Here is a 70683-nt window from a genome sequence, read left to right on the forward strand (position 1 = left end):
AACTTTGGTACAAGAAGCAGTACAGCTAGTTAAGAAATGTACGAAATGCCAAATCCATGCAAATATCCCAAGGATGCCGCAGACTGATCTATGTGCTATGCAAAGCCCTTGGCCTTTTATGCAATGGGGCATAGACATAGTAGGACCACTACCACAAGCTCCCCGGCAAATGAAATTCTTGATCGTTGCCGTGGATTACTTCACAAAGTGGGTGGAGGCTGAACCATTAGCTACAATAACGAGCTCAAAGGCATTAGATTTTGTCTGGAAGAACATAGTTTGCCGATTTGGCATACCCCATATCCTCATTTCAGATAATGGGACTCAGTTTACTGACAAAACATTCAAGAATTGGTGCCAAGAGTTGAATATTCAACAGCGGTTCACTTCAGTCTCTCACCCACAAGCAAACGGACAAACGGAAGTAACAAACCGTACTTTGGTGAAAGGATTAAAAGCTCGGTTAGAACAAGCCAAAGGACAATGGGTAGAAAATCTTCCTCAAGTCCTATGGTCTTACCGAACTACACCAAAAACCTCCAACGGTGAAACTCCGTACAGTCTAGTGTACGGCACTGAAGCCGTAATTCCGGTTGAGATCGGCATACCCAGCCCCCGAACCCTTAATTTCTCAACAGAACTGAATGGCGACGGACTGAGAGCCGAACTAGATCTTGCCGAAGAAAGAAGAGAATTGGCCTTCATAAAAGAAGCCAAGTACAAGGAGCAAGTAACCCGGTATTATAACCAAAGGGTGAAAAAGCTGCAGTTTCAAGTGGGAGATCTCGTATTGAGAAACAATGAAGTAAGCCGAGCAGAAAAGCTGGGCAAACTTGAACCCACATGGGAAGGTCCGTATCGGGTGTCAGAAGTCCTGGGAAAAGGGTCTTATAAATTAACCCACATGTCAGGAGAACAAGTACCCCGAACATGGCATATTTCCAACCTCAAGAAGTTCTATTTGTAAGAGACAAGGTCCGGTCAGTCTTGTGTCTAGTTCGGTCCTAGGGGTATGTGCTTTCATATTTTTATTGTTCTTTATACTTGTCGTTTTTTAAAAGATTAAAATCTTTTTCGTCCTTTTTATTTGTCTCTCTATGTGCGTTTTGTCTCTCTATGTGCGTTTTGTCTCTTATAAATGTTACTGAGGTATATTGTTCTTTAAAGGCGGATCCCCTTTTTAGATCAATTATTAAAGACAATTGTGAGTCCAAGCTTCTAAGGAAGATACAAGACTCCACAATTCAGCTTAAGAAACAAGCAATTCGTCTGAAACGAACTGCAATAAGCCGAAAACCACTTCGGTTAACTAGGGAAAGTCCAATCCAAGCGATAAAACTCGCCAAATAAGGACACGAACTAAGTCCGGTCAAAGAAGAGTTTACTTCATAAGACCGAGGACGAGTACAGGGAAAGTCCAATCCAAGCGATAAAACTCGCCAAATAAGGACACAAACTAAGTCCGGTCAAAGAAGAGTTTACTTCATAAGACCAAGGACGAGTACACAAACTAAGTCCGGTCAAAGAAGAGTTTACTTCATAAGACTGAGGACGAGTACAATAAATGAAATAAAAAATCGCTGAACTGTAAATACGCAGTGATAGAAGCGAAATGAAAAAATTTCATTTACTAAGTCTTGTTGGGCATACAATTCCGCTGCCCTACGAGAATGCGTTACACCATTACAAAGGACTACTCTACTGTCTACGGTTGCTAAAGTTGAGCCACCTATCCAAAAAGTCCTCATGATGCTGAGTTCGGGCGTTCCGAGCAGTTGAAGAATCAGTAGGTGGACGAGATGCTCTGATCGACCTACCGCCTCTTCTCTGAGTCCGGGAAGTTCTAGCACCTCGGCGGCGAAGAGTCTCTTCACGAAGCATTCGCTGATCTTGCTCACTCATATTCACCACTCCTCTACGAACTTCAGGGCGTTCTTGTCTTGACGTTTCCGGTTGCTCCTGAGTCCGTTGCTGACTTGGAGTAGGTTCTTGTCTTGACGTTTCCGGTTGCTCCTGAGTCCGTTGCTGACTTGGAGTACGTTCTTGTCTTGACGTTTCCGGTTGCTCCTGAGTCCGGTGCTGATTTGGAGTAGAAGTTTGAGTAAGTGGATCCGAGGTTTGAGTTGGAGCGTGAGCGTCTGTTAGCGGGAAACGGCTAAGGAATCTCTCGATCGCGGGACGCCGGGAAAGAATGATGTCGTACAGAGAAGCCAAGCGCCGCAATGATTTCACAACTTGTTGGCAAGCCGAGCTCTCCAGCACATTGTTCTTCCGGAGTACATGAAGCTTCTCCCACAGTTCATCAACTTGATTCTGAACTTCGGATATAGTCATTCCCCCGCGCCCGCTGATGAAGTCTTCATATGCAGTCCTCTCAGCGATGACAGTATTCAGCTCGGCCTCTAGATCTCTCCTTATGGACTCTAAGTCCTTATTGTTGGACTCCAGCTCCACTAAACGAGCCAAGAGTTCATCATACTTCATCTGGTCATCTATAGCTTTTTTCTCAGCTTCATTTAAAGCCGAAGAGTATAGCCGCTTCCAGTGAAGTACCTCCAGCTCCTTAGAGTAAAGAATACGAAGCAGCTATGTCAGTTCGGCATTTCAGTTTACCGAGCAGGCAGTAAACCACAATAGGAGTAAAAGAGATTAAGAAAAGCTATAAAGAAGACACGAGTGTAGAAAGGAGAATTTTTTCATTCAAAGAAAAAATTTACACAAGGAGGGCTTCAAGGCCATTTTACAAATAGAAAGAAACTAAACTAAGAGAAGGGAGACGAAATCATACTCCGCCAGTTTCGTCTCCGGCTTCTCTGTGGGTTTCAGCTTCTTTCTCCTTGTCTACCTCGGTCTCAGCCTCGGCCTCCCTACTCCCTCCCTCCTGCTCGGCGCCCCCATCGCCGGTCTGCTGATCCTCCTGCTCGGCCTCCCGGCCGGCCTCATTTTCCTGCTCACCCTCTTTGAAAATTGAAGCGGGTGAAACAGGCCCCAAGGAGGCAAAGATGGCCTCCATGTTCTCGTCACGGTCAGCACGGCAATTACGGACTCGTTCAGCAGAAAGCAGGACCGATGAAGACGCAAGCTCCTCAAGGAGCGGCAGACTCTGGAGGCGCGCTGCAATCTCTCGGCCATACAGCGGCAAAACGACTCCGGGTTCCTGCTCAGCGTTATCGGTCATCAATTTCAGCAGATCGCCGATAAGGGCCGAAAATTGATTGCTCAAAAAGAGTTTCTCCGTGTAAACACGGAGAGCCTCCCCCTGAGCAACCACGGCAGCAGCCTCCCTCTGTTTCGACTGCTCTCTCTGGATGATGAGCTGGTTTTTGGCACGCTGGGCTTCATCCTGAGCCGAGATCCTAGCGGCCCTTGCCTCCTCAAAGTCTGCCCGAGCCTGTTCGGCCTGGTGACGAGCAGCATTCAAATTCCTCTGCATCTCATCATAATCGCTGGACGCTTTAGAGAGTTCAACGGTGACGAGTTTGCAGAGCATATTGTTCCTCTGAAAATGGAAAAAGGAAAAAAGTCAACAGAGGGGCCACAAAAAATATAGGAAAGAAGCAAAACCAGAAAATCAAGAAGGAAATTCACCTCCACAAAGTCCTTTGGCCATAAAAAGGGCTCAGAGATATGTTCCGAAGTGGCCGCAACCGCTCCGGATCCACAACCCCCCAGGACAATGTCTCTCTGTGGCGCTTTTGGGGGTTTCTGAGTCTTCGCCTTCCCCTTTGCCGAAGTCGATTCCGGCTTTTTTGGATCCGAAGACTGACTCGAAGAGGTCTTCTGCCTCTTCGGATTCTTCTCGGCATCAGACGCCGAGCTGGTGGCTCTCTGTTTCTCCGGCTCCTTGGATTCGGAGGATTTGCGACCTAGCCTGCTTAGCATGTTCACTGCCAAAAAGCGAGAAAACAAAGTTAGTTTTCGCCGCTAAAGCAGTAAAGCATAAAAAAGAAATCCTCACCCTCAGTCTCTTCGTCCGAAGACGAGGAATCGAACACGAAGTCACCCTTGACGAGCTCAGATTCCGAATACTGTTTCCTAATCATGGGAATCTTATTGAGCTTGCCCTCGAGCTCGTCCAACGGTTCTACCCGAGGATGAGGAATTACGGACTTCGGCCCTCTCCAGGAAAAGTCCGGAGCCGCTGTCCTATTGTAAAAAAAGAAACGATTTTGCCACTTCGGCCATTTGGTTTTACAGAATGCTCTGAAGGGCTGTAAAGGGATCAAGTAAAACCAGGATCCCTTTCTCTTAAACTGAAAGAAATTAAGGATTGCCCTCAGAGACAGATCCTTTTCTAGTCTACGCAGCTCGGCAGCAAAGGCCGATAAGTGCCTCCAAGAATTTGGAGTCACCTGACCTAAAGGAAGTTGAAAAAAATCAAGAAGCTCTACAAAGGCAGGGGGAAGAGGGAAACGAAGCCCGCATTCTAAGCAGGCTTCGTAAACGGTGGCATAACCCTCCGGCGGTGAGTTAGCCCTATGAATGTCGTCGGGAATCACCACTAACCCCCCAGGAAGAAAATATTTTCCGTGTAAGGATATCACAGTATCCTTACTCAAAATGCTGTGAAAATATTCTACCGTCTTCTCCCCGGACCTTTTCCGGCCAGAAGACCCCTTACCCCCCTTCCTACCACTACCTGATTCAGAAACAGATTCAGAAGAAGAAGACATGATTCTTACTCTTTGATGGTCGAAAGTCTGAAGAAATTCTTGAAGAAGCGGAAGAAAATTTTACGAAAAAGAGAGAGAATACAGAAGAAATAATCGCAAAAGTATTCCAATGATGAAGAGAGGAAATATTTATCAGATTCGCAAAGGCATTTCAAATTCGTCGCACCGTTTCAAATCCCACTTTTTCTGGATTCTCTGGCCGGATTTGCTGTCGCATTTAATGCAGACACGTGCAGAGCACGTCCCCTGACGTCAGCCTCCCCCTTACACTTATCCAAAATGCCGAAGTGATTCACTTCGCTTTTCGGGGGGGGTGGTGATGGGATACGAACTAAACAATAATTGCGAGCCCGATAGCAGTGACGGCCCATCAGCCCAAAACCCAAGAAAGAGTATCAGTTCGGCACAACCAAAGAGTTCGGTCACAGCCTATAGCTCGGTAGTATCAGTTCGGCACAACCAAAGAGTTCGGTCACAGCCTATAGCTCGGTAAAAGCCGACCAATCGAGCTCAACTCTCAGATCGGCAAAAGCTGATCGGCAAAGTTCAGCAGTTCGGTCTCAGTATTCGACCGAACAAGGAGATAGTGGACCCATGCAGGATCTCCACGACCTCCATTACACCCACGATCTATTTAGTGGTATTAAGCAGTTATCAACCCCACTACCAGGGCTGCAAACCACGATCTTAGTTCGAATGTATAAATAGAACTTAGATCAGATAGACCAGGGTTAAGCTCTCTAGATCCTGAATCTTATAGCAAATCAGTATTGTAATCTGTAAGCGAGACCAAGCAATACAAATTTGCCCTCTCTTCTTCCCGTGGACGTAGATTTACCTCAGTAAATCGAACCACGTAATTTTCCGTGTTGCGATCGTTTATTACTTGCATTTATTCCCATCAAAAATTCGCCACATCATCAACATAGTATGACGGAATGCATTAAATTGGAATGTGAATAAAACCTTTGTATAATCTATGTAAAATATTTGAAACATAGTATGAATTACGTAATTACTATATGCATGGGTTGGCCGGCCAAACGACAGAGTACTTAGTAGTAGCACTTAATTAATGTTATCAAATAATTTGAACTTGAGTTAATTATTATTTGTGATGTAGTAACTTTAAAATTTTAAAAAATTTTAATTATTTTTAAAAATGATTATTCGTCGTGAGTTATAATTATTGTTTATATTTTATTATCCTCCTTTTCGATATCTTGAACACGTTATAATAAAATCATATTATATATTTCGAAAAATTGTGCATTTTCCATACTTATTTAGTAGTATGTTACTATATTTTAAGTGTTTTATGATCGTAGGTTGATTATGTGATTTTTTCCATGGAATGTAAATAACAATATTATACGGTTTTTGTTTTGTTCTACATATTTTTATAAGCTCAATTATTTATATTATTCGGTGATTCGGTCCCAATTGGTGAACCCACAATAGTTAGATATCTTCAAAGGGGTATGATTAATTGCTAACTCAACTATTAATTGTTAACTATAACTAATTTAAAACCATTAGATTAGTAGAGATCTAGCGGTCTACAAATTGTCACGTGTAATTTCATTTTATTATTATTTAAATTTAAAAAGATAAGAAAACTACCAAAATAAGGGTTTTGATCAAAATGTCAATATAGTTTATTAAACATATCAGTATGATTTATTGAATATGTCAACACAATTCAACATTAACATTTTATATGTATTATATTTATATATTATGATAGCTATATTGACATTGAACTGTTACCCAAAAAATACGAAAATCCAATTTTTTTCTTCAAATTTTGACACTGTAACATGTGCAAGTGAGATCTCGTTAGAATCTTTATAAAATTATCTTTAATTTGATATAAGTTGTGTAAAAAATAATTTAATTGAGATAGTTATAATCATTTAAAATTTTTGAATGTTTTTTGAAAGTTAGTTATAGATAATTTTTGGTCAATTGACATTAATACCCTTAATTGACATTTTATGTGAATTGTATTGATATTTATGGATGGAATGATCTTGTGCCTTAATTTAATAATTCAATGTATATCATTTAGTTATAGTTAGCAATTTAAAGGTGAGTGAACAATATAACACACCCCTATCCTAAAAATACAACTTTAAAACTTAGGAAGCTTTTATGAATAAAATAAAAGAAACTAATCACCACACAACTTAATTAACTAAAGTAAAAGGTTTTCCCATCACGTAGAGCAATTATAAAATTTCTAATAGATATTTCTTTTTGTAATATGTTTATCTTGGATTATTCAGGCAGATAAATGATATGCTGAGCGACTAAAAATGAGCGATTGTGAGCGCCTTTTGTGTTTTCACCCTCCTCAATTTCTCCCTCTTAGGGCATCTGCAGTGGTGCGGATGTCCCGGCGGACATCCCAAAAACACCTCATGCCACGTCATACGGATTTCTCACTGCGGATGCCACGTCATACGGACATCCCCAAGGACACCCCGACGGACTTCCCACATTAAAAAAATCATAAATTCACCAATTTAACAATTTACGGAAGAAAAATTCGAGACAAATACGAAATAAAATTTTCATTAATTAAAAAAAAGAAAAATACATTTCACCAAAATTAAAAAAATACATTTCAACAATTAAAAACTCCATCAACGACGACCCCTCCGCTGCCATACTTCTTCAATTATATCGTTCTGGAGTCGAACATGGGCTTGTTTTTTGCACATGTCGGCAAATGTACGGACTCGCTCAACATCGTCATGGGGTATCCCCATGCGTACATTGCCAGTGGTCACGCCGTGGCTTGGACCCGCAGCCGTAGCATCATCGTTGGCCCAATCGGTCAGCGCTGGGCCTTCATCTTCGACAATCATGTTGTGCATGATAATACATGCGTACATGATGTCGGCGATGCTGTTAATATACCACAGCCGTGATGGACCCTTTACTGCCGCCCATCGAGACTGGAGCACACCAAATGCCCGCTCCACATCCTTGCACGCTGCCTCCTGACGTTGCGCAAAGTATGTCTTCTTTTCATCCGTTGGGCATCTGATCGTCTTCACAAAGACGGGCCACATCGGGTATATCCCATCCGCCAAATAATAGCCCATATTGTGCCGGTTGCTGTTGGCGACGAAACTGACGGCCGGACCTACGCCCATGCACTAGTCGTTGAAGAGGAGCGACGACTAGAGGACGTTGATGTCGTTGTTGTTAGGATTGGTATACTGAAAAGCATATTTCGAGCATGTTGCACGGATAGAATTGCTTGTATACAATAAACTCTACAATCCACTTTTAACCCAAGGCGAGAATAAATAATTTTATCGCATTGGTGTTTGCTTATGCATTTATAAGATGTTTCTCAAACATTTAAATGTATAAGAAGCAAATAAGTCTAATTCTTCTGCATAGTAGACTGGTCGTGAACGACGTTCACAGAAGGTGACTCAGTCGGTCCTTTGTAGAAGAGAAATAGAATTTCACAACCTAGATAGGCTTTGGCTACCTATCGTGAAAGGTTGTAGTGTCAGTCCGCATGTTTCCTTACCTTTGGAAATAAACGACACTGGTGTGGAATAGCACTGAAGGATCTAACAGTTGAGATAAGTCTTTCTTGATATTTACTAAAAGACGAGGTCTCGGTGAATGTTATTTCTTAATCATTGTTGACATAACATTGAGCATACGATATTGATTATGCACTACTTTGATTTATCAAATGGTGCGGATTTTTCGCAATCCAGAATCATACCTTGGGTAGTGGTGATTAATGTCTAGAGGTGCTAGTATTGTTATTGCAATGAATCGTGTGCTGGGTGAGTCCAGTTTGATAATATCCTCAAGAGGTGTTCGAAAAATGTTTTATTATTCAGAAACCCGGCCGGTTGAAATTTATTCCAGAATAATAAATAAAGATTTTAAACTAGACAACTCTTGGAAAAAGATATTAATTAATTAAAGTCAAATAGCAGACTTAAATTAATTAATGGATATTTATATCTTAAACACGGGAAATAATAAATTAAAGAGGTAAAGCCCGGATTACTCGTAATTTGGGATTGGACGGGCAGTCAATATTATTATTCTATAGTGGATGATAATAATATTCTATTGGACTTGTATTAAATTGGGGCTCAATTTAATTAGTAAAAGTCCAACAGGTTTGGCCCAAGTCCAACCTCCATGGATCCCTAATCTGGCCCATCATAACTCTATATAAAGGAGACTAAATAGAAGACAAAAAGGTGGTGATTTTACTCTTAATTTTCGTGCTCCCCAGTGGGAGTGGACGAAAAATCGGTTTTTGAGAAAACTGATATTCTGTCTTCTTTCTAGTCAAGCCTTTTTCGATTATGACAAGCTTTGCCCACCCAAAGGTCATTATCTGAGTTCGGAATACAGATTAGAAGATTCGTGGTTGAGTACGAAGAACATCACGTGGAGAAGGCGCAAGCAATCGTCGATTCTTTGGAGAATCAGATCGGTAATTCTAAACCGTAGGAATTCATGTTTTAGGTTTTAATTCCTTTTACATGAATTTTGTGCGTTTTTGTATGCAATTCAATGTTTAACATGTGAATCAATTAATCTCATAATCGGTCAAATAGATCCATATGTATGATTTATTTGTGAATGCATATCTTCCGCTGTGCAAGGGGCTCCAAACCCCAGCAATTGGTATCAGAGCCAATTTTTGGCTCTGATTATGTGGATTAATTTCCTGTTATATGACTTGTTTGAACGCATATGTTTCTCCGTTTGTATTATTGTTTTGTCGATTTTTCATCGACGATGAATGCAAAGAAAGAAGAACAGAAAATCTGCGACGTCGGAATAGGGAGTGCTGCGCTGTATATTTTGGGAATTGAATTCCTTGATCTAATTGATTCATTGAATATATGCAATCATTACTAATTACATGCATATTTGCTCATGAATCAACTAATTCCAATTACCTGTATGTGGAGTGAATTGCGACAATCCCGTAAGAATTCATTATGTTTTAATTGCGTGAATTGGAGAATCTGCCTGAGAGCAGCACCGGAGGCTGCAGATATCGAGCAGACGCGAGAAAGCAGATTGGCGGCGGCGACAGTTTTTCGAGCGGGAGCCGTTCTTGGGCAGTTTCCGGGCTCGGAGGAATCTGTTGTCGGAGCCACTGAGAATGCGACATCGCAGCAGCGACGACGCAGCAGCGGCGGCACCAAGGGCGACTGCACAGGCAAGCTGTGACGCTGGGCAGGCGAGCAGCGAGCAGGAGCAAGCAGCGACGGTGAGCGACGTCGACGCAGCAGCGTCGGAGGCGTCAGGCTCGTCGAGCTCGCGAGACGAGTGGGAGCCCAGCGACGGCTGTGGTTCAGTGGGAGTGCGACGACGCAAGATTAGGGTTTCCCTATGCGTGACGTCGTTTTGTCTCGTCTCGTGACTTCGCGTTCTAAATTTTGATTAGGGATTCCAAATCTTAGGATTCAATTTGGAAAATAATTCAAGATATGATTTAGATTACGATTTTAATATATCTTTAATTGGATTATCTAAAATTTAATTTTTAATTAAACTATGGATTAATTGGATTTTATCCTAATTTTATGGATTTGGATAGATTTAATTCTATCTAGATAAATCCTATATAAATTAGAATAATAATTAATTTTATTGTCTTATGGATTTATATAGATTTAATTCTATGTGAATAAATCCTAGATAGACTAAGATAATCATTAATTAAGTTTATCCATATCTTGTAGATATTGATAGATTTATATCTATCTAGAATATATCTTAGTAGATATGGATAATTAAAATCCATGTTTATCTTTATCTTGTGGATATTTATAGAATTAATTCTATTTAGAAAATATTCTAGTAGATTAAGATAATTAAATTTATCTATATCTTATAGATATTGAGAGATTTATATCTATCTAGAATATATCTTAGTAGATTTAGATAATTGTTAATCCTGTATTGTAATTATCTTTTTGGATTTAAGATAGATTCAGTTTATCTAGTTAAATCCTAGTTGAATTAATTAATATTAATTCTAGTTTATCCTAATTTTATGGATATAGATAGATTTATTTCTATTTAGAAAATATCCTAGATAAATTTGGATAAAGATAATACAAGATAATCCTTATCTAATTGGATTTTGATAAAATTAATTTTATCTAGTATGAATCCTAATAGATATGATAATTCTAGTTTCTTATTCTAAATAATCTAAGATTGTTTAAATCTTAGAATGATTGGATTTTATCTTCGTCTTATGGATTTGGAGAAATTTGTTTTTATCCTGAAATATCCTGGTAAGATTTAGATAATGATAATCCAAGGTTAGTTTTATCTTGAATTTTAGGATTTGATTTTATCCATGTAAAATCTAGAATAATCCTAAGAGGATTTAGATAGATTCAATTCTATCTAGATAAATCCTAAATTAATTTGGATAGTCATTATCCAGATAAATCTTATCAAATCCGAGATTCCTATTTTGGATAATATAAGCAATTAATTATTTAATTAAATTTTCCTAGATTTATTAAATAATTTAAATAATTATCCAATGATTAATCACCATGAATTAAATGGATTTATCTATTTATTTGGTGTTAATCTGTTTTAAGTGGATTATCTGTCTTATCTACTTATGTGATGATTATGCAAAAACCATGTTTAAAATGACTAAGCGATAATTACAACAATGCGTTGTATATGGTCTCCATAAATTGGTCTATATATGAAGCACTTTCTAATATTATCGCGACCCACCTTAGTGGGAGCAATAATCCTACGAAATAGCAAGTTCATAAGATTGGACTTCTTAATAGTAAATTGTTTAAACTAGAAGCGAGTTTCTAATATTATCGCGACTCACCCTAGTGGGAGCCATAATCCTACGAAATTGCAAGTTCATGTGTTTAAACATATTTATAAGATAGCTATGGAATTTTGTTAGTGGCGTGCGACCTTCCCTAGAAGGAGTATCAAAACAGAAACGAAATTTCTAGATGCTAATATTTATGGTTAAACCTTAGGCAATACTTGGCGGTCATGCCACCTTAGTGGTCTCTGGACTATCCGTCGGTATTGTGACCAGGAAATTGTTGGAATCCGAATTTGTATGACCTCCCTAGAGGCGTAATTATTTTGGTTTTCACGGTTGCGAGATACATAAATTGTTTTGTGGTTGTTTGCGATTATGTATTAAGTATAGTATGTGATAAATAGTTTTATTTCTTCTCAGCCAAATTCTTAATAATATCTGCGAACCTTAAAGAAATCAAACTCGAAGGCCAAAATTATGTAGACTGGAAATATTAAATGGATAAGATTCTCATTGCTGAAAACTTAAAGTTTGTACTCACCAATTCATGTCCTCTATTTCCTCGACAAAATTCCACAAAGAAAGTTTGAGAATGCATTTTATGCATGTACTCGATAAGTTCTTTGAGGAAGAAGGTCAAGCTACTTTCTTTTAAGTAGTGAGACAAGTCTTGGTTTATGCCGATGATAATGCAATATCCAATGAGGACGTTGTCCAGATTCTATTGGAACATCCAAAAGAGATAGAAAGTTTTGATGAATCTTCTGATTCAGTTACTCAAATAGTTTCTACACTCAGTTCATCGCCAAATGTAATATGAAGTGATTATATGAAGGTTGTTACTGAAAAGTTGGAAACCTTAAGCATTATATTCGCTTAATTACTATTGGAGGAAGATAACATGATAGTTGACGAATTCATTAAGGCTGCATCTTTCCTATGTCTCAGTTCAATCGAACAGAAGACTAGCAATGGAAAGAGGGAAGAGCTGAATTGTCATCAATGTCTGCTGAAAGCAAGAAAGACAAGATAAATTAGGTGAAAAAGCAAAGAGAAGATGCATTGTAAGTCGGATTGACCTCTTCTACAGAAGGACAATGACTTAGATAACAATGCAATTTCTAAAAGAGAGATCTAGATCCAGTTGGGCAGTTGTTGCAGTGAGAGCTATTTTTTCATGCTCACTTTATTGTTTTGTTTTGATGTATAAGACTTTGTTTTATTGGTACAGTTTAGTTTGGAAAGAATTCAGTTTCAGTTTCTAAACTTGTTAATGATTAAATGATGTTCGGTGTCATTTGATAATGCGTGCATTATTGAGAAATGTGGATCGAATATCTATCATAGTACCATAGAAAAACAAATTATACATCATAGTATCTAAACAATATAATTGCAAAAAGATTGAGTTTAACACCACAGTTCAACCTCTTAAACAATGAACGATAAAGTATTTATGGTACTTAAACTTAAGGCCAAGAAAGTACTTAGTAATTGTTCAAACTGATTTTGTCTAACTCAAGTGACTATCGAGATTTTAACAATTTGCTTGTTAAATAGCTTGAAGGTCAAGAAAGTCTGGTTGATTCACTAAAAGTTAGAATCCTTTGGTGGTTCAAGGGATTCAGAATACTTATAGAGATGCAACATAGAAAGACTAGCAAGTCTTAATGGTTTATACCATAGGAGACGAGCAATGAGTTAAGATCAGTAGTGAGAGCTAAATCCTAGTTGACTACTCCAAGCATTCTTCTAAAGAATGGGATAGTCATATAAGAAGATATCGAAGTCTTTCGAGGGCAAGTTCGATAAGTGAACAATTTTACTCAATAACACCTTATCATTGATGGGATATACGTTGGAAACAACGGGTTATACCTTAAAGAAACTACCATAACATCACTACCTTCTACAACACACGAGTTGTGGACTAGAGGTAAGTTTAGTCCAGCACATCTCAAGGTGTGGAGTTATTCCAAGACATGTTTTGGAAAAGGTATCCAAGTAATTGGAGTTGTGTACTGAGGTATGTTTTAAGGTTGTCCCAAATGATAGAAAAGGTACAAGTTCTATAATCTTCCACGCAAGATAAGTGTTTGTTTACACGAATACTAGATTCTTTCATGAAGATTATGTGAAGAACTATAAGCCTAACAAGCATGATAATTCTCAAGATAATGAGAATATATATTTTCCATCTTAACCAAGAAGTCATACCATTAGAAACTTATGCACTAAGAAAATCAACGTTTGTACATAAGATTGTAAGAGTCGTGTCGTAGTGGGAGCGTTCTTTGCGAACATAATAAGTTCATGGGTCTAGAAGAGTCTTAAGACTCAGTCTTAGATCAACTTGAACATAATCCCTGTAACTACAAGGACGCAATGACTTATTCAGATAATCATTCTTGATAAGATGATAGATTCTGAATAACAATCTTAAATAGACAAGAATGTTTGCAAGACTTGCGATACTACCCATAGACTATTTCAGTCAGTGGGAGCTAGTGGACCTGCAAGTGTAAGCATGGATCTGAAAAGGCTAGAATAATGGCAAAGGGTTATACCCAGAGAGAATTATATTCTCGTCTGCTATTTTTGCCTAAGTCGATCTGTATATTATCTATTGTAGCCTACATAAATTAGGATGTATGTACTATGATTGTCAAGACATGTTTCTTTGAGTAGAAGTCTTGAGGAGATCATCTGCATGGAACATCTTAATGGTTATGTAATACAGGGCAAGAAAGTTGAAAGTGCACTATATTTGGTATTCTTGGTACTCTACGATGATAACATCTATAAAAGTTGATAAACAACTAAGAGGGTTATCTAGCGTAGCAAACTGGTCGTCTACCCAGTTTAAGGATGATGGATTTAAGATAATCTAGTTACATTCTAAGCATCTATGTCATTAGATTGCTAGAAAAAGAATGTATGTTTTCTTAAAGAATCCTACATCTACACAATACTTAGACACTTTAGCATTGAAAATTCCAAGAAAAGGTTTTTCTTTTTCTAGACGGAATTATTTTGTCTCTAGTCAAGTGTTTTTTCGACATTGAATGAGATCAAGAAGAATGAGACAAGTTCCATAATCGGAAGTCTCATGTATGCTATGATGTGTATTAAGTTAGATATTAGTTTTGCCGTTGGCATAGAAGCATGATATCATTTTAACCATGGCCAAGGACATTGGATTGGGTAAAGAATATACTATAGTACTTGAAGAAGACTAAACGGTATGCTCTAGTTTACCAGATATCCATGTTATGTCCTTTAGGTTACATCGACTCGATTTTATAATTGATCGGTGATCGAGTCATCCTCTGACTATGTGTTCACTTTAGGAGTTGAATACTGAGACATGAAGGAGTGTTGATCAAATCATAGACTCTATCATGAAAATTACAAGTGTGGTTTCGTCGGAAACTACTAAGGTAGTTGTTCATCTCAGTAATTTCCTAATAGCTTTGACCGTGATTCCGAGTATGTGTATGAGTATTATATTTTGTTATAATTACTCTAGTCATATGTCTAACTCGAGGGAAACACGATCTGATAAAGCTAAGCAATCACATAGAGATGAAGTATAAAATTAATTAAGGATTAAGTGCGCAGCAAGACGTTATGGTCTCCAAAATATCATCAGAGAACAACCTGGCAGAACTTTTCACAAAATGCCTATATGGTAACATGATTTACACATGAGGTAAAAAGTATGGTAGTTCGATGTATCATGGTTCGAGACCTGCTTAGAGTATAAGTGGGAGAGTTTTGGCATGGGGTATACTCGAAAGCATGATTTTGAGTATAAGTGGGAGATTGTTAGGATTGGTATACTGAAAAGCATATTTCGAGCATGTTGCACGGATAGAATTGCTTGTATACAATAAACTCTACAATCCACTTTTAACCCAAGGCGAGAAGAAATAATTTTATCGCATTGGTGTTTGCTTATACATTTATAAGATGTTTCTCAAACATTTAAATGTATAAGAAGTAAATAAGTCTAATTCTTCTGCATAGTAGACTGGTCGTGAACGACGTTCACAGAAGGTGACTCAGTCGGTCCTTTGTAGAAGAGAAATAGAATTTCACAACCTAGATAGGCTTTGGCTACCTATCGTGAAAGGTTGCAGTGTCAGTCTGCATGTTTCCTTACCTTAGGAAATAAACGACACTGGTGTGGTATAGCACTGAAGGATCTAACAGTTGAGATAAGTCTTTCTTGCTATTTACTGAAAGACGAGGTCTCGGTGATTGTTATTTCTTAATCATTGTTGACATAACATTGAGCATACGATATTGATTATGCACTACTTTGATTTATCAAATGGTGCGGATTTTTCGCAATCCAAGAATCATGGTATCTTGGGTAGTGGTGATCAATGTCTAGAGGTGCTAGTATTGTTATTGCAATGAATCGTGTGCTGGGTGAGTCCAGTTTGATAATATCCTCAAGAGGTGTTCGAAAAAGGTTTTATTATTCAGAAACCCGGCCGGTTGGAATTTATTCCAGAATAATAAATAAAGATTTTAAACTAGACAACTCTTGGAAAAAGATATTAATTAATTAAAGTCAAATAGCAGACTTAAATTAATTAATGGATATTTATATCTTAAACACGGGAAATAATAAATTAAAGAGGTAAAGCCCGGATTACTCGTAATTTGGGATTGGACGGGCAGTCAATATTATTATTCTATAGTGGATGATAATAATATTCTATTGGACTTGTATTAAATTGGGGCTCAATTTAATTAGTAAAAGTCCAACAGGTTTGGCCCAAGTCCAACCTCCATGGATCCCTAATCTGGCCCATCATAACTCTATATAAAGGAGACTAAATAGAAGACAAAAAGGTGGTGATTTTACTCTTAATTTTCGTGCTCCCCAGTGGGAGTGGACGAAAAATCAATTTTTGAGAAAACTGATATTCTGTCTTCTTTCTAGTCAAGCCTTTTTCGATTATGACAAGCTTTGCCCACCCAAAGGTCATTATCTGAGTTCGGGATACAGATTAGAAGATTCGTGGTTGAGTACGAAGAACATCACGTGGAGAAGGCGCAAGCAATCGTCGATTCTTTGGAGAATCAGATCGGTAATTCTAAACCGTAGGAATTCATGTTTTAGGTTTTAATTCCTTTTACATGAATTTTGTGCGTTTTTGTATGCAATTCAATGTTTAACATGTGAATCAATTAATCTCATAATCGGTCAAATAGATCCATATGTATGATTTATTTGTGAATGCATATCTTCCGCTGTGCAAGGGGCTCCAAACCCCAGCAGTTGTTAGACCCGGCTACTCCAGAATAGGCATGCCAAATCCACAGTCGGTAGTCAGCTTCTGCTTCAAGGATCATCGTGGGATTCTTGGCCTTGAAACCAGTAGTGTACATCCCTTTCTAGGTTGCGGGGCAGTTCGTCCATTCCCAGTGCATACAATCTATGCTGCCTAACATCCCCGGAAACCCGTGCGGATTCCCGTGCATATCCACCAGAGCCTGACAATCTTCGAGGGTAGGCTTCCGAAGATACCTATCCCCGAATATCTCCCTAATGCCCTGACAAAAATACTTCAGGCAGTCGCGGGCAGTCGTCTCGCCGATGTGGAGGTACTCGGCGAACATGTCGGTCGCACCTCCGTATGCCAACTGCCTAATTGCGGCAGTGCACTTCTGAATCGGCGTGTGGCCGGGTTTACTAGCCGCATCCTCCCGCACCCTAAAATACCCGTATCGACGCTCAAAAGCGCCCACGATACGCAGAAAGAGCGGACGATGCATCCTAAACCGTCGCCGGAATAGGTTCTCCCCAAACCGTGGCTCCGGCGTAAAGTAATCATCGTACAACCGACTGTGGGCAGCGAGGTGATCCCGGGGCACTATAGTGCGACGATGGATGGGTCGAGGCACCGCCTGCGCCGATGCCGCTTGTTCCTCCCTCTCCGCGGCCTCCCGCACACGTGCGTGCATCATGTGTTCATAATGCCCACCACCACTACCACTACCAGACATTACGGAACTATAAAAGAAATTTAGAGAGAGAGAAACTTGTTAAAACAAGTGGTGCGAATGAAATGAAATGCAACGAGGCGTATTTATAGAATTTTTTCAAAAAATGTTAATGCAAAAATCAGGAATTCCGCGCCGACGTCTGTGGGAGTCAACTCAATGGAGGACGTCCCGACGGACGTCAGCGGAAAGGCGTGGACGTGCGGTGTTCGTAGCGAACGTTCGTATCCGCTGAACAATTGCACAATGGTGGACATCTCGCGCGGACGTCGCGTACGTGGATCTGACATCCGCGCAGAAGTCCGCCATTGCGGATGCTCTTAGTTATCTTCGTTTTTATACACTATTAACAATTTTCAACCATCACAATCCTCTCTCCTTGATTTTATACACTATTAACAATTTTCAACCATCACAATCCTCTCTCCTTCTATCTATCAACTATTGTCTCCCTCTATCTCCACCACTTTTTTTCTCTGTGTTCTGAAATTCTATCGCCTCAATGATGTGCTACAACCCTACAGCCCTGCCAAATTCTTAATTCTTTTTTCATAATTCAGTTAGGCGAAAAGGGGTTGAAACTAGTTTTCGTTCTGCAATTCTTCTTTCAATTTGAGCTCTCTCAGTTACCTTCACCGTTATATAACTGGGAATTTCATTTTTATTTTCCATGTATATCGCTTAATTTCTCTCCAAATACTTCAAAAATTTCTCCCCAAACTTCATCCCTACGGATTTGATCACTTTCACATCAAATTGTCTTGATTGATTTCAAGTGTGGCGGCGACTCATCGAAAATTGAAATCTCCAGACGCCCAAAAAAATTAAAAAACGGATTGTCGATTAAACCTTATGAAAAAAAAGTGAATGTTTGGCACATAAGGTTTTAACTACGGCAATATCAATGGCAGTAGGCTAGAGTGGAAATACGAAATTTGTTGTGGTTTACATCTCTGACGATTGCAATTTTAAGAGTTCTGAAAATTAAGGAGAAGTAAGAGAGTATGAGAAATTGTTGTGGATTTTACATCTCGCTGCAATTTTGAGATTTCTGAAATATTAGGAGAAGAAAGAAATCAAATACTGATGTGTTGTGTAATTTCAAGCTGAAGAAGAAAAATAACGAAGAGAGAACTGCTGGTAAGCAAGAAATCCAAGAGGAGATGAGGCGTGCCGTGAAATTGTTGTAGCAAAAAAAAAGTGGAGATGGAGGGAGACGATAGTTGAGAACTTGAGGTAGAGGGAATCGGATCCTCTGCTGTGCCGGAGCTGATATGTATTAAACGCAGCCTCCAACAAATGAAACGCAGGTATGTTTTTTTCATTCTTTTTATTTCCTTTTCCTTTTTTTACAATTTCATTCTTTCTTGCTTTTCTTTTATTGTATGTTTGCGTATGAATTTATGGTAGTTGCATAATTTAAGTGAGTTTGATATTGTCTACGTCGGCTTATTAATTCAGACCCAAATACCCATATTAAATCTGCATCTGTCATTTAGTGAAATAAAGAAAAGCAAAAAAAGAATGAAATTGTAAGAGAAAGGAAAAGGAAATAAAAAGAATGAAAAAAACATACCTGCGTTTCATTTGTTGGAGGCTGCGTTTAATACACACAGCAGCTCCTGCTGTGCCGAGGGACACAGCAAAGGATCCTATTCCGAGGTAGAGGGAGAGGGGATTGGGCAAGGATCCCTGTGCACAGCAGGGGCTGTGCTATTATCCACACACACATCAAATTATTATATAATAAAATATATTAATATTTTAATAATATAATAATACATAGGTGGAACAGCATTCCGTTGCTGTGCTATCAGCCACTGCAGGGGATCCAATTCAGAGAGGATTGTGATGGTTGAAAAATGCTCTAGTATAGAAAAACCAAGAGGGAGAAATTGAGAAGATAGAGAAAATACAATAGGCGCTCAAACTCCCTCAACATATCATTTATCTAGAACAGAGATATGTAAATTCAATAGTTTATGTGTACATTTTAAAATTGGTATACAAAATGATATGATTATGGAAATTTAGGATTTTTCTAACAAATATCCACAGTAAAATTTGATTCCGCTCCGATTATATTAAATATTACTCCTAGTATTATAAATATTTTACTAATTAAATCCTGATTCATTTTTCCATTAGAAAGGAAAAAACAACAGTCTTGCAGTTTATCATCTCTCCTTTGTTCTAATTTGATGATAGATTAAGAGTGTCCACAGTGGGGGAGCCGCGGCCGCCTGCGGCTCGGTGCGCAGCCCCCTACTGCAGAGAGCCGAGAGACGTGGCTGAGGGCCGAGAGCCGAGAGAGAGCCGCGGCCCTCCACTGTAGCGGGCAACGTTTCGCGGCTGGCCCGCGATATAATTTTTTTTATTTTCGAAAAATATTTTATAAATATTACTTCCATTTCCATTTTTTCCACTCCATTTTCCACTTCCAATCCCCAATTCAAACACCACTCTTTCCAAACTTTCCAATCTAGAAAACTTTCGTTGTATAATTTTTCTATTTCGGGTTGATATGCGGAGCCAAATATCGCATACATCACTGCAGGCTGATATGGTTGAAGTGGTCTGGAACCGTAGAAGAAGAGCCGCAGAGTGATATGGGTTTTCGGGTTGTTTTTAAACTAGAAAACTTTCGTTGTATAATTTTCCTATTTTAATATAATACAACGAAGTTCTTGTTAAATTTTTTTTTTGTTATGATTTTTTTTTATTCCAAATTATTTTATTTTAATTAAAATTAAAAATATAATAAATTGTAGTCTAATAAAATTCATTGAACTTAAATTAAAAATATCATTTAAAAAGGCAATCAAATTATTATTTTTTTTAGAAAGCCACATTTCGTGGCCCTCTTTGTTTTTGTTTAGTTTTGTTAATTTACCATTGCGGAGGGCCACAAGAGAGCCACAAATGGTGGCCGGGCCAACTTTGGTGGCCTTCAAGGGCCACCATTGTGGACACTCTAAAGAGTGTCCACAATGGGGGAGCCGCGGCCCGCGGCTCGGTGCGGAGAGACGTGGCTGAGCCGCGGCCACGGCCTTCACGCGGCTGAGTCGTGTGAGCCGCGGCCCTCCATTGCATCGAGCCACGTTTCGCGGCTGGGCCGCGGATTATAATTTTTTTTTTAATTTCGAATTTTTTTTATAAATATATACTCCCATTTCCATTTTTTCACTTCATTCTACACTTCCAATCCCTTCATTTTACACTCTCAAACACTAAAAAAAATGCAAGGTGGAGATGGTAATTCCCCAGGGTATGGAGACTCGGGATACGGCAACTTCCCCAATCAGACGTGGAGTCCGCACTCGCCCAATTCCGGATCCAGCCATCCCAGCAGAGGAACTTGGTTCGCCAACCATCAGGGTTCGGGGACTACCGACCGAATATGGACGCGATCAACAACCCGTCCCAGCAATTCCAATCCTCCCAATTCCAATACTCCCTGTCTCCTCTGTCTGAATCTGATAGATTCACATGGGAACAGTTGATGGGTACACCGGAGACCCCGACATCCGGTAGTGTGGAGATGGAGGCCCCCACCGGGGGTCGCCGAACCGGCGGTGGTGGGGGGCGAGGCGGCGGCGGTGGTGGAAGGCGAGGCGGTGGCGGTGGGGGGCGAGGCGGCAGAGAGCATGGGCCCACCGGCGGCGGGCGAGGCGGAGACAGAGAGCCGGCCACCGACGGTGGCCGAGGCGGTGGTGATCGGCGGGTCGAGAAGTACAATGACGACGAATCCCTCGCTGTTGCGCGGGCTTGGGAGGCGGTCACGACGAATCCGGTCATTGCCACTGATCAGACCGACATTTGCTTCAGGAGGCGCGTCCTGACGGTGTACAACGACTTCAAACCAGAAGGCAGTGCCGGACGCGATGAAGGCCAGATCCGGAAGAAGTTCGGTCGGATCAGTAGAGCTGTGAAGAGGTTCAGGAACATTTACGAGAGACAGCTCCAGAATGCCGAAAGCGGCCGCAGCGAAGCCGACGTACGAGCGTTATCGTATCAGTTGTTTAATACTGAAAGCTGGCCCAAGATTACCTACTGAAATGAATACATGCTTCTCCGAGACTCCCCTCAATTCAAGGCGATCTGCGACGATGACCGGTCCTGCTGGGAAGCGGACAAAAATCGGGGCCGACGGCACCTACAGCAGTGGTACCGACTCACGTGCATTCGACCTGAATGACGATGTAAGGGATGAGCCCCCCTCGACAATGTCAAGGCGCCAGCGCCCGCAGGGCCAACAATCCGCCATCCGGGAAGCTAGATCCGCTTCCCAAGTCTCTCGGGCGAGCGCGGCGACACCGCACCCTTCACCACCGACCGCGGCGTTGACTCCAACACTGGAGGTGCAGATGATGAAGCAACTCCAGGATAACTTGTCCTTGTACGAGAAGTCGACAGACCCTATCACCAAGATGATGTACTACGACCTCATTCTTAGGTTGAGGTCGAAGTTGGGCTTCTCCGATGGGTCGGCGACGGGCGAAGCAAGCGGCAGTGGGGCCGGTGTCGGCGGCGGTGGAGGAGGTGAAGAAGATGTGCCGGATTCCGATGACGCCACCGAGTAGTTAGCGGTGACGTTTTTTTATCTTTTTATGTTGTGTTTTTTAAAAATTTTCCCCTATCAAAAAATACGACGAAAATTTATCTATAATTCGTAACTTTATTAAATTATGTTAGATCCCAAATTATTAGTCTACAAAAATTTAATATAGTAAAATTAAAAAATAACATTAAAAAAGAAAATAAATTAATTTTTTTTAAAGGGCCACATTTGGTGGCTCTTGTTATTTTTGTTATAATTTTGACTTTTACCATTGTGAAGGCCACAAGAGAGCCACGAATGGTGGGCGGGCCACATTTGGTGGCCTTTGAAGGCCACCATGGTGGACACCCTGAGGGCTTAGTATTTGTCGCCGGTTGTCTCTAGAATAACAGAGTCAATAATTGAAAAGGGAGAATACCCTTTAACAATGTCAATAGAGGAGGTTGTAAGAATAAATTTGTTTGTCTAACTTGACATCTGTTCACGGAGCAGATATGTATCACATTAGTTTTTGCCGACATGGAAACTGCGAATTACAACATTTAATGTGTGGGACGTTGACGGTTCAACCGGCCACACAAAAATGGTGAAGTACAAGCCAAATAGAAGAAATCAAGAAATATCATCACCTTATTGAACAAACTAAACGGCTCAAAGAAAATACATCAAATAAAATTATTTTATTCAACATAACACCATGTTATGCTACTTGCAATATGAGGTCATTTTGATTAACATTCGAAAGTGAGATACGCAATAATACATAACTAATATTTATATATATTTGGATTATTTTATGTGGATGTATATACACGACAGAAGTACTATAGAAAAGAGAAATCGAAATTAGTAAGTCAAAGTAAATTAGATTAAATTCAGAGGAAAAAAAAAAATGCTTTCCCACATTTCGGCATCACTCTCTCGCACCTCTTCTCTCACCGCCACCACCGCCTTCTCCCTCCGCCCCTCTCTCACATCGAGATTCCGCTTCCACCCTATCAATTATCGGAAGCTCCGCTTCTCCTCCGCCGCCTCAATGGACAGAACTTCTACCCCTGCCTCCGTCGATTCTATTTCGGAAGATTTGAAAAATCAAAGATTGGAAAAAGATAATCATGTTGTCGATGGCGTTAGAAATGCTGCGAATTCCGATAATATCACTCCAAATAGGGTTAATTTGAAGCTGGAGGAGCTCAAGTGGGACCACTCATTTGTTCGTGAACTGCCCGGAGATCCCAGGACCGATTCAATTCCGCGAGAGGTTTGATTTCTTTCGATTTATTGGCATCATACTGCTCTGAATTTGTTATCTTTGCGGTAAATTTTAATTTCGTGGTGTGGTTTGCTTGAATCAGGAGCTCTTACATTTCTTATCTTCGTAGTTGGTTACAGGGGAAGTCTAGTTTATTGAATTGGATTTATTAATAGGCAAGCTGAGCTAAGTGTATCTGGATAAATAGTTTAGCTAAACTCTCAATCTGAAAAATATATTTTGTTTTTGATTTCTAAACTTTTCAATTGATCGGGGATTAGAGGCCGGGCTGTTTTATGGTAAAGGATATGTTTTTTTCTAAAAAATAGTTTTATTAATTTGAAGGTTTAACTTATTCTATCAGAGTTTGGTTGATAAGTTTAATTCGGTGACTGAAGTTTAGACACGACATTGGTAGGACTTGAATATCAGCATGATTTGGAGATGATATGTGAGAACCATTTACCATGTCTTGCAGTGAGATATTACCTAGTATTTGTTCCATGAGACATTGTCCCATGCTTTTAGATCATTAAGAAGTCCTTTGTCAGCTAATGTCATTGGGATTAAAGTGCTTTGCATATCCATTCAGTTTGCTAGCAATTACTGGATGTATATCTTACGCTGCAACATGCCCTTTATCTGATATTTCCAGGTTTTGCATTCCTGTTACACAAGAGTATCACCATCTGCTGAGGTGGATAATCCTCAGCTTGTCGCATGGTCTGATTCAGTTGCAGAGTTACTTGATTTGGATGCAAGAGAGTAAGTTTAATTTTATGCAGTGATTCCTGGCTTCATTGGTTATTTCTACGCATCCGGTAAAAATTTATGCATATTCACAGCAGATAGTTGGTATTTTGTGGCTAATTTGTTTAATCTCAGATTTGAAAGGCCTGATTTTCCTCAAATATTTTCTGGGGCGTCGCCTTTATCTGGAGGGTGAGTTTCCGTGATTCTCCCTTTTCTTTTCATTATAACCCTCTTTTTTGTTTCTCACTCTGCCTCTAATTTCTCTTTATCCGTAACTTTTATATAGGATGTCTTATGCTCAGTGCTATGGAGGACATCAGTTTGGCATGTGGGCAGGCCAGTTGGGCGATGGTAGGGCAATTACGCTGGGAGAACTTGTTAATTCCAGTGGTCACAGGTGGGAATTGCAGCTTAAGGGTGCTGGGAAGACACCATACAGTCGATTTGCTGATGGCCTTGCAGTTCTACGCAGTAGTATACGAGAGTTTCTCTGCAGTGAGGCAATGCACTTTCTAGGAATCCCAACAACGCGCGCACTATGCCTAGTGACTACTGGAAAATATGTTACCCGCGACATGTTTTATGAGTACGTCTCTTTAATAGTATTTGCTAAACATACTCAATTGGTGATGTATCTTCTTTCAGTCAAATAAGAGTATCATTATATCTAGGCCTATAAATATAATGGATTTTCCTAATTATCCATGCATGATCCATGTCATCATTCAAAAGATTTCAGTTTTATCTTTGTTCTTTCACTTTCAATTACTTATTTAGCTGGTTAGCTACAAATTTCATAGTTGACAACCATTGGTTCATTTTATTGCAGTGGCAACCCAAAAGATGAACCTGGTGCAGTTGTTTGCCGAGTTGCTCCATCCTTTCTTCGTTTTGGTTCATACCAAATCCATGCTTCAAGAGGAAAGGAGGATCTTGGCCTTGTTCGCACTTTGGCTGACTATACCATTAGGCATCACTTCCCCCATTTAGAGAATCTCAGTAAAAGTGAGAGTTTATCTTTCAGTACTGGTGAAGGAGATGATTCAGTGGTTGATTTAACTTCTAACAAATATGCTGGTATGTTACTATGTTTTAAATTTGAGGATTTGCTAGTCATACTCTGTGCGCTTGGTATTCATCCAATATTGTTCTAGTCATCCCTGTAAGATCTTCACCTATACACTTTTATATAACAGGTGTATATAAACTTATAGTCATAGTTCATGGATCTCATTAGACCTGAAGAACAACTTTGTGGATATCTTTCTGAGCTGATACTCTAATGGGGTAGTGTAGCGTTAATCTTTTTACTGTCCACACCTAATCATTGTGGTTATATCAGTATATATTCCTCACCACACATAAATGCTCGCTGCCTATAAACCTAAGAATGTGACCATGCTACTGGGATTAATATGAACTACATACGCATCATTAGTACATTGCTTTTTCCTATTTCTCCTAAATCAGGGTTTTATGGTGTTTGTGGATCATCAAACTAGTGAATGGTGTGTGTAGTTGTTGTTGATGGGCAATGATATGTACTGTGGTCAAGTCGGTCATTTTCATCACCAAGAATTATCTCTCATTTATTAATTTATGTTCTAAAGACTCTTTTAAGTATGGAGGACATCGCTTTGTTTACGTAGTTACTTTGGTTTCAAATGAACAATGATCTCTTTTTTATGGAAAGAAGATGAAGATAGATGATGTGTGGAGCTGAATGAATCGATTTTCCTATCCATTTTTTCTGTCCAGTGTGTTAACTTATATGCTTACATCTAAATAGATCCTATGGGTAGTTTCTGCTATTTGATTTCATTATTGGCTGAAAGCTTATCATCTATCTCCTTTCACCGTTCCATGTCTTATTTTGTTGTATTGCAATGGATGAATATCAGCTTGGGCCGTGGAAGTTGCAGAGCGCACTGCTTCTTTAATTGCAAAATGGCAGGGCGTTGGCTTTACCCATGGAGTGCTAAACACGGACAACATGAGTGCATTGGGACTCACCATTGATTATGGTCCTTTTGGTTTCTTGGACGCATTTGACCCTAGTTACACCCCAAACACTACTGATCTTCCCGGAAGAAGGTACTGCTTCGCAAATCAACCTGATATTGGTCTATGGAATATTGCGCAATTTGCCACAACTCTGTCTGCCGCCCAGTTAATAAATGAGAAGGAATCAAACTATGCTATGGAAAGGTAATATTAATGCTCCTCCTTCCCCTTTGTACTTTTTCAGCATGATTTTCATGACCTTTTTTTTAAAAAAAAATTTAGGTATGGAACGAAGTTTATGGATGATTATCAAGCCATAATGACCAAAAAACTTGGTCTATCCAAGTACAATAAGCAGTTGATCAGTGATCTTCTTAAAAACATGGCTGTTGATAAAGTTGACTACACAAACTTCTTTCGGTTGCTTTCAAATGTCAAAGCTGATCTTACTATTCAAGACGATGAACTATTGGTTACTCTTAAAGCTGTTCTGTTGGACATTGGCAAAGAGCGCAAAGATGCATGGACTAGCTGGGTGAAGTCCTATATACAAGAGGTATGCCATAAGTATTTAGGGTTTTCTTCTTTCCTCTCTTTTGTCATGCTGGATATAGATATGCACAAGACAATATATTCAGAAGAGGATAATAAGAGAAGTGTGATGTGCATGAAATGTGTTTGCATCAGTTTTTGGATTATTTTCGTGGACTTAATTTAATGAATAATTTTCGTGTTCCTGCTGCCATAGCTTATCCCTACTGAAAAGTAGTACTCTTTTCCATAGGCACGTGATATCTGTGAACTTAGTTTATATGTGGCTTGCATGAAGCCTAACAACAAACCATAGGTGTCACCGTGTCAGAGCTAAGCTCAAGGTAAAGAATGGTTGGGTGACCATGCAACATTTTTTTTTGGGGTGGGGTTGGGGGGATAGAGTTGTTCTCCAAACTTAGCTATGTTGCAAAATCTTTAGCATCAAAATGAAGGTAGAGGGCCTCAAAAGAATGATGAGGCTGAACAAGTTTGATTTTCCTAGTTTTTTTATGGGAGTATTTGTTGAGCATGCAGCCAGAGTCTGAGCTCATTATATATGCAATATCTTGATAAACTGTCGTTGATCAAGATGCAATGTACATGCCCTGTTTGTAGCAATGTGAATTGTAACTATCTAAAAAGGAATCAGTTCTCCATTTAATGATGTATTAATTCTTCTCTTTTTTTTGGTGTCTGCTTAGCTTTCTGCTAGTGGAATTTCTGATGAAGAGAGGAAAAAATCCATGGACTCAGTAAATCCCAGATACATCCTCAGAAACTATTTATGCCAAAGTGCCATCGATGCAGCAGAACAAGGTGATTTTGAAGAGGTACGACGGGTACTGAAGGTCATGTCAAGGCCATATGATGAGCAACCGGGGATGGAAAAATATGCTCGATTACCTCCTGCCTGGGCTTATCGTCCTGGCGTGTGCATGCTTTCTTGCTCTTCTTGATCAATACAACTACACAGAAGGAGATCAGAAATAGAGATACAATGTTGTACATACAAAGCATGTATGCTATTTTTTGTTGTGTACTGAGCATTTACAAGTGCAGATGGGGTGTCATATCATACAAACGGTATTGTATTTTTGTAATGCGAGTTACTTGTAAGAAATTTCATACTGTTTGCAGCTAGATATTTAAGAGGGCGTTTCACTAAGCTTATAAGCTTATTTTAGATATTCTGTACGATGTTTCGAGAGCTTACAATAGTTAATGTCTTGAGCGCCCGAAAGTCCCTAACCCGCGTTGATTGTTTTCTATGATTGTTTCGATGCATCTCTAGCAAAACTATATTCGTCAAACAAATTTACATATGAATGTAACACGCTTCCTCGGTCCACAAAAAATAGCACATTATCGACAACACGAATTTTAATAAAATGATCGTTAACATATGAGTGGAGTAAATAAGGGTTTCACCACTTCAAATGTGTGGATTCTCATGAGAAATTGATATGTGATAGTAACACATAAGATCAAAGATAACTAATAACCTTTTATGAAGAGAAATTCGTATTCTTTCTAAAACTATTGTTGGACCCAAATAAGGTGTATTTTACTGACAATAGTTGAAAAAGGAGGGAAATAGAAAGAAAATAGGAAGTTATGAAAAAAAGGTAACGTGATGGGATGTTAGCAGCCACATGACTCATGTTCTTTAATCTTTTTAGAGATTAATTATACCCAAATTAGCATCACATGTCATGTGATACTTCCTACCCATTATGTCCAGAGCCTTTGTCCTAGCGTCAATGAGTTTAGACATTATTATATGAGGTGTCCTCTTGACATTAGTTGTAATTTCCTCCTTTATATAGGAGTTAATTTAAAAAAAAAAACTTCCTACCCATTATGTGACCTATATCAAGAATTTTGTCTTAGAATCTTACTAATCAATATATGCAAGTGGGATAGGGTAAAATGGGACAGGTCATGTCACAATCATCCATGTGACCTGTAAATAAACATTAGACATTGTAACATTCAAAATTCATATAGTATTATTTGAGTCAATCTAGTAGCCTTTATACTTAGCAACACATGTTTCTGTCTGAAGCACAGGAAATGGGCATTTTGCTGACCTATAATTATAAACTGTCCATTCCAATATTATTAGATCAAAGAGATGAGAAACAATCACACAAGAACATATTTCTTTCTATTCTTGATCCTTTTGCATTTATACTCTACATCTGCTCTATATGTAGCTAATGCAAATCTGCAGTCGAGAAAGCTACTACTTTATGCAAATTCACTCTCTGTTAGCAAAGCCAATCGGGCGGATGCACGGTGCAGCCAGAGAAAGCAATGCAAAATGGCCTCAGGAAACGGCCTCCGACCGCTTCCAACCCCTCCCACAATAAATGAGGTTTTGCAATAATTTTTCTATACTCTTTTCATAATAGTTCCTAGTTTAGTTCATAGCTAGAATGTTGAAATTAGCCTTAGTTCATAGCAACAATGTGTGTTGCAATATGTATGATCTTTTGTATGAAATGGATCTAATTATAGTAAGAGGTCTTCTTTATCTTTAAAGATGCTCTTTTTTTCTATGATTTTGTTCAACTCCAGAAATTTCAGATCACTAGATATTCAATCATTTAGTTATATGTATGTAATGTAATGGAAAAATATGACAACAAAATTTTCCTTCAAAAATATGTCCAGGATCGTATGATTGATTTAAATATTGTAGTACTAATATATTTTTTGTTATTGAAAATTTGGTCTTGACTTGAGTTGACCAATTTCATGTTTACATATTCATTTGCTCAAAATCAAAATTCGATGATTGAGGAATGAATTATAGAGAACACCAGCAAAGCATATATGAAAGCTCACTTTTTATCAAAACAATAATAGAAAAACATGTGAAACGTATTTTAAATTAAATGTTGTCACCAATATGGATAATAACATATAGTATATGAGTCACATGTATAAAAGTACACAATTAATAATGTAGACTCGAGTGAAAAAAAAACTCTATGTTCGAGCCACTTTTCCATTTTCGAAAACGAGCCATTTACCCCAATCCCTGACTCGAACCGAGTGAGCCATGGCGAGCCCCTAAAGTAGCCATCTGATCTCAATTTTTAGCTGTAATTATAGAGACTTTATTCAAATCAAGTTTGACTAGCACAAAAAAAATTGCTTTCTTAAATACTACCCCTACCTCTACGAAATGTTCTCCAAGTTTGACTTGACACAAGTTTTAAGAAAGTTGAATAAAAGTGAGTGAAAAAAGTTAGTGATATGTAGGTCTCACATTTATATATTATTTTTATAATAGAATACGAGCGTAATGAATTAATTGAAGTGAATTCCATTTACCAAAAATGGTAAAAAAACAAAGTTGACAACATTTTTCGGACGGACCGAAATGACAAAACTGGACAACATTTCACGGACGGTGGGAGTAGTACACTACCAAACCAAACATGTCAGAACAAAAAAAAACTTTTATTAAACCACAAGAATTTCTTAAAATTAAAAAAGACCAAAAAAATTTATACCTGTAATTGTCATCCCACAAATTCACATTTGAGTCTCAGAGGTATTAAGAAAAATCATATCGAAAATTTCAAATAGAAAAACATCATTCTCAATCGAATCAAAATTTAGCCGAAAACAGTCAAATAAGAAAACTCCTAGTAATTCTTAGGTGTCTTCGTGATTTTCATCTGTCCCTCGAATTCAGTGTTTGACCTTGCTGACAAACATCCATCTTCTCTACTGTGCTCAACCCTACAATTTATCATTTTATAACTGAAGATGCTAGTGTAATTCTGGTACGAGAAAGGAGTGGAAGCTGGATTAAGTCAATAAGCGCGAAGATGGAGCATTAATAATCGTGTGTATGGGTACATTCTGGGTCCCCGTTCAGCCCTTTCCCTTAGCGCAAGATCCGCCAAATTCTCAAGATTGTTTTCGATTCGACATGGCTGTGACAGAGGATATTGAATTGATATGATGAGGTCTGGTTTTCTGAATTTACTTATTGAAATTGAAATTTCTACCGTTTTAGGTGTCTTGAATGTTTAATGTTTGTGAGAAGGAATTGGCTTTTCCCCCAAGGGATTTCTTGGTATGATGGAATGGAATAAGGATGAAATGGAATGAGGATGGGAATGGGGATTCAATTCCATTCTTTTGCTCGGTGAATGTTAAGAATACAAATGGAATGAAATTGTGTAGTGTGGGTATGTGTAGTGTGTGTGCATAGTGTGTGTGCATAGTGTGTGTATGTGTGTGTAGTGTGTTTATGTGAGTGCAATGTGTGTGTAGTGTGATTTATTTTAATAATTAAAAATTAAAAAATTATTAAATGGAGTGATATTGAATTTAAATATAGTATAATATATAGTAAAATTTTGTTAAAATTTAAATTAAGAAAAAAGGAGAATGAGAATGGAATTACCATTACTTAGCTAAATGGATGGAATGGCTATTCCCACGTGGAATGGCACGGTGATTTCTAAGAAAAAAATTTACCAAGCAAAGGAATGGAATGGAGGTAGGAATGCCATTCCATTCCACCATACCAAGAAGGGCCGAGTGGAGTTATTTTATTTTGACTTGATTAGGAAATAAGCATAGAATCTTGTGATTGTTGATTGTGATGCTTTCTTATATTGAGCAATCATGTGTTTAAATTAGTTGATTGTGATGATTTCTGCAACAGTTGGGATGTTGAAATTGATGAAATAAGAGGTCAGGGATTAATAGAGGAGAAAGATGTGAGTGATGAAGAGATTGATGCAGAGGAATTGGAGAAGAGAATGTGGAAGGATCGTGTGAGGCTGAAGAGGATCAAGGAGAGACAGAAGCTTGCAGAGAAGCATAAGGCTATATCGTCGACTACAGACCAGGATGGCATCTTGAAATACAAGCTCAAGCTCATGGATGTCTGCAAGGCTCGTGGCTTTGTGTACGGCATCATCCCTGAGAAGGGTAAGCCCGTTAGTGGTGCATCGGATAACATACGAGAATGGTGGAAGGAGAAAGTGAAGTTCGACAGAAATGGCCCTGCGGCTATTGCTATGTATGAGGCCTATTGCCTCTCTAGAGAGGATAGTTACAAGGGGGATTCGCAGAGTCTCCTTCAAGACTTGCAAGATGCTACGTTGGGGTTACTTCTGTCGTCGTTGATGCAACACTGTGATCCGCCTCAGCGGAAGTATCCGTTGGAGAAGGGCGTTCCGCCACCATGGTGGCCGACAGGGGATGAGAAATGGTTGGCCAGACTGAGTTTACCATATATTTTTGACAAATTTTCTAAATATAATTTGACCTTCAATATTATCATTTAATTTTGTAACATGCAAGAAAATATCTTTATTCAATTTTTTATTATTAAAGAAAAGTTCTTTATTCAATTTTTTTTAAAAATAATATAAAAAATTGAAGAAACAATTTTACTTGCATGTCACAAAATTAAGTGATAATATTTAAGGTCAAATTATATTTAGAAAATTTGTCAAAAACATATTGTACAAATATTTATAAAAAAATATGAGTATATGATAAATTTATTTAAAATATATACATGTTAAGGTATTGAGGGTATTTTCGTCCAAAAAAACTTGGAAATAGTAAAAAGTACCTCAAATGATACTAACTCATAGTTGGTGAACCTCAAATGATATTTTCAAAGTTCACGGACCTAAAATGATACTTTGGTAAAGTTCGTGGACCAAAAAAATGTTCCCTCTATTTATAATCATGATGCCACTATATAGGCAACAATTTTTTTTTCACATATACAGTACGAAGGAAAGCCTGCCCAGCCCTATTCATTTGTGTGATATGTGAGAATTCATCTATTTATTGAAATTCACGAGGTTTAATCTCATCCATTCATTTTAAAATTGAAGAGTGTAGATTTGGTCTTAATTTTGGATTATGATATTATAAGTAATATAAGAGGACCCTCTATATATATATATATAAGCACCTAGGGAGTATCCTAAGGCTCACCATATTCATCTTATCTAATAGAGTGATCTTAAATTACTATAATGTGACCAACCACGCAAATAAAAAATAAGTAAAGTTTAACACTTCCTCTGTTCACAAAATAATGTCCACATTTGGCGTTTCGGTTCATCCATATTTACTTTTTTTTTCATTTTTATTAAGTTGACCTCTCTTTTCAATAACTCATTACATTCACATTCTTTTATAAAGATAATTGATATAAAAATAGGATTTATATTCCGCCAACTTTTTTCATCCACTCTCTTTTATACTACTCCTCCGTCTCATAAAAATAGAGACATCTGGGATGATAAAAGTAATAATGCATAATTGATAAAATAAGAGAGATGATGAGAAGAGTAGTCAAAATAATGTTAGTAGATAATATGATCCATATTATTATGTGTTTAATGGTGGGTCCTAGTGGTGTAGATGATAAATAAATTGATGTATATGGGTAATGAGTTGAGGAAAACTTTTAATAAATGGAATTGAGTTATTTTTATGAGACATACGAAAAAAGAAAAAATCACTATTTTTATGGTTGAAAAGAGTATTTCTTAAAATTCGCATCGAATCAAAGTGAGACTTTAAATTATGAAGGAAATAAATACTATAATTAATGCTAATTCTACAAAATCAATTTACCTCAAAAGATCAAACGTTATAGGACTATTATGTCCTTAATCCTTATACACTTGTGTAGTGGTATTCTTTAAATTTTATTCTTTTTATATTCTTTACTAGTATATTTTTTTTATTTATTATTACTATGTTCATTTATTATTTTTAATTTTCTTTTTAACACAAATTTTAATGCATGAGTGATAAAGTATGATATAATACTCATTCTCAACCTAATCAAATTTTGCAGAAAAATAAATTCAATCAAATAATGAAATTTTAATTCTCATTGAAAATATATACTCATCTTCGTGATTTTCATCTGGCAAATGTCTCTAGTTATTAGGTATTAGAATATCTAGATATTTTATATATACTATTCTCTAGATTTTAGATATTGTTTAAAAAAATAACTAGAATTTTATCAAAAAAAATTTAGATATTTAGAATATAAAATGAATGAAGTAGAAAGTTAGGATGACTATAAATATGGGAGAGTGTACCATTTTGCATAAATTGAGAAAGTTTGAGAATAAAGTTTTCTTTAGTTTTCCCTTTATCACCCACATCTCCTAAATCATTTTTCATATATTTTATCCATTGTCCTCTCAAATATTTCCTCCAAACTAAATATTTCGTCTACATATATCTTATATTCCAACATTCCATAGCATCAATTAAAAAAATTGGTTTCTCAAATACTACTAGTACAATACCAAATTGGAATTTAAAAAAAATCCTTGCTGCGAAAGTAAAGGATCGCGTAAAGGATCGAAAGTAAAGGATAGAAAGAAGAAACGGTATGAATTCTAAAGTAATACGGAGTACATTTCTAATCTATCATTAAGTCAAGATATTGGAAATGAATAGATCAAAATAGCTAATTATTGGAAGAGATCTGACAAAGTGTCATATAAAATACATGTATATCTTAAAAAATTAAATATTATATTAATCCAATTTAATGAAAATCAATCAAAAGTATACCTTGCGGGTATAGTTGGACAAAGCGAGTGTGTAGTTGTTGAAGCACAGAATCAAACATGCTTAAATTGTCTGTGAAGGCAGAAATACAATGTTTATACGCCTTCGCCTGAATCCAGAGCTCGGTAAGGAGGGGAACATCAACGAGCTCGAAACAACAATGTGGTTTACCCGCACCATTGTACTTGATGCAGACAACCTTCGATTCCTGGACCACAATCGAACCACAACTGAGTTGAGATCACTGCACCGTCTGATTTCTAGGCATTTGAACACCGAACACAGGCGAGGTCTGAATAACGTCCAGAGATGAAAGTGAGCTTCCACACAGGGAAAGTTGCTCGAGGAGACGATGGGCCATAGCCTCACAACTCACATTCACATAACTAAAACTCAGCTTCTTGAGGAGCTTAAGATTATCGCTGAAGTTGCCTAACAATTTCTTGGTAAATTGACCTTTCTACTAACAGCATAGCTAAGCCAATCATCGATCCGTTCACTGAAATATGAAGATAAATCGAACAAGACTCGCAATTCGACATGATTAGTGGTGGAGGCCTTGGGGAGTTTGGTGAGTAGCCTATCAACCCATCTAACATACTTGCATCTTAACTTGTCTATGTCATAATTTCTCAATGTATTTATCCAATCGACATGTAGATCTAATGTATTTACCCTAAATCCTAAGTAGGGCTGACAATTTTTTATACGACACGATAACACGACACGGACCGACACGAAATTAACACGACACGAACACGCACGTTCAGAATTTGGGTCCTTATAGGGTCGACCCAATAAGAACACGAAGATAACGGGTTGGGTCGGGTCATGTTTGGGTCGGGTTTGGGTTATACGTTTAAGAAAAAATTTTATTTTTTATTAACTAAAAAATTATTAAACTTTAATTTTTAGTTATTTTTGTTGATTAAAAATATTATGCTTTAATTTTAATTAATTAAAAAATACTATACTTTAATTTTATTAATTTAAAAATATTAATTAAATTTTTTTAATTATTTAATTTTATTATATAGATTTAATATTACTATACTTTAATTTTATTATTTTGATTAAGAAAACAATTATTTTAATTTGGTAATTTTTTATTTTATCGTGTAATATCATGTTTAAATCATATAATAACATCATGTTTTAGTCGTTATCGTGGCGTGTCAAGCTAACTTACTATCATTAATAAAGAGTTGACTTTTTTTTTCTGGGTACACGATAACACGCACGAACCCGACACGAACCCGTTGGGTTGGGACACGACAAGAACCCGATGATTTCGGGTTGGGTTGGGTTGGGACACAATTTGGTTGGGTCGATAATGGGTTGACACGATAACTACCCAACCAGCACGATTTGACAGCCCTTATCCTAAGTACATTTAGTTGACATATAAATGTATATTTACATGAAAAGTAAATCTAAAAATTCAACCCAAATTTTATTGACATAAATATTAGGGTTAGATATATTTACAGTTTAAATATAATATACATAAAAATACTATTATAATTCGTTTTTTCCAATATTTTTCAAATTAAGAAAAATCATATCGAATTTTTCAAATTGGAAAAGATCATTTATAATCGAATCAAAATTTGCCGAAACCTATATTTATCAAATAAGAAAACTCATTCCCAATCGAATCAAATTTTGCAGAAAAATAAATTTAATTCACATTGAATATATATACTCATCTTCGTGATTTTCATCTGTCCTCTCGAATTCAGTGTTTGACCTTGTGCACAAACATCCATCTTCTCTACAGTGCTCAGCCCTACAGTTTATCATTTTAGAACTGAAGATGCTATTGCTAGTGTAATTCCACATCAGAACACACAGTGGAATATTTCGCTCTCTCCACACCATACACACACTCACGTAGTCCACCACAAATCTTTGGCCTTTGCAAAGAGCCAAAGACATTGTCCTTTTTTCTAATTTTTAATTCATTTTTGTCGATTTGCGTTTTTCTACTTCACCCCATTCATTCAGCCCTTTCCCCTATCACAAAGATCCGCCAAATTCTCAAGAGGGTTTCCGATTCGACATGGCTGTGATGGAAGATATTGGAGTTGATATGAGGTTTGGTTTTCTGAATTTACTTATTTTTATTGAAATTGAAATTGGAGTTGAAATTTCTACCATTTTAGGTGTCTTGAATGTTCTATGCTTGTGAGAAGGAATTAGCTTTTCCCTAAATATTGAGTGGAGTTATTTTTACTTAATTAGGAAATAAGCATATAAATTGTTGATTGTGATGCTTTCTAGTATTGAGCAATCATGTGGGGTTTAAATCATGTGTTTAATTAGTTGATGGTGATGCTTTCTGCAACAGTTCGGATATTGAAATTGATGAGATAAGGGGTCAGGGATTAATAGAGGAGAAAGATGTGAGTGATGAAGAGATTGATGCTGAGGAATTGGAGAAGAGAATGTGGAAGGATCGTGTGAGGCTGAAGAGGATCAAGGAGAGACAGAAGCTTGCAGAGAAGCATAAGGCTATATCGTCGACTACAGACCAGGCGCGTCGGAAGAAGATGGCCCGAGCACAGGATGGCATCTTGAAGTACATGCTCAAGCTCATGGATGTCTGCAAGGCTCGCGGGTTTGTGTATGGCATCATCCCTGAGAAGGGTAAGCCTGTTAGTGGTGCATCGGATAATATACGAGAATGGTGGAAGGAGAAAGTGAAGTTCGACAGAAATGGCCCAGCGGCTATTGCTAAGTACGAGGTCGAATGCCTCTCTAGAGAGGATGGGGTAGGTAGTCGCAAGGGGAATTCACAGTGTGTACTTCAAGACTTGCAAGATGCTACGTTGGGGTCACTTCTGTCGTCGTTGATGCAACACTGTGATCCGCCTCAGCGGAAGTATCCGTTGGAGAAGGGCGTCCCGCCACCATGGTGGCCGACAGGAGATGAGGGATGGTGGACGAGCCTGAGTTTACCAAGGGGTGTGACTCCTCCGTATAAAAAGCCACATGATCTGAAGAAAATGTGGAAAGTTGGGGTGCTAACTGCTGCGATAAAGCATATGTCACCGGATATTGCAAAGGTTAGGAGACTAATTAGGCAGTCGAAGTGTTTACAGGATAAGATGACTGCTAAAGAAAGCTCGATATGGCTGGGAGTTTTGAGCATGGAGGAAGCTCTTATTCGGCAGCCAAGCAGTGAGAATGGTTCATCTGGTATTACCGAGATACGTTTGAAAGGTCGTGGAGGTAAGAAGAGACTTTCAGTAGAGAGCGATAGTGATTATGATGTTGATGGTGTCGGTAATGGCCTTGGATCTGTTTCATCTAAAGATGATGGAAACCAGTGTATGGATATAGTACCTGTTGAAACTCAGGTTCGTGCGGATGGAATATTAGTCAAAAATAAAAAGCATGTCGTTGGTCGCCCAAGGAAAAGAAAATTCCCAAAATCAAGCACTGATAACCTTCAGGATGCTCCTCTCGACAAAAATCAACATGGTGTTCATGAGGACCTTGTGATTCTTGTGAATAATGACAACACACACTTTAATGGATTCGCGACCGTTGAGAGCCAGCCCGAGTCAGATGGATTAACTACTCTTGTACCTCACGAGAACGATGTGGAAAGACAAACTTGCACAGTCGAGCCTAACGTAAACTACCTTCGCCTGTTGCCTTCTTCAAATTCTGACCCAATTAGGTCTCTGATCCCGGAGACAGAACAGTTTCCATATACGATTGATCAAAGTGGTGACCTAATGGGGCAGGGTATCCATGTGATTCATGCTCCTCAAGATACTCAATTGCATAATAAGCCTCAGTTTCTCCAATCACATGACGGAAGACAAAGTTCCGTGTTAAGCCAAGATTCAACTCTTCCCGAGGGATCTCAAACTCATAGCCCCCGTCATGGGTTAACTTATCATCAGCATTTCTATAACCCAACGCCTGCAGCTGTTTCAAGCCATCAAGAGGCATCATTCATTGACACGCGGTATAAAGCAGAGGATTCCGGACTCCATTTACCTAGAAATGGAAATGATATTGCTGGAGGAGGTTTCCCAGAATTTGTGAAGGATGCATTCCCACATGAGCCAGAAAGGAACGCGGGTGCACAGTTTCCATCTCCTCTAGTCAGTTTGACACCCGAGTTACCAGCATACAGTCCCTTCAGTCTCCAGTTTGATGGCACGAGTTCCTTAGACACGGGCGACTTTGAGTTTGGTATTGATGTGGATACAGTCGATGACAGTAATCTTGCTGAACTGATGAAGTACTTCGCCTCATAAGCTGTCGCGCACAGGTATCAGTTAATGTGTTTCAGTGCTGAGTGTACATATGTTCTGATCATGTACATATATTCTATTTGAAATATCAACTCTGGAGATTCAATAAAATATCTCAACTGATGAAATCACATTCTTGAAATTCTCATCATTGATCTTTTGGCAATAGTTGTAGAGAAGACTCATAGCTAATTAGCTTGGTATTTATTTTTGTTCAAATCAGTGAAATTTGTCACAATTTTGTTAATGTTTTTTGGATTAATCGTTTTCCATTAAGAATGCTCTTGTTTTTAAGAGAAACTGCATATTGTTGGCAGTTTGATAGGGGTAGATAACTCATGTATCTTGGAGTTAAGACCAAAAATTACTGTGTTTTTATGATGTTACTATCTATAAGAATGAGACGGAGGGTTTCCATTTTAATTAATCATTGATCTTTTTTAGGCTAAACTTGTTATGAAACAAACATTCTTCAACCATACATATCTTCGTCGCCTTAATTAATCACAAATTGTGAGAAATCCAAAGCATGTGCAAATGACATTAATACTTAATCATAAAATCCAAGTAATTATATCTACAATTATGTAGGATGAATATCATAAATATCTCGATATTCACAGATATATAAAGAAGAGAAGTCGTTGACGCTAACCGCCCCTAAAATAACTCCGCATCCAAACGCACCACACAACTTGCAAAATCTGCCCCAAATCCGACGATAACCATTCTCCTCGACGCGGATGGAATCCTCCACCGACGAATCCGACTCTTCGGAGTCGGAATCGGCGTCGGCTACGTCGTTGTCTTCTTCGTAGGCGAGGCAATTGGTTAGGGCGTAAGTGTTAGGGTTTTCCTTCTTCCACCAGCGGAAGACAGCCTCCAGTTCGGCGAATTTCTCGGTCATCTGAGTGAGTTGGTAGGTTTTATCCGGCGCGGAGGCGGCCTCCGCCGAGAGGAGGTTGCTGACGTAATCGAAGCGCTTGTTGAGGCGGCGGGAGATCTTCTGATCGGAGTCGGAATGTGGCTGGAGGCGGAACTGGTAGGCGTCGTTGAGTTCCAATTCGAGTTCGCGCAGTTTCTTCCGCAGAGTGCCCCATGATCCACGCGACATTTTCCTTGCGTTTTTCGTTTCTGCAGATTAGATTTCCGATTTGTGTGTTTTTATTTGAAGCAATTTTGCCGCCAGTTTACGGTTATTTGTGAGTGCGGTCATGGAGCCATAGGAATTACTTCTCATTTACACGTCAATCTATTAACCAATTACAAAATTACTCGTACGTATATATACCACATATACATACACAAATTTAAGTTTAAGTTATTACTACGTACATTTTACTATTGTGACCACAATCAAAAGTATTGAAAGAGTCTATAAGTTGGCAAATATAATGTCCGATGCTAAAGGTGAGATTAATGCCCGATGCTGAAGGTGACAAGTTTAAGTCACTCGTGATGCAGTCTTTAAATTTAAATTCATTTATTCATAAAAATAAGAATTGAACAATGGTTACCATTATTTTTAAAGTCGGATCATGATTTGGCTGCAAATTGATGGGTTTTCCAGTCTGATTCAAACATCAAAACTACAGTAATACTATATTATATAGGACATTCATAGTAGTGGACTTAAAACTTGTCCGAAAATTCGTCACATCCTATATTTTTCTGTCACGTCAATATTTTACAACTTGGTAAAATCTGAGAATTATTAACAAAATTGATAAATGGGGTCATGGGTATAAACGTAACTAATCAGAGCTAAACGTAAACCTCAACGAAAATGCATCAAATTCAACCAATATTCCTTACATGTGCCTTGTATAAATCAATACTAGTAGTATTAAATGAGCAAAAAACAAAACCTAATGCCTATATATAAATTTCTAAATAGTACTATAATATTATCTTAAAAGTAGACGATGATTAAAATATTAACCGTATATATATTAGCATACACTATTTGTTGTGAATAGGTGATTTTCGATGGGGTGGATCATAATCCTTCTCTGATACATGTTGTGAATGCTGTAAATCCATTTCTATTACCTTACGATGTCTCCATCTTGTATCCTACGTCCAATATCAAATCACATACAATTACATAAATGTAAATATATAATAGTACTTAGATAATGTATGTAAATACATAATTCAACTTTTAGATATTTTACATTGAAAATTAATTTATTAATATTAATTAATTAAAAATAAATTACATACTATAGATTTAAGACCAAAAAAAATAATATTTTCACTGAATATTGTATAATTAATTTGAATCAAACTCAAAATCATGTAAAAATTTGTCATAAATTTTCCAAATCATTTCTCTTTTATTGCTATAGAACAATATAACTAATAACAAAACTAATTTACTACTATAATTTAATTTAAAATTTAAGGGCATTATGTACATTTATCTTTATTCTTAATTAATTTCACATAATTAAAACTATTGTGGTAACAAATCCTCGTCCTCTTTTTATATTTTTAAAAATCCTAATTAAAATTTGTTTCTAGAAAATCTTGTAAATTGAGTTTATATTGTGTTGTTACCTCTGATTTTGTGAATTGCAGCAAGGCCTTGTGAAGAGAAGATTTACAATCTGCTCTGCTACTTACTGCGTTATTCATAATAACTAAATTAATCTTCATCCAAACATATATGATTGCTTTCTGCCTTTTCTTTAAAGTATTTAGACCATCTCCAACCATTTACATCAAACTAAAACCCATTTTCGAGTATAAATCACACCAAAAAGTAGTTTTACTCCAACCATTTACACCAAATTCAAAATTTACACCATTTTTGAGTTTTTGTCTCACAAATTTTTTGCAGTAACACCATATTTGGTGTTGTTTCACAAAAACACCAAAAATAGGTTTGAGTTTGGTGTATGGTTGGAGAAGATTTCTACACCAAAACTCATTTTTGGAGTATTGTTGGAGATGGTCTAAATGTATACCATACCTCCTTTAATGGCATTATTTTTCTTGCAAATTTCCTCTTTAATCAACTTGTGCTCAAATGTCTCCCTTCCATTTTTCAACTTCTCCTCTATATTCTGCACTCAGACACCACACACACACACAAAAGTAAATCAGCCTAAAATAACTGGAAATTGAATGAATGTAGGAAAAGAGAAGAGACCTTTTTTTGAGGGAGAAATTTATTGTGAGTGGGAATTGGAAGAGCAGAATATGATGCATGCATAAAGAAGCAAAGAAACAAGACCAACAAAGAAGCTTCTTTCACACACATGATCATTGGTGTCTGTGAGAAGAGAATGTAAGAAGTTTATTAATTTGATGAGCATTTAAATACATTGTGTGTGTGTTTGGAGAAAACAACCAAATAGTACAAATTACACAAAGAAATATATATACCATATGTATGTCTAGTTTTACCATATGAATGTAAATAAAAAATACTACTACTTGTAGTTGGGAATGATCACAACTAACTTTCGGCACAAGTACTCTAATTTGGAAGGACATATATGAAAATATTACCACTGTATCAATAAGTATTGGACAAAGACTTGTGATTGAGTGAAACTCAAGATACCCAGGTAACCTTGTCTGTCTATCTTAGCTTATTATTTTTTCGTCCATAAGATAATAAATGTGTTATTTTGCCAATTTTAGATATCCATAATTTATAGTCTTGTGACTTACTATCCACTAAAACATTATGCTCACATTCCAATACTAGTATACAATTGATACTTCTTCCGTCCAATAAAAATAGAGATTTTGGTGACGACACAAATTTCAATGTGAAATTAACAAAGTAAGAGTGAGAAAGAAAAAATGTAGTTGAAGTAGTGCTAGTGGATAGTACAAAACACACATTATTAGGACTTAGGAGAGTAATGAGTTGTGAATTTTTTTGCAAAAACTAGACGTGGACTAATTTTTTCAAAAGGATTAAAATGTCAAAAAGAGGACGAAGTGAGTATATATAAGCGAGACTCATATTCTATTCACTTTTCTTATTTCTTAAAACTTGTAATGAGTCAGAGTGAAACTTTAAACCGTGAACGAATGTAGTATGTAGTTTTAGCATTATCAACCTTAATCCAGTCTACAGTTTTATTAGTTCAACACATGTTCCACACTTAATTCTTCTATGAAGTGGTTCATTATAACCACTTCAATATTAGGATTGGTTCAAGATTAAGCAAAAATTAAGCTATAAAGAACAAGCATGAATTAAATAACTAGTTCAAATCTCAACACGTGACATAATAGTATAACTAATGCAAAATGTTGTGAGGTTAATAGACAGGCTCCAAACTTTTAGCACAAAACTGTGGGTGATGAAAACTTAGTAAATAAACAAATGTCAATACAAAAGAAAAAAACTATATTAAGCATTGGATGTAAGATTTCGAGGGGGTTAATGTCAAGATTTTGAGGGAGTTTCTGTCCCATGTTTGCTGCTAATTTTCACCTTAATTTGATGTAAAAGGTGAAGTCACGATATAGTGGAGTAGTTGATATTAGGGAGGTTTGCAAATTAAAACTTCCCATGCTTTATGAAGTTATTTAAAAAAAACATTTTTGTATTTTTGCTAGCACATTTTATATCCATTTTTTAAATAATTATTTTTATTCTAAAAAGATGAGTTCATCACGGTTTGTGTATAAGGCCATCCACAACGCTGTTCCCCCACCGTTCCTAAACCGTTCCTTAAACTACTATTTGCGGGCCCCATTGTACTTTTTTACTCCATTCCTTAACTAAGGAACGAAACCTGCAGCCCTCCGTTTCTTATCCGTTCCTTAACCGTTCCTTAAATTACTATTCATTCAATTTCATTTTTTATTTTTATTTCCAACCCAATTCAATTAAAACAAACACACTTCATTAAAATTAAAATAACATTACAACTTAAAATTCAAAAAAATAGAAAAAGACATAATTAAAATCCTAAAAAAATAAAAAATGACATAATTTAAAATATAATTTTATAGAGACAACCAAGAATGAGTTTGTCCCACATCGAAAGTGGAACATAAAACATTGAAGGATGTTTCTATAAAATAGAGATAACCAAGAATGAGTTTGTCCCACATCGAAAGTGGAACATAAAACATTCAAGGATGTCTCTATAAAATAGAGATAACCAAGAATGAGTTTGTCCCACATCGAAAGTGGAACACGAAACATTCAAGGATGTCTCTATAAAAGAGAGACAACCAAGAATGAGTATCATAAATTCGCAAGCCTATCAAATATATATGGGCTAATACGAATTTCTAGTATTCATTATTTGTAAAAATTGTTTTTAAATATAAAAAAAAATTTATAAATAAAAAATATTTTTTTAAAAATTCATTTAAAAAAAATGAATTTATTGCGTCAGCGTGACGACGCCCACTCGCGGGCCGGCGAGTGGGCGTCACGCACGACGCAGGGCGAGCCACGTCGCCGAAGCGCGTGGCGGCACGGACCGTGCCGCGGGTCGTGCCGTCGGCACCCGGCACGGCTTGGGAACGACACGGAGACGGAACGCACCTCCGCAACGCGTCGCGGGCCGGTTCCGTTCCGCCGGCACGAAACGCGCGCGGCCCGCCTTGCGGGTGCTCTAACACATAAGGCCGTAAAAAGAATTTGTTGTCAATTATTATCTCCCTCAAATAGTTATTAAAAAATTAGAAAGGCTATGAATAGGATATTGTCACCTAATATCATGAAACTTTTATAAAGTTGAATTTTTCCCACGAATTTTGAAATTGACAAAAATATCATGAACTTTACCATGAGTTTGTTATTTCCCACCAATGAAAAATTCCGTCTATATTAATAGATTGAAGAACAAATTTGGAGGGTGGGTTCAAAAAAATTATTCACAAAGATTGCAAAACTTGAAGCTCTCGAAGTTATTGTCAAGAAATTACCAAAAAAACTTCGTATCATGATATTATTTGCCGGAATTTTTTCATTGGTGGAAAATAACAAACTCGAGGTAAAGTCCGTGATATTATTTGTCAATTTCAAAGTTCGTGGAAAAAATCCAACTTTTTGAAAGTTACATGATATTAGGTGTCAATATCCCTTTTTAATACTCTAAAAGGCGAAAATAAGAGAGAAAAAAGGCAAGGGTAAAAGAAGATAGAGATGGAGATGTTACATATTTCATGAAATAGGTATAATAGAGTACAAGGACTACAACATTCCGCAGAATATGTAAGTTAACGAAAAAAAGGCAACTACAAAGAGATGCAACAGAGCCCTTTCATTTAGACTGAATTTGCTTTATTTTCCTAACAAAATTAATTATTTGCACATTTCCTCAAAGATGTTTTAGTGTGCAGCTGCTGTACACAGGGGGAGGGAGGAGGGAAGAAGCTTCTATTGCACAAACCTTATAATCGTTTGCATTCCGAGCTTCAACCCCTGCACTGTTGACATCACTGGAGAAGGAAGAGTCTAGCTCGCGGAGTCCATCACATTTGCAAAAGATTATTCACAGTGGCCATCGCGGAATTTGTCAGCTGCAAATCCTGCATATTATTCCAGTTTCCGAATCAGATATTTTCCCATAACAGAAAAAGACATACAGCCTGGTTTAAGTATCATTCATCGATCTAATCAGGCCAACGCGTTGATTTTGGGCTGGTTTGACATTACTAGGGCCAGACTATCATTCTATCAAGCTTTGACCAAGGAGGCTAATTAAACCATCAGTTTCGGGCTAGATTGTCATCCTTGCTCATGGGAAATGAGTTTCTATGATTGTTATAAATAAGCAGCATCATTCAGTTGAACGTTGTATCTGAAACTGTAGTACTGTACCTGAAAGATTACATCGTCTGGAACGTGAGGCAGCACTTCTCTGACTGTTTCGGCCATTGCAATGATGTTTTCAAAGTTGGTGCTGGCAGCATTAGATGTTGGCCTCACATGCAAACCACTAGTGCCTCCGGGATATCTTGTTGAGGCAGCAGGAGGGATTGGTGATCTTGAGGTACCAATCTGAGACGGGTTCGGAGGAAACAGACTCCATGCAGCATCTTCGAGCGTACTATGTGCATAAGTTTCTCCAACGTCAAGTTGCCTCATTAACATCTGAACACGATTTAATCCAGATGGGCCAGCTCCATCTAAACCCAACCAACTTAAATTTACACCCGTCCTCCTACAAGGGAAAAAACGAAGAAAAGAAATGCATCATTAGCTCTGAATTTCGAGAAATAAAGAAAGATAGAAGAATAGCTGAGCACTGGAAGGGAGTAGAGCACAGAATAAGTAGTTCATATATTACCTATTTCAACAAGCAGAAAAATTAAGTAAGAGAGCAATCAAGACCTAATACACACCAAGCACTAGAGATCGCCACTCAACCTTTCACAATCTTGAAGTAAGATGTGGCTTAGAAAATTCAGTTCTCACATGGGACAGTAAGAGAATTCATCTTATTTATAATCATGATGCCACTATATAGGCAACAATTTTTTTTCACATATACAGTATGAAAGAAAGCCAGCCCAGCCCTATTCATTTGTGTGATATGTGAGAAATCGAGAAGGATTAAGACCTCCAATCACTCATTTCTAGGTTCTGTGGCTGGTTGGTAAAGACTCCCGGGTGCAGGTTATGACCGGGAAGATCAGGCCCATTGAGTGCAGTACTAATCTGATGAGCAAGTTGCTCATCTCTAGACAAATCTGCAGCATTTGGATTTACAGTACTTTCAGATCTGTTTGTAAAGAGTGGTTTGCGACAAGTGGGGCATGAGTAACTCTCACTTAAACATTGATCCAACCTGCATTGACACATCAATCAAATGTTACCTCTCACAGCTTCAAGTAACTGTAAGGAGGTGTTTTGAGGAAACACATATCAGACTTACCAAGATCTCAAACATGCGAGATGGAATAAATGACTACAAGACAGCCTCTTAGCTTTTGCCATCGGTTCCTGTGATTATTGGAACACTCACAGGTTTTTACACTCTGAAACAACTGAAATTCATAGCCAGCGAGTAAAAGTGAGCATTACCCTACAAATTGCGCACTCATCATCATATGCTTTGAGCTCTTCAGATGTGGCATCAGGTAGTGCCCCATGAAGGGTTCCCAAAGCCATACGCAGTTTGACAAAACCTTTTACACGCTTCACAATAGCACTTAGAAGGGCCTGTAAATTATGATTAATATTCAAAATAAGTACGGAACCAACACGGAGAAATCAAAGGCTGTGCGTGCAAAAACGATAACAATGTCATAAATGCGCACTTTAAGAACAAAAAAGGCGACTAGAGCACTTACACGGATATTTAGGAAAAGGACTGCATCTATAAGATGAAATGCCATGCCATGAAGCCACCAAATATATAGGTAGTGAGCAAGAGCCATTAGCAACGTCATCATGTCAAGGAAAAATCCAAAATTCCGAATAACCATGACTTTCCATTCCCCCAGTGAACCTAAGAAAACAAATCAGTAAAACCGAAAGAACATTACTTCGTCAAACCTCAAATCATATTCAACTCACTATTCAAAAGAATGCTAGGAAAAATAAAATCATGGAAATCATCCTTGAAGAAAATGTTACACACTTGATTCATGGCGAAGAGATAGTTTATTTTGTTTTTCTTCGTTAATTTTGTTATTTCAGTTCTGGGCACAAATGCATCTGTCAGCCATGAAACTTGTGTTCTTTTCCTTTGACAGTAATCTGATAAATGGCAGGGATTGATTGGCGGGAGCAAGTGCACCAGTTGGGAACAGTTATGTCCCTTTTGCACACACATTCTTGTGTGGTTAGTTTTAATCTACAGAAACATTTATGGGGGGCAGACATTGGTGGAGTAATTGGGGCATGTGACATGTTGTTTCTATCAAAGGTGTACATATGGATCCGTCCAAGACGTCCAAGGTGTCAGCCATTCTACATTGACCGATTCCTACTTCGGTTAAAGGGGTGAGGGGTTTCTTGAACTCGACATAGGTATATAATGTCAGTAGACTCCTCTAGAATTTCTATTACTTTAGAGTATGATGAATGTGGCGCTTGGGCAGGAGAGTACATCTCATCTATCATTCCTGTTAGCTATCTTTCCTACTGGATTGGTAATATTCAGTTCAGTTATCGTTTACTAAACATAATAAAAGAATAAACTGGAATAGTAAGCGATAAACTCTAAATACAGGCGCTTCCCCAGACAAAACACATATAAATTAGGATCCAAATCAAGTTTGGACTTAAAAGAATCACGAAAAATGGACTGAAGCAGAATCACACATTCTCCATCTAAATTCACCTAATGAATCTCAATTGTGATGGATTATATTTTATTTTTCTATAAACACTTCAGCATATCTATTTGAACATGACAACAATATTGCATCAACCTAATTTCTATCATATCCTGTTTCACACAAAAACAAAAATTATTAGCAGAATCACCTGCGGAGATTTTAGATAATTGTGAATTTGCAGCATCTCCTGCGGAGTGATGCATCCATATATCGAGCAACTGAAACCCATGGACTGCAATGGCCTGCATAAGGAATTGGCGAACAGTGAGCCTAAATTGGTTCACATTATGATTTCTTAAAATCCAATGGAAAAGGTAACATTACCTGCAGTGTCTCAAAAGCTATGCTAGACGGCTCAAAAAATAACAACAAAAATATTGATGAAGGCATTGCACTGTAGATTGTCGCACATAGCAATATCCTGTAAAAATAGACAGTCAAATAAAGTAGTGTAAACATGAAATTGAAGGGTTTTTAGATACACAAATAACAGGAAATAGAGATAACAAATGTCTTGGCAAGTCAGTGTATCATGTTACCCTATAAGAGTGTTTTTAGTAATTGGCAATCATCTATATCAAGGAGAAAAACATATAACTATGCTTTTTTGACTCAATATAAACCTCAAAATAATCAAGTAGCGCTAGTGGAGAGAGCGAAACCACAGTCATATAAGGAACAAAAGGTGCATAAGAAGTACCAGAGCAAGTCAACAGAGAAAACAAGCAACAAAGCAGAATATACACGGAAGTATGTCCATGGGGTGACAGAAGGTGAAGCATTCAAACGTTCAAGCCGATCCCTAGCTAAAGCTTGAAACATCTGCATAATTAGTGTTTAGATCAGTTGTGCATATGCCATCATGTTAGGCTAATGATATCATGTCCTTGTAATGAGTACCTTTAAGAAGCAAAGCATGGCTAACCAAGTTGACCATAGACCTGCTTGAAATATTGTTGGTGGGACTACCAATGGAAGAAAAGTTCCCTGTCAAAAGCTGAATAATCACAACTCTTATAACAAAACAAACAAAGCAATTCTCAGAGCATGTATCAATGGATCCTCGTTGGATAAGCATTTTTCTCACCAGTTCAACAACTTTAACTACAATCTCATGCACACATGCTAGTAAAATAAAACAAAAAAATTCCACCACTTCCCAAGCAAAAAGATTGATAATAAACCTAAGGCATTTTGTATTCAGAAATTTCCAATTGCATCCTATGCATCTATTGCAGCAAGGATAAATGTCATATTTGAACAAAGATCAAACCTTGTAGATGATGTAATTCACGAGCCTTTCAAGCATTTTTCGGATTTCAGATGTATACAACTCCGAAAAGAATACTGTCTGCATTAAAAAAAAGATAAGATCATAACTTGTGCGATGTAAGTTGAGTTTTATTTGCCATATGAATCCAATCAACAAATCATGATTAATTGTAACCATCAATCTGAGTATTGAGATTATGCCTTTCCAACAAAACCCAGATCAATATTTTGCAAGACTAATCAAGTATTCTGCAGAAACATGTCAATAGAGCAAGGATTGATAGTTAACTAAATAATTTCACGCTAAACATGCCATCGTATTGTAGCTCAAAACTATACCAGGGGGCTGTCAAACTTATTTGCCCACTATTTATTATAAAGTGGCATACTGGTCTTTAGAACTGTACTGCATTAGTATCTTTTAATTTTTTATTGCTCTTTTAAGGCTCCCGGAGATAAATGTAAACAAAGAGTAGCCAATCTAAGCTCGAACTAAATCCACCAATACTGTTACCATGCACTGGGTTAGAAAATATCTAAGATGTCATAAGTGTATATTAGAGAATGTTAGCAAAGTAGAATATAAGAGTAAAAGTAACTAAGAGTCTCAGGAGTCAAAACCTTTTGAGAAACAGATTAATAATGTTAATGATACTACTGCAGAACAACTTATACAACTTCAGAATAACAAAGAGTAAGAAGTTTCCATGCTGAGGAAACATAAACATAATAAAGTGAGTTCAGAACAAAGAAGAAACATACCTTTAGGCCTAAGATTAACAGGACAATGACATTAACTGCCAAACTGGAAACCAGCAGAAGGGTCGTGTATGAACCAAAAAGAAGCTCAAGAGTATGGGTTGCATTTTCTGAATTGATAAGTTCATTTACAATCAAAACATCTGATTGATGCTTTGCAAGTGAGATTTCTGTCCAGTACTGAACGCCAACCAGGCTCAGAATGGTACAGGCTACAGAAACGGATAAGAAGTTGACACCCATCGGAAATATGTCCAGTTGTTCCACCAAAAGCAGAATCCAAAATTTTCATGAGAGCAGCATTTTCCTTTGCCCACAAAAACAATACCAAAATATCAATGGAGAGAACAGATATGCTTTGTTTAACTGGTTTCAGAAACACTCCTTCAAATTATCAGGCTTTATAAGGCTTCAACAGATAGTCCTGGATGAAAAAGCAACACCATGAGGCATGATCCAAAAAAGACCAAAACTACAAGGGAAGTCTACAAAATTTCCAGAATACGTATATACCTTCATACAAAAGCTGTTAATGACAATGCACTATCGAAAAATAGGCATGAATTTATGCCAACTGGTAAAAACAAATTTATCAAGTGACGTCCAGTCTAGTATCAATGACAAGACAACCTTCCGCAAATGGCATCAGCTGAGTGCTAGGTGCATACACAGCATTCGACAGAAGGAATAATGTATGCAAAATCAATAGATGTTTTCAGCTACCTCAGAAGAACATTCTTTCAGTTAATTTGTCATTTATCAACTTCTTTTGTAGGCGAACCAGATAACCATAATGTAGCATATAATTATGTAGATTTTTCATTACAAGAAACAACCATTGTCCAATAACTATGAACCCTCAAGAAACAATTGCAACAACAAAAGCAAGAAGAAAAACACAAAAAGGCTCAGCCTTTAACTCTTTACCAATTAACATGAATAAAACACAACAAAACCAACATTCATACAAACATTATAACGGAAGAATTGCGTATCTATGCACTCACAATTCAACACAATTGCTCAAATTTTGACGCATTTCGTTCCAAAAGTTATTCGATCATCTAATTAGGAAACCTTTCCAAATGAAGAAAGCGACCTAGCCCTAGAAATTGAAGGGAAAGCTGCGAATTTACCTCAAAAATCAAACTTGGGACCAGAAATCGTTGACTAAATTGTAATCATAGACGATAAAAGGCAAGAGGAGGAATCAAAACGAGATTGCGATCAATCGGGATGCATAAAATAAATATAAATATGCATAGTTAAACTAAACCCAATTTTAAACATGAATTGAATAGAATTTTCTTACGAACTATGAGGATGATTAGAAGGCGTCCGGAAACAAGCAGAATCTGTGATATCTATTTTCTCTTTCTATGTGTGTTTTTGCGGGAAGGGAATTTGTCAGTGAATTTCGGATTTTATATTTTTATCGACTTTTATAAGAATGTTAGTATATAAATATCGAGGTGTAGTCTATGAGCCTTTGGCATTAATTAAGACATCAATAAATAAAGACACATGTTTTATGTGATATTATCGCCTAATGGCAACATAGATCAAGATTTAGATTTGAGCTCTTTAAGATGGTATTTTTTGCTTGTGAATTCCTAAATTTTTGTCGAATTCTGGTTGCATAACGGTACTTTAATTTTTCTTGATTTTGCGATTAATTAATTTTTTTTGTAATATGGCTCAATATAAATCATGACAAATGAGAAATTTTGAATTAATACTATGATGGAGTACATTGTTTCACATAATGGGTTAAATTGAGTCTAGGTTAAAATATCGAGTTTAAAGCACTTGTGTAAATTAAAACGTTTGTTTGATTTTTGAATTTCTTTAGTTATAGCCTGCTATAAAATGACAATTGTGTTAGAAAAGAATTTTGACTTTATAACTCACCTAATGATGATGTGGCGAATTTTTGATGGGAGTAAATGCAAGTAATAAATGATCACAACACTGAAAATTACGTGGTTCGATTTACTGAGGTAAATCTACGTCCACGGGAAGAAAAGAGGGCAGAGTTGTATTGCTTGATCTCGCTTACAGATTACAATACTGATTTGCTATAAGATTCAGGATCTAGAGAGCTTAACTTGTCCTTCTGATCTAAGTTCAATTTATACATTGAACTAAGATCGTGGTTTGCAGCCACTAGATCGTGGATGGTTGATAACTGCTTAACACCACTAAATAGATCGTGGGTGTAATGGAGGTCGTGGAGATCCTGCATGGGTCCACTATCTCCTTGTTCGGTCGAACACTGAGACCGAACTGCTGAACTTTGCCGATTAGCTTTTGCCGATCTGAGAGTAGAGCTTGATTGGTTGGCTTTTACCGAGCTGTAGGCTGCGACCGAACTCTTTGGTTGTGCCGAACCGAACTCTTTGGTCATGCCGAACTGATACTCTTTCTTGGGTTTTGGGCTGATGGGCCGTCACTGTTATTGGGCTCGCAACTAGGGTTTAGTTGTTTAGTTCGTACCCCATCACCATCCCCCCCGAAAAGCGAAGTGAATCACTTCGGCATTTTGGATAAATGTAAGGGGAGGCTGACGTCAGGGGACGTGCCATGCGCGTGTCTGCATTAAATGTGACAGCAAATCCGGCCAGAGAATCCGGAAAAAGTGGGATTTGAAACGGTGCGACGGATTTGAAATGCCTTTGCGAATCCGATAAATATTTCCTTTCTTCATCATTGGAAACACTTTTGCGATTATTTCTTCTGTATTCTCTCCCTTTTTCGAAAAATTTTCTTCCGCTTCTTCAAGACTTTCTTCAGACTTTCGACCATCAGAGAGTAAGAATCATGTCTTCTTCTTCTGAATCTGTTTCTGAATCAGGTAGCGGTAGGAAGGGGGGTAAGGGGTCTTCTGGCCGGAAGAAGTCCGGGGAGAAGACGGTAGAATATTTTCCGAGCATTTTGAGTAAGGATACTGTGATATCCTTACACGGAAAATATTTTCTACCTGGGGGTTTAGTGGTAATTCCCTACGACCTTCATAGGGCTGATTCGCCGCCGGAGGGTTACGCCACCGTTTACGAAGCCTGCTTGGAATGCGGGCTTCGTTTCCCTCTTCCCCCTGCCTTTGTAGAGCTTCTTGATTTTTTTCAACTCCCTTTAGGTCAAGTGACTCCGAATTCTTGGAGGCACTTATCGGCCTTTGCTGCCGAACTGCGTAGATTAGGAAATGATCTGTCTCTGAGGGCAATCCTTAATTTCTTTCAGTTTAAGAGGAAGGGATCCTGGTTTTACTTGATCCCTTTACAGCCCTTTAGAGCCTTTTGTAAAACCAAATGGCCGAAATGGCAAAATCGTTTCTTTTTTTACAATAGGACAGCGGCTCCGGGCTTTCCCTGGAGAGGGCCGAAGTCCGTAATTCCTCATCCTCGGTTAGAACCGTTGAACGAGCTCGAGGGCGAGCTCAATAAGATTCCTATGATTAGGAAACAGTACTCGGAATCTGAGCTCGTCAAGGGTGACTTCGTGTTCGATATCTCGTCTTCGGACGAAGAGAATGAGGGTGAGGATTTCTTTTTTATGCTTTACTGCTTTAACGACGAAGACTAACCTTGTTTTCTTGCTTTTTGGCAGTGAACATGCTAAACAAGCTCGGTCGCAAATCCTCCGAATCTAATGAGCCGGAGAGACAGAAAGCCACCGGCTCGGCGTCTGATGCCGAGAAGAATCCGAAAAGGCAGAAGACCTCTTCTTCGGATCCAAAAAAGCCGGAGTCGACTTCGGCAAAGGGGAAGGGGAAGATTCAGAAACCCCCAAGAGCGCCGGAGAAAGACATTGTCTTGGCGGCCTCTTCGGAACATGTCTGTGAGCCTTTTGCATGGCCAACGGACTTTGTAGAGGTGAATTCTCTTCTTGATTTTCTGGCCTTGCTTTTTCCCTATATTTTTTGTGGCCCCTCTGTTGACTTTTTCCTTTTTCCATTTTCAGAGGAACAATATGCTCTCCAAGCTCGTCGCCGTTGAACTCTCCAAAGCGTCCAACGATTATGCTGAGATGCAGAGGAAGTTGAATGCTGCTCGTCACCAGGCCGAACAGGCTCGGGCAGACTTTGAGAAGGCAAGGGCCGCTAGGATCTCGGCTCAGGATGAAGCTCAGCGTGCCAAAAACCAGCTCATCATCCAGAGAGAGCAATCTAAACAGAGGGAGGCTGCCGCCGTGGTTGCTCAGGGGGAGGCTCTCCGTGTTTTCGCGGAGAAACTCTTTTTGAGCAATCAATTTTCGGCCTTTATCGGTGATCTGCTGAAATTGATGACCGATAACGCTGAGCAGGGACCCGAAGTCGTCCTGCCGCTGTATGGCCGAGAGATTTCAGCTCGTCTCCAGAGTCTGCCGCTCCTTGAGGAGCTTGCTTCTTCCTCGGTCCTGCTCTCTGCTGAAAGAGTCCGTAACTGCCGCGCTGACCGGGACGAGAACATGGAGGCCATCTTTGCCTCCTTGGGACCTGTTTCACCCGCTTCAATCTTTAACGAAGAGGGTGGGCAGGAAAACGAGGCCGGCAAGGAGACCGAGCAGACGGATCAGCAGGCCGGCGACGGGCATGCCGAGCAGGAGGTGCTGCAGATCGGCGATGGGGGCACCGAGCAGGCTGGAGGGAGTAGGGAGGCCGAGGCTGAAGCCGAAGTAGACAAGGAGAAGGAGGCTGAAACCCACAGAGGAGCCGGAGACGAAACTGGCGGAGTATGATTTCGTCTCCCTTCTCTTAGTTTAGTTTCTTTCTCTCCTTGTAAAATGGCCTTGAAGCCCTCCTTGTGTAAAAAATTTTTCTTGTGAATGAAAAAATTCTTCTTTCTACACTCGTGTCTTCTTTATAGCTTTTCGTAATCTCTTTTACTCCTGTTGTGGTTTACTGCCTGCTCGGTAAACTGAAATGCCGAACTGACATAGCTGCTTTGTATTCTTAACTCTAAGGAGCTGGAGGTACTTCACTGGAAGCGGCTATACTCTTCGGCTTTAAACGAAGCTGAGAAAAAAGCCATAGATGACCAGGTGAAGTATGACGAACTCTTGGCTCGGTTAGTGGAGCTGGAGTCCAACAATAAGGACTTAAAGTCCATAAAGAAAGATCTGGATGCCGAGCTGAACACTGTCATCGCTGAGAGGACTGCATATGAGGATTTCATCTGCGGGCGCGGGGGAATGACCATATCTGAAGTTCAGAATCAAGTTGATGAACTGTGGGAGGAGCTTCATGTACTCCGGAAGAACAATGCGCTGGAGAGCTCGGCTTGCCAACAAGTTGTGAAGTCATTGCGGCGCTTGGCTTCTCGGTACGACATCATTCTTTCCCGGCGTCCCTCAATCGAGAGATTCCTTAGGCGTTTCCCGCCAACAGATGCTCACACTCCAACTCAAACCTCTAATCCACTTGCTCAAGATTCTACTCCAAACCAACAACGGACTCAGGATGAACCGGAAACGTCAAGACGAGAACGTACTCCAAGTCAGCAACGGACTCCGGAGCAACCGGAAATGTCAAGACGAGAACGCCCTGAAGTTCGTAGAGGAGTTGTGATTATGAGTGAGCAAGATCAGCGGATGCTTCGTGAAGAGACTCTTCGCCGCCGAGGTGCTAGAACTTCCCGGACTCAGGGAAGGGGCGGTAGGTCGATCAGAGCATCTCGTCGACCTACTTATTCTTCAACTGTTCGGAACACCCGAACTCAGCATCATGAGGATTTTTTGGATAGGTGGCTCAACTTTAGCAACCGTGGACAGTAGAATAGTCCTTTGTAATGGTGTAACGCCTTCTCGTAGGGCAGCGAAATTGTATGCCGAACAAGACTTAATAAATGAAATTTTTTCATTTCGCTTCTATCACTGCGTATTTACAGTTCAGCGATTTTTTATTTCATTTATTGTACTCGTCCGCGGTCTTATGAAGAAAACTCTTCTTTGACCGGACTCGTCTTCGGTCTTATGAAGTAAATTCTTCTTTGACCGGACTCGTCCTTGGTCTTATGAAGTAAACTCTTCTTTGACCGGACTCGTCCTTGGTCTTATGAAGTAAACTCTTCTTTGACCGGACTCGTCCTCGGTCTTATGAAGAAAACTCTTCTTTGACCGGACTCGTCCTCAGTCTTATGAAGAAAACTCTTCTTTGACCGGACTTAGTTTGTGTCCTTATTTGGCGAGTTTTATCGCTTGGATTGGACTTTCCCTTTGTGTCCTAATTTGGCGAGTTTTATCGCTTGGATTGGACTTTCCCTGGTTGACCGAAGTGGTTTTCGGCTTATTGCAGTCCGTTTCAGACGAACTGCTTGTTTCTTAAGCTGAATTGTGGTCTTGTATCTTCCTTAGAAGCTTGGACTCACAATTGTCTTTAATACATGATCTAAAAAGGGGATCAGCCTTTAAAGATCAATATACCTCAGTAATATTTATAAGAGACAAAACGCACATAAAGACAAATAAAAAAGACGAAAAAGATTTTAAACTTTTATAAAACGACCAGCATAAAGGACAAATAGAAACATGAAAGCACATATCCCTAGGACCGAACTAGATACAAGACTGACCGGACCTTGTCTCTTACAAATGGAACTTCTTGAGGTTGGAAATATGCCATGTTCGGGGTACTTGTTCTCCTGACATGTGAGTCAATTTATAAGACCCTTTTCCCAGGACTTCTGACACCCGATACGGACCTTCCCATGTGGGTTCAAGTTTGCCCAGCTTTTCTGCTCGGCTTACTTCATTGTTTCTCAATACGAGATCTCCCACTTGAAACTGCAGCTTTTTCACCCTTTGGTTATAATACCGGGTTACTTGCTCCTTGTACTTGGCTGCTTTTATGCAGGCCAGTTCTCTTCTTTCTTCGGCAAGATCTAGTTCGGCTCTCAGTCCGTCATCATTCAGTTCTGTTGAGAAATTGAGTGTTCGGGGGCTGGGTATGCCGATCTCAACCGGAATTACGGCTTCAGTGCCGTACACTAGACTGTACGGAGTTTCACCGTTGGAGGTTTTTGGTGTAGTTCGGTAAGACCATAGGACTTGAGGAAGATTTTCTACCCATTGTCCTTTGGCTTGTTCTAACCGAGCTTTTAATCCTTTCACCAAAATACGGTTTGTTACTTCCGTTTGTCCGTTTGCTTGTGGGTGAGAGACCGAAGTGAACCGCTGTTGAATATTCAACTCTTGGCACCAATTCTTGAATGTCTTGTCGGTGAACTGAGTCCCATTATCCGAAATGAGGATATGGGGTATGCCAAATCGGCAAACTATGTTCTTCCAAACAAAATCCAATGCCTTCGAGCTCGTTATCGTAGCTAATGGTTCAGCCTCCACCCACTTTGTGAAGTAGTCCACGGCAACGATCAAGAATTTCATTTGCCGAGGAGCTTGTGGTAGTGGTCCTACTATGTCTATGCCCCATTGCATAAAAGGCCAAGGGCTTTGCATAGCACATAGATCGGTCTGCGGCATCCTTGGGATATTTGCATGGATTTGGCACTTCGTACATTTCTTAACGAGCTGTACTGCTTCTTGTACCAAAGTTGGCCAATAATATCCCCATCTCAGAACTTTTTTAGCTAAAGCTCTAGCTCCGATGTGGCTGCCGCACGATCCTTCATGAACTTCTCTAAGGATGTAGTCCGTCTCTTCTGGTCCTACACATCGCAATAACGGTTGAAGGTAGGACTTTCTATATATGACTCCTTCATGAAGTTCATACCGAAGTGCTCGGCATGTGATTTTCCGAGCTTCTCTCTTATCCTCGGGCAGTTGTCCTTGATCTAGATACTTTGATATTGGCGTCATCCAGTTCGGCGAGCTGGTTACTGAAAGTACCTCAGCATCATCAATGCTTCTGTGCGGTAATTCCTCCACTTTTGAGCTCGGATATGAGGCCAACTTGCTTAAAGTATCTGCTCGGCCATTTTCCGCTCTGGGAATGCGGATTATCCGAAAATAAGAGAAACTTCGGCTAATGCTTTGCGCTTTGTCCAAGTATTTTTTCATCCTTTCATCTCGGGCTTCACTTGTACCCAACATGTGATTCACTATGACTTGTGAATCACAATGGATTTTGAGAGATTTGATAAATAGACTTTGCGCTAACCGAAGTCCGGCAAGAAGGGCTTCGTATTCGGCTTCGTTATTAGTGGTTGGGAATAAGAACCGAAGTGAATAAGTTACCTCGTGTCCGTCGGGAGCGATAAGTAGAATACCAGCTCCACTTCCCGTCTTATTCGAAGCTCTATCTACGAATCCAATCCAACAGTCCGGCGGCTCTACATCGGGTTCCTGGGGCTGTGTTGGTTCATCATTGGTAGGGCTTTTCTGTTCGGCAATAATAGGGATTGCTTGATCGAACTTTGCCTCTACCAGAAAATCTGCCAAGGCTTGTCCCTTGATGGCTTTCCGAGGTAGATATTCTATTGAATGTTCTCCCAACTCTATGGCCCACTTGGCAATTCTGCCTGATGCTTCAGGCTTAGTCAAAACTTGCCGAAGTGGAAGATCGGTTAAGACGCATACCTTGTGAGCATAGAAATATGGCCGCAGTCTCCTTGCTGCATTTACTAATGCCAGAGCAATTTTTTCCAGAGGTTGATACCTTGTTTCGGGACCTCTTAATGCTCGGCTTGTAAAGTAGATAGGACGCTGCTTTAGGCCTTCTTCTCGTACAAGTACCGCGCTAATGGTTTGATCTGATGCCGCTAAATATAAGAGTATCACTTCGGTATCTGTTGGAGCAGAGAGAATAGGGAGTTCGGCTAAATAACTTTTGAGTTCGTCAAAAGCCTTTTTCTGTTCGGCTCCCCACTCAAACTTTGGTGCCTTCTTCAAAACATTGAAGAACGGCAGTTGCTTTTCGGCTGCTTGGGAAAGGAATCTATTCAGTGCGGCTAGACATCCAGTTAGCCTTTGCACATCATGTATGGACTTCGGCATTGCCATGTTCTGAACAACTTGAACCTTTAGGGGATTTGCCTTGAGTCCGTCCTTTGAAACCCAACAACCCAGAAACTTTCCCGAATCTACCAAAAAGGTACATTTTTGGGGATTGAGTTTGAGGTTGGCTTTTTTGAGCACGTCGAGGGTTGATTTGAGATTGTCTTCGTAATCCGAAGTGCTTCTACTTTTAACAACTATGTCGTCAACATAGACTTCAACCTCTTTTCCGATCAGGTGCCGAAATAGCTTGTCTACCATCCTTTGATATGTGGCTCCGGCATTCTTTAAACCGAATGGCATCTTTTTATAAGCAAAAATGCCGAAGTCAGTAATGAAAGCCGTTTTTGAAGCATCATTCTCATCCATTAAAACTTGGTGGTATCCTTTATACAAATCAAGAAAACAGAAAATTTCGAAGCCTATCAAAGCTTCTACTTTTTTATCTATGTTCGGAAGGGGGTAGCAATCTTTAGGACAGTGCTTATTTAGATCGGTAAAATCTATGCACATCCGCCATCCTCCTCCTTTTTTCTTGATCATCACAGGATTGGCCACCCAAGAAGGATATTTTACTTCGAATAATACATCCGCTTTCAGTAATTGGCGGACTTCGTCATGGATGACTTGATTTCTTTCTGCCGCAAAGAGTCTTTGCTTCTGTTTTATAGGCCGGACTGAAGGATCAATATTTAACCGATGTGTAATTACCTCGGAAGACACTCCGGTCATGTCCAACGGAGACCACGCAAAGACATCTTTGTACTCTTTGAGGAGCTGGATGGTCTTTTCCCGGAGCAGAGGTGTTCCCGCGAAACCGATCTTGACCGTTCTGGATGGATCATCTTCGTATAACTGAACTGTCATCGAGTTCGGCTCCGGTGTGACTTCGGTCATTTCGCCTGCCTCTGACTCCGTCTGCTGTGATTGCTATGCTTGATGGTGCCGATCTGATTGCTCGGCACTTTTAAGCGCAATCTGCAAACATTCTTTTGCTCTCTTTTGATCACCTCGGATGACTGCAATCCCTCCTTTAGTGGGGATCTTGATTGTGAGGTGATAAGTAGAGCAAATGGCCCGAACTGTGTTGAGCCAGTCTCTTCCCAGGATGATGTTATACGGGGACCGAGCTTTTACCACAAAAAACTCGATCATCGTACTGGAGCTAGTAGGCGCTCTTCCCACCGTAATCGGAAGGCTGATAGTACCTTCAGGGCGGGTGTCTTCCTGGGCGAAACTTTTCAGAGGAAGTGGGGCCGGACTGAGCCGAGCTGGATCCACTTCCAGTTTATCAAAACATTCTTTAAAAAGAATGCTAACTGACGCTCCTGTATCCACAAACACTCTGTGGATCAGTTTGTTTGCCACTCCGGCTTGAATGACAATCGCGTCTTGATGAGGAGAAATGGCCGGGACGGGATCTGCATCTGAAAACGTGATTACTTCCTCCTTCTTCAGCCTTTTATGCATAGGCTCCTCTCGATTGACGCCTCTGCGTTCTGCTTTTAGAGACGACTTAGTCTTCCCGGCTGGGAGAGCGTCAATAGTCTGGATTACTCCGTCATATTGCGGCTCGTCATCGTCTTCGGGATCCTGTTGCCTTTTAGGATCCTGAGGAGCGCAGTTCGCACCTCTCTGTTTCTTATTCTTCTTCGGCAGCTTGCTTTGGTATTTTTTTAACGTCCCTGCTTTCACAAGAACATCAATACCTGCTGCCAAATTTCGGCACTCCTCGGTATCGTGACCGTGGTCTTGATGGTAGGAGCAGTACGTATCCTGACTTCGGCGCGTGGCTGATTTCGTCATCCGCTTTGGTTTTTCGAACATATCAGAATGCAGTTCGAAAATTTCCGCTCTCGACTTGTTCAATGGTACGAACTGAGCGGGCGGTTTCTCAAGATCGAGACGTGGTCCCAATCTGCCTTGTACCGGTGCCCTTTGAATTCTTTCAAAAGGAGTTCGGCGAGGAAGCCCCTGATCGCTATGATCGGGCTTCTTTTTGTCTCCTCTGGATGAGCTGTCTAAAGACCGTTTTCGACGGTCTGCCTCATCGGCACGAGAAAACTGGTCCGCAATGTCCCACATCTCTTGAGCTGTTTGCGGACTGCACTCAACGAGCTTTCTATAGAGAGCTCCAGGCAGAATTCCATTTTGGAATGCCGAAATGACAAGTAGATCATTGAGATCATCTACTTGTAGGCATTCCTTGTGGAATCTCGTCATGAAGTCGCTAATTTTTTCATCGCGACCTTGACGTATAGAAAGCAGCTGAGCCGAAGTGATTCGGGTTTCCGCTTTCTGGAAGAACCTCCTATGAAAAGCATCCATCAGATCTCTGTAAGATCTAATGCTGCCTTGAGGGAGGCTATCAAACCACCTTCTTGCGTTCCCGATGAGCAGCTCGGGAAACAGCTTACACATATGAACCTCATTGAGACCTTGGTTCGCCATATTATACTGATAGCGTCCCAGGAAATCATGAGGATCCACTAACCCGTCATAAGTCACTGACGGAGTTCGGTAATTCTGTGGCAACGGAGTTCTGGTGATATCATCCGAGAATGGAGTCTTCAGCGCTCCATACATAGCGAATCCAACATCTCTACGGTATGGTGGAGACGGAGTTCTCCTGTGATTTCGGTAACAAGGAGGAGAAGGAACATGTCGGTGGTGAGGATTCTTTCTCCTGGAAGGTGCGACACTACTGCGGTAGTGACTTTCATGTCTGGAGGGGGAGGGAGAATCCGCCGTTTTCTTCTCCGGCTTCTGGCTCTTTTGCAGGAATGTTAAGAACTCATCCTGCTTCTCAGCCAAGAACAACTTGACAGCCTCATTCAAAGCGAGCTGCTGGGGAGGCTCGGTGCGATAACTTTTTGAGTGGTTTGTTCTTTCACCGTGAGAACTGGAGGCAGATTTCTCCCGAGGCTGTTTTCCAGACCTATGGGCTGGACTAGCTTCCTCACGTACATCACGGACGGAAGCACGGGTATTATGTGATCTGGTATGCATTTTTTTTGGTGGAAGAGGATCAAAAACTCGCTTTTATCACAGTTTTGGTTCTCTGTTTCCCACAGACGGCGCCAGTGATGATGTGGCGAATTTTTGATGGGAGTAAATGCAAGTAATAAATGATCACAACACTGAAAATTACGTGGTTCGATTTACTGAGGTAAATCTACGTCCACGGGAAGAAAAGAGGGCAAATTTGTATTGCTTGGTCTCGCTTACAGATTACAATACTGATTTGCTATAAGATTCAGGATCTAGAGAGCTTAACCCCTGTCTATCTGATCTAGGTTCTATTTATACATTGAACTAAGATCGTGGTTTGCAGCACCACTCACTAGATCGTGGATGGTTGATAACTGCTTAACACCACTAAATAGATCGTGGGTGTAATGGAGGTCGTGGAGATCCTGCATGGGTCCACTATCTCCTTGTTCGGTCGAACACTGAGACCGAACTGCTGAACTTTGCCGATTAGCTTTTGCCGATCTGAGAGTAGAGCTTGATTGGTTGGCTTTTACCGAGCTGTAGGCTGCGACCGAACTCTTTGGTTGTGCCGAACCGAACTCTTTGGTCATGCCGAACTGATACTCTTTCTTGGGTTTTGGGCTGATGGGCCGTCACTGTTATTGGGCTCGCAACTAGGGTTTAGTTGTTTAGTTCGTACCCCATCACCAAACATGAATAAATGACGCATCATAGGACAGGGAAAGCATCTCGAAATTAGTTGAGAATTGATAGACATTTTTTTTTCATGAGTTCTAAGATTAAAAAAATGTGGAGTTAAAGTGGAAAATAGAGAGAGAAAAATAATACTCCGTACATGAAATGATACTGCTATAATATAATAAATAATTGAATTGAAAAAAGAATAAAGTAATATATATATGTTGATTTTTTTTCAAAAGAAAATAACTTATTATAATGAATAATGGTATGATAAAAAAAAGAATATGACTCTGGATTAGGGTTGGAACGGTACGGTATACCGCGCTGAAATGGCCATACCGCATACCGTACCGTGCGGTATGACAAAAAACCATACCTTTACCGTACCGCTTTTGTCGGTATACCGCACCAAAATTTAGATATCGTTACCGTACCGCTTTTGTCGGTATACTGTACCGTGATTTCGGTATACCGTGATTTCCGGTATATACCGCAATTGCGGTATACCGTGTTATTTGCGGTATATATACGGCAATTGCGGTATAACGCGGTATACCGCAGTATATACAAAATGCATACCTTTATCGCACCTAAAACTGTCGGTACGGTATGATACCGTACCGAAAAGTACGGTATACCAAAAATTCAGTATTTTCGATACGGTAAGTGCGGTATTTCGGTATATTTTCCCAGCCCTACTCTGGATGGCCGAGTGAGCATAATTATATTTTGTTGTTTTGATTTAAACACGTACCATATTTAATTTTAAAAATCTATCACTTTTCATACATTAATATCAAAATACCATATTCCGTGTGAATTAATCAAAGTAGAGAAATTGTGAAAATTTATTCATAAATATATGTGGGGGAATGCATTATGCTTAACAAAGTAAAGGATATTACCAAAGTGAATTGTATCAAAGATTATACTATTCACAATCTAACATTGTCTTATTAATAGTACCATATATCTATAAAATTATGTACTATGTTTAACTATTAAGAATCAAGTGAAAATTAGGATTCTAAATTCTAAACATTTAATAACTTTTGACGTTGAATTCTAAATTATTTTAAGATGAGATTATTTTTAAAGAGAAACAACTAAACTGAAAAAGACTCACTCTTTTAGGAAGACGTATGAGATCTAAGCTCAAATTCCATTTTTTGGCATTTTCAGTCGTTTTCATGTTTGGATAATTATTTAATGCGTGTAAATACTTAGGTTTTGTGTTTGCAGTAAACTTCATATTTCATTAATGAGTAATTATTGTCTAAATGGTTATGCGTTATATCATCTCATTTGTCAATTGTCAATATCCTGGAAATGATCACTCTTCACCTAATAAGTAGGAGTAGATATTTAGATTAACCTCTATTGGTGGTTTCATCATCAGACGAATTATACAATGATTATGTGTCTGAGTAATTTATTTTGCACATCGGTTATCTGTATTTAAATAATATTGATTTTGTAGTTAAGTACCCATAACATATAACCAAAAATTGTCAATTTGAAGTCGAAATCACTTATTTGGCTGGTTATGGTTTCAATTTTGAATTGAAACTTTATGGGCGGACTACGATTTAGGGCAACACAAGAATCGAGAAATAGTGTAGTTTAATTAAATATTCAGTTTGATGGTTAAGCTTGTGATTGATAATTTGATTTGCACTCTAATTATTCGATTGTATAGTTATTTATCACTCAAAACCTGGGTAAATTATTTAATCATAAGTATTATAGGTGTGGATGAGTGACATATGACATTTATAAGGGCTCGTTTGAATGATTAACGACAATAAGAATATGACGAATAACAATTAATTTTTTTTATTTTATTTCAATAAAACACTTTTATGAAGCTCAAGATGGTAGGCCAAGCCTCATGGTCTGAAAATGTTAACTCATTTTTGTGTAAAATCTATCCCATAAATTTGGCAAAGTTGCGTATTGTTTCAACAAGAAATCCTTAAATGTCCTCTCCTATCACTTTAAATCTCCCACTCGTAACTTCAATTCATTTAAAAAAGAAATAAATTGAGGATACACAATAAAAACTTAGAAATTAGAATCTTGAAAACCTAAATAAAAGGAATCTATAGAAAATAAAAGAAATGGCATTGGAGCTTAAAATAAATATGAATTCAAAAACCCTAACCGTTGCGTCCTATCCTCAAACTCCAAGTCTCCAACTGTTTATAACTTCCCTTCCCCTTTCTACACCTTCTTCTTCTTCCCACCAAACCACTCTCTTCACAAACAAAACTTCACAACTTTCCAAAAATGTCATCCCTCAAATCCCGTCTGCAACACTGCTTCACTCCCCTCTCTCTCCGATGCTACCTCGCCGAGTTCATCTCCACATTCCTCTTCGTCTTCGCCTCCGTTGGCGCCGCCACCGCTTCATGTCGGTTCAATCTCTTCCCACAATCGCTCTTTAATTTCCCCCTTTGCATATTCTAACAAACGATGAATTTATAGGGAAGATGACGCCGGCCGCGGCCACTGACCCGGCCTCCCTCACGGCCACCGCGGTCGCAAGCGCCTTCGCTCTTTCGGCCGCCATCTACATGGCCGCCGACATCTCCGGCGGCCACGTCAACCCCGCCGTGACGTTTGGGATGGCCGTGGGCGGACACATCACCATCCCGATGGCCGTCTTCTACTCCATCGCACAATTGCTCGGATCCGTCATGTCTTGCCTTCTCCTTAAAACCATGACCGTTGGACAGGTTTTCTTACGGATTTGTTTTTGGATCACTTTATTCTAAATTGGTGTCAGAGAAATACTAATATTTTGTTTTTACTTTGTCTGTTTATTTATTTATTTATTTATTTATGTGAGATGAGTTTGCAACCTAAAGTATGACCGTCGGACAGGTTTCGTATGAATTTGTTTTTGGGTCACTTTATTCTGAAATGGTGTCAATAAATGCTAATACTCCGAATTTTATTTTAAACTTTTCTTGTTTGTTTATATGTGAGATAAGCTTGCAACCCAATGTACTATGTTTGCAGCAAATCCGGGTCCACAGGATCCCGGACGAGATGACGGGATTCGGCGCGTCGGTGCTCGAGGGCGTGATGACGTTCGGGCTCGTGTACACGGTGTATGCGTCGAGGAGGGGCGGCGTGGTGGGGCCGTTGGCGGTCGGGTTCATGTTAGGCGCGAACGTGTTGGCGTCCGGGCCTTTCACGGGCGGCTCGATGAATCCGGCGCGCGCGTTTGGGGCGGCCGTTGTGGGAGGGAGTTTCAGGAATCAAGCGGTTTATTGGGTCGGGCCGTTGATGGGAGCCGCCCTTGCCGGAGTTCTCTACGACAATGTGGTGTTCCCTGTGCCAGTTTCCGAGGCAGTCGTCGATATCTAAGTTACTTGTAAATAAGTTAGTGTAAAGTTGAATTTAGTGTTGTTCGTGTGTTGTATTTAGCCTTTGAATCAAATGGTTGTTTTTGTCGCACATGTCGAATCTGATAGACTATTAGGTTGTGTTTGGTTATGTAGGAATAGATAGAACATGTTGGATGGAGAGTACTTCAGTCATTTTTATGTGTTTGTTTTCTTAGTTTGGGCTAACTTTGGTCTCGAAAATATATCACGGGCTTGTTTGGGCACACTAAAAATGCAATATTAGGAACTCACAGAATTGTTATATCATGAAACCACAAATGCCCACACCCTCTCTACCTTCCCTTCCCTTCCCCTCTCTATCGTTTATGTTTCACCGTCGGTTACCCCTTCCTCTCTTCTTCACGGCAAAATCGTCTCCTTCTCAATTCATTTTCTTTTCGACTCGGTTTGCGTTTTGATTTGTGTTGATTTGCATATCAATTTGATTGTTAGTTCGTTCTTAAATTTGGCATAGACTTCTGTAGAATTTGAATTGAATCTATTATTTCTTTAAATTTGGCATAGATTTTTGTTTAATTTGAATTGAATTGTGTGGCAAGGTGGAAATAAACCGGCGCTTGTTCAATTATTTTGATTATAGATACCATATTCTATTAATCAGTAAAAGCATTGAATAAAATTACTTAAGAGAATGTTAGTTTAGCTAATCAAACCATAATTAACCAATCTAAGATTCCTTGCAAAGAATATAAATAAATATAGGAAGCACATTTTCGTGCCAAACAAATCATAAAACTCATCTTGACTACAACTCAAAAATCCTATCCCGGGATAATTTTCTTATTATACCCACCCCATAAAACCAAACGAGCCTCACTATAATACGTACATTTTCAAAATTCAGATCAAACAAACACTACATAACAATAATATTACACTTGGTGATATCCAAGCTTCAAGCTAAGAATCCGATCTACTTCTAAACGATTTCCAATCACAGGACGACTTGTTAAAGAACTTCCCACCCTTCCTCCCAACCCCGATCCCGGCAAGACCCGAGCAAAGCCGGCTTCTCGAATCCGGCTCCCATCTCAACTCCGCAAACGCAGTCGAAACCTCCGGATTGATTTCTTCATCCTTTATATTATTACAAGCCACCACTTTCAAGCTCCTGAGCTCGCTCCACCCCACGATCACGCTCTCCAGCCCGTGCGCGGTCAGCAACGTGCACCCCTGGATCGACAGACTCCTCACCCTCCTCAAACCAGCCGCGGCCCCAAACACCTCATCACTCAGACCCCAGCAGCTCTGCAGCATGATGTGTAAAAATCGAGTTCAATTATCAAGTGTATTATCACACAAGTCGATTTAATAAACTCTAATATTACAGCAATACTGCAAGAATACAGTGTCGATTGTAATACTTCGAGTGTCGATCCACAGGGAAGGTAAAGATTAGTTAACTCCAAAATTAAGAAAACACATAAAAAAAAGTATTTTGTTTTGAAGATTTTGATTTCCAAAAGTTATCGACAAAATAAAGCTACAAGTTAACTAAAGGAAGACTATTCGAACGGGAAAATATGTCACTCCAAGTTGCTCACTAGGCTTGTATTGTTCTACACCTTTAACAATGAAACATACGAAGGGATTAAACACATCAACCTAATCACGTACACTGAACATGTTTGTGACGTATAATTCACAGTCAGCTGAACACTTGTTCCATGAATTAATTTTCAAAGATATTAAACTCCTGCGGAAGCGCGGGAGTAAAAGATCCTCTACTATAATCTCCTACTTAATCCACTATCAAATTATCCTCTTAACAATTCTAATTCGATAGCAATCCAACAATCAATCATTCCTAAACTATGTTAAAGAGACAATAGCAAAGGAATTAACATCACTACATTATTAGCCAAAAACAAAGTGAATAAATATTGAGCACATTGTTGGACACAAACATATGATATCAATGGTGTAAAAACATCCATACAACGCCTAGATTACAACTCGGAGCAACATAGAGAGCTTAGCCTAGAAACATGGTGAAATATGCAATGAAAACCGTAGAAAGCTTGCTCTCGTTGAGTGGAATTGAGATTCTGAAACGGAGCGTCGGAATGATGGCAGAAACTCTGAATTCGCCGCCACCTCTTTCCTCAATTTTTTTGGTGTATCATTAAAGCTCCCTCACGTCACATCTATCTCTCTCTCCCCACCTTTTTTCTTTTTCTAATCCTCCTGCCAACTCTCCCTTTTTCTCTTGTCACGTCCCATCCGTTCCCTTTACACATTTTTCAAACCGCCACAAAACTGCAATATAGCAGTTAAAATGAACTACCCGGCCGGGTTTATTTTACAGCTGAAAATTAACCCGGCCGGGTACCTTATTTTGACCACTTTCTGGAATCTTCGCGTTCTAAACATCACACCCGGCCGGGTTAATTATTAGGCATAAAATTCACCCGGCCGGGTGGCCAATTTTGAGAGCTTTCTGGACAGCTTTTCACCCTCCGAGCTTCCTTCTTTGTTTCACCATTTACTCCTCTTCCTACACCATAAAACACACTTTTGCAAGCATCAAACTATATAAATCATGTAAAGTTATGGGAATAACAATGTAAATTTGATTCACATCAAATACCCCCAAACTTATTTACTTGCTCGTCCTCGGGCAAGATCATATAAAACACAACACTTTGAAGCTCAACTCACAAAAGTTTTTTTTCAGAAGTTTTTTTTTTTTATAAGAATGAATCACGTAGAGACATGAATGACAAAGTCGAGACCCCCAACAATTTCAATCAAGATTTCCCACTCTCATGAACCATCACTTATCAACTTAGAACTTCAAGTCAAGGTGCATTTCAAAGTAAGTCCAAACATGTGATCAAACAACTCAAACCGTCATCATTGACTCGTCAAGCATTACTTACCACATAGACTCACGGATTTCAAATCAAACTTCATTAACTCTACCAAGTTATTTACAAAGCATCCACAAGCATCAACAAAAAGGTACAAGGTCTTAATTCAAGGTTGTAATGGGGCTAGGGATGAGGTAGGATAAATATGGATAGTGAGCTCAAAGGCTACACATTTGAGTGCCAAATTCTTCCCTCCTACAACTTCCTTCCAAAGATCAAACAACAAAATATTACAACCAACTCTCACTCCCCCAAACTTGAGATCAAATCTAGACAAGATTACATATTACACAAATAGAAGCTCTTACTTTATTTCACAACTTTTTTTTTTCTTCTTCTTTCATTTTTTTTTCTAAACAAGACCTCGACTCTTGCAAATTTGGAGGTCGTCTTTTTCTTTCTTTTTGTTTTTTTTTTCTCTAAGAACTTCATTCTTTTCACTTATACATTACATCAAGTCTAAAAATGTCTACACTTTTGCAATACACCACCCAACACTCAACATTCAACCACCCAGCTCAAATTAGTATTTAGCACCCAAATAGTAGCAAGGTCTTTCGATGAGGCTAAAATGAGGCTTATTTAATTGGCTAAGTGATAGGCTAAGTGTTTACACAAATAATAGGGAATTAGCTCAAAGTGGCTTCTAGGGGATCATTTGATGGACTAGGCATGTGATTATTTGGCCATAGAGTTCATCCTAGTGCCTTATCCTCCCAAATCGTTGACACAAACGAACGCAAGCACTTCACTCGATAAAGCAAATCAACCCAAAATAATTTCCACAAGACATGCGATTTTCATACTCTCCTCAACTCAAGAAATCGGATGTAATCATGACATGCTCTTTCAAATAAATTCATGCACCCATTCCATTCATCCTAAGCTTCAAAGTTCAAATAAAATCAAGCAAGATTTCCCAACCAGAAAGCTGAAGATCTAACATGCACCCGTCAAATACATGATTCAAAACACATTTAACATAAAATACACCCAAGAAACATGCATCATGCATAAATCAACCCCCCCAAACTTGAATGCATCATTGTCCCCAATGCATGCAAAGAAGAACATTAAAAGTAAAGGGAAAGAGAACTCCCCCAAACTTGGCGTGACGTCCATAATGCATTCAGGTGGGCGGGTGGGTGTAAAAATCCTCTGCAGGTGTGCTTCCTCCTAAGCTCCAATCCAATCTCCATGATGCTCCTAAAAAGAGAACAAAAACTACAAAAAGAAACACTCAATTCAAAATAAATGTTAGAGGAAAGAATTGAGCAAACAAAAACCCCCAACATATGAAATCAAAAATAAAAGAAAAAAAAAAAAAAACTTGGGTTGCCTCCCAATCAGCGCCTTTGTTTATAGTCGTTGGCTCGACCTTCTTCATTCTTGATCTACACTCTTGAGTCCACTAGTGTAGTCACTTCCTCTGTCTCCATGGCTCCTTCAACTCCAACATAGGCCTTCAAACGTTGGCCATTCACCTTCCAAATGCTACCATTCTTCTGATCCCGAACATCCACAGCACCATAGGGGTATAACTTGTGCACCACATAAGGACCCCACCATCTAGACTTGAGCTTGCCCGGAAACAGTTTAAGCCGAGAGTTGTACAAAAGGACCAGTTGTCCCTCATGGAATTGACGAGGCTTAATGGCTGCATCGTGAATCTTCTTAGCACGCTCTTTGTAGAGATCAACGCTCTCATATGCATGGAGCCTAAACTCATCCATCTCGTTCATATCGCACATCCTCTTCTCGGCTGCAGCATCATAATCCAAATTGAGTTTTTGCAAAGCCCAAAAAGCTTTATGCTCAAGCTCTACCGGCAAATGGCAAGCCTTCCCAAAGACCAATTTGTATGGCGAAGTTCCAATCGGGGTCTTGTACGCCGTTCGATATGCCCACAAAGCATCATCTAACTTTTGAGCCCAATCCTTCCGAGACGGCCTTACAACTTTCTCAAGCACCCGCTTTATCT

General features: G+C 39.0%; 7 protein-coding genes across 11 annotated transcripts in view; 4 read left to right on the top strand and 3 right to left on the bottom strand.

The window, feature by feature from the left end:
* Positions 1 to 22339: 22339 nt before the first annotated feature.
* On the top strand, positions 22340 to 27795 carry LOC121809810 (protein adenylyltransferase SelO-like). The gene is made up of 8 exons (XM_042210617.1): positions 22340 to 23348; positions 23995 to 24104; positions 24225 to 24281; positions 24379 to 24678; positions 24922 to 25169; positions 25994 to 26300; positions 26379 to 26652; positions 27332 to 27795. The coding sequence occupies exons 1-8, from the start codon at positions 22980 to 22982 to the stop codon at positions 27584 to 27586; spliced, it is 1920 nt and encodes a 639-aa protein (XP_042066551.1). The 5' UTR covers positions 22340 to 22979; the 3' UTR covers positions 27587 to 27795.
* Positions 27796 to 31073: 3278 nt separating this feature from the next.
* LOC121809201 (ETHYLENE INSENSITIVE 3-like 3 protein) lies at positions 31074 to 31961 on the top strand. The gene is made up of 2 exons (XM_042209740.1): positions 31074 to 31155; positions 31299 to 31961. Exons 1-2 carry the CDS (start codon positions 31074 to 31076, stop codon positions 31949 to 31951), a joined length of 735 nt encoding a protein of 244 aa, XP_042065674.1. The 3' UTR covers positions 31952 to 31961.
* Positions 31962 to 35955: 3994 nt separating this feature from the next.
* On the top strand, positions 35956 to 38642 carry LOC121809675 (ETHYLENE INSENSITIVE 3-like 3 protein). Its single transcript, XM_042210428.1, has 2 exons — positions 35956 to 36323; positions 36577 to 38642. Exons 1-2 carry the CDS (start codon positions 36289 to 36291, stop codon positions 38501 to 38503), a joined length of 1962 nt encoding a protein of 653 aa, XP_042066362.1. The 5' UTR covers positions 35956 to 36288; the 3' UTR covers positions 38504 to 38642.
* A 1738-nt stretch (positions 38643 to 40380) lies between these two features.
* LOC121807998 lies at positions 40381 to 41756 on the bottom strand. Its single transcript, XM_042208330.1, has 4 exons — positions 41658 to 41756; positions 41478 to 41571; positions 41063 to 41127; positions 40381 to 40576 (listed from the first exon to the last, which is right to left on the bottom strand). Exons 1-4 carry the CDS (start codon positions 41718 to 41720, stop codon positions 40463 to 40465), a joined length of 336 nt encoding a protein of 111 aa, XP_042064264.1. The 5' UTR covers positions 41721 to 41756; the 3' UTR covers positions 40381 to 40462.
* A 2862-nt stretch (positions 41757 to 44618) lies between these two features.
* LOC121808658 (E3 ubiquitin protein ligase RIN2-like) lies at positions 44619 to 51277 on the bottom strand. Of its 4 annotated transcripts, none has more exons than XM_042209253.1 (13): positions 51123 to 51277; positions 49814 to 50234; positions 49053 to 49130; positions 48680 to 48766; positions 48480 to 48601; positions 48104 to 48200; positions 47928 to 48021; positions 46787 to 46944; positions 46518 to 46655; positions 46369 to 46436; positions 46054 to 46281; positions 45312 to 45654; positions 44619 to 45019 (listed from the first exon to the last, which is right to left on the bottom strand). In XM_042209253.1, the coding sequence occupies exons 2-13, from the start codon at positions 50051 to 50053 to the stop codon at positions 44963 to 44965; spliced, it is 1710 nt and encodes a 569-aa protein (XP_042065187.1). In that variant the 5' UTR covers positions 50054 to 50234; positions 51123 to 51277; the 3' UTR covers positions 44619 to 44962. The 4 variants fall into 4 exon arrangements, with proteins under 4 accessions (XP_042065187.1, XP_042065189.1, XP_042065188.1 ...); XM_042209255.1 differs by having other exon boundaries at positions 50947 to 51238; XM_042209254.1 differs by having other exon boundaries at positions 50324 to 51238.
* Positions 51278 to 64621: 13344 nt separating this feature from the next.
* On the top strand, positions 64622 to 66006 carry LOC121809765 (probable aquaporin TIP5-1). Its single transcript, XM_042210558.1, has 3 exons — positions 64622 to 64826; positions 64901 to 65151; positions 65438 to 66006. Exons 1-3 carry the CDS (start codon positions 64703 to 64705, stop codon positions 65786 to 65788), a joined length of 726 nt encoding a protein of 241 aa, XP_042066492.1. The 5' UTR covers positions 64622 to 64702; the 3' UTR covers positions 65789 to 66006.
* Positions 66007 to 66627: 621 nt separating this feature from the next.
* LOC121809764 (F-box protein At5g07670-like) overlaps positions 66628 to 70683 on the bottom strand; it is an 11957-nt gene continuing 7901 nt past the window's right edge. The window contains exon 2 of one of the 2 annotated variants that reach the window (XM_042210556.1): positions 66628 to 67085. In XM_042210556.1, the coding sequence (XP_042066490.1) occupies positions 66730 to 67085 (356 nt within the window). In that variant the 3' untranslated portion in view covers positions 66628 to 66729. The remainder of the gene's footprint in view (positions 67086 to 70683) is intronic. The other variant, XM_042210555.1, reaches the window with a different exon arrangement.

This window comes from Salvia splendens, chromosome 6 (assembly GCF_004379255.2).
Source record: "Salvia splendens isolate huo1 chromosome 6, SspV2, whole genome shotgun sequence".
NCBI classification, from domain to species: Eukaryota; Viridiplantae; Streptophyta; class Magnoliopsida; order Lamiales; family Lamiaceae; genus Salvia; species Salvia splendens.

What these genes read in the sequence shown, in the direction of transcription:
- LOC121807998 (XM_042208330.1), bottom strand. Translation starts at nt 41,720, where the DNA reads ATGCATGCATCATATTCTGCTCTTCCAATTCCCACTCACAATAAATTT. An exon ending in AATTTCTCCCTCAAAAAAAG is followed by an intron (nt 41,572 to 41,657) that starts GTCTCTTCTCTT and finishes GTCTGAGTGCAG; the next exon opens with AATATAGAGGAGAAGTTGAA. An exon ending in TGCAATTCACAAAATCAGAG is followed by an intron (nt 40,577 to 41,062) that starts GTAACAACACAA and finishes TATTGGACGTAG; the next exon opens with GATACAAGATGGAGACATCG.
- LOC121809810 (XM_042210617.1), top strand. Translation starts at nt 22,980, where the DNA reads ATGCTTTCCCACATTTCGGCATCACTCTCTCGCACCTCTTCTCTCACC. An exon ending in GCGTCGCCTTTATCTGGAGG is followed by an intron (nt 24,282 to 24,378) that starts GTGAGTTTCCGT and finishes ACTTTTATATAG; the next exon opens with GATGTCTTATGCTCAGTGCT. An exon ending in ACCCGCGACATGTTTTATGA is followed by an intron (nt 24,679 to 24,921) that starts GTACGTCTCTTT and finishes ATTTTATTGCAG; the next exon opens with TGGCAACCCAAAAGATGAAC.
- LOC121809201 (XM_042209740.1), top strand. Translation starts at nt 31,074, where the DNA reads ATGGATGGAATGGCTATTCCCACGTGGAATGGCACGGTGATTTCTAAG. An exon ending in AGCAAAGGAATGGAATGGAG is followed by an intron (nt 31,156 to 31,298) that starts GTAGGAATGCCA and finishes TGTTTAAATTAG; the next exon opens with TTGATTGTGATGATTTCTGC.
- LOC121808658 (XM_042209253.1), bottom strand. Translation starts at nt 50,053, where the DNA reads ATGGGTGTCAACTTCTTATCCGTTTCTGTAGCCTGTACCATTCTGAGC. An exon ending in TAGCTTTTGAGACACTGCAG is followed by an intron (nt 48,022 to 48,103) that starts GTAATGTTACCT and finishes TTCCTTATGCAG; the next exon opens with GCCATTGCAGTCCATGGGTT. An exon ending in ATGAGTGCGCAATTTGTAGG is followed by an intron (nt 46,437 to 46,517) that starts GTAATGCTCACT and finishes CAATAATCACAG; the next exon opens with GAACCGATGGCAAAAGCTAA.
- LOC121809675 (XM_042210428.1), top strand. Translation starts at nt 36,289, where the DNA reads ATGGCTGTGATGGAAGATATTGGAGTTGATATGAG. An exon ending in GATATTGGAGTTGATATGAG is followed by an intron (nt 36,324 to 36,576) that starts GTTTGGTTTTCT and finishes TTTCTGCAACAG; the next exon opens with TTCGGATATTGAAATTGATG.
- LOC121809765 (XM_042210558.1), top strand. Translation starts at nt 64,703, where the DNA reads ATGTCATCCCTCAAATCCCGTCTGCAACACTGCTTCACTCCCCTCTCT. An exon ending in TGGCGCCGCCACCGCTTCAT is followed by an intron (nt 64,827 to 64,900) that starts GTCGGTTCAATC and finishes ATGAATTTATAG; the next exon opens with GGAAGATGACGCCGGCCGCG. An exon ending in AAACCATGACCGTTGGACAG is followed by an intron (nt 65,152 to 65,437) that starts GTTTTCTTACGG and finishes CTATGTTTGCAG; the next exon opens with CAAATCCGGGTCCACAGGAT.